Source organism: Dermacentor silvarum, chromosome 8, assembly GCF_013339745.2.
Source record: "Dermacentor silvarum isolate Dsil-2018 chromosome 8, BIME_Dsil_1.4, whole genome shotgun sequence".
Taxonomy (NCBI): domain Eukaryota; kingdom Metazoa; phylum Arthropoda; class Arachnida; order Ixodida; family Ixodidae; genus Dermacentor; species Dermacentor silvarum.
In genome coordinates this window covers 111,070,377-111,142,465 of record NC_051161.1, presented here as the reverse complement: position 1 = coordinate 111,142,465, position 72,089 = coordinate 111,070,377, and the positions used below count along the sequence as shown (strand labels likewise).

General features: G+C 46.8%; 1 protein-coding gene across 1 annotated transcript; it reads right to left on the bottom strand.

Moving 5' to 3' along the window:
- Nucleotides 1–34,049: 34,049 nt before the first annotated feature.
- On the bottom strand, nucleotides 34,050–71,635 carry LOC119462344 (uncharacterized). Its single transcript, XM_037723687.1, has 3 exons — nucleotides 70,576–71,635; nucleotides 35,422–35,487; nucleotides 34,050–34,201 (listed from the first exon to the last, which is right to left on the bottom strand). The coding sequence occupies exons 1-3, from the start codon at nucleotides 71,633–71,635 to the stop codon at nucleotides 34,050–34,052; spliced, it is 1,278 nt and encodes a 425-aa protein (XP_037579615.1).
- Nucleotides 71,636–72,089: the final 454 nt, after the last annotated feature.

Sequence of the window (72,089 nt, the reverse complement as noted above, 5' to 3'; positions counted from 1 at the left end):
TCTCCCATAAGGATGACACGCGTGTTGCATGAACACCTGAAGGACCTCTATGCACTCATGACCTGCAGATGGACTCTGGTAAATACATCCAGTGATAAATGATTAGCACTGCACAGAATCTTGCAAAATACTGCTTCAGGATCCTCAACCCTTGACAGGAACACAAAAGGAGTGCATTGTTTTCTTGGTATGGCCACATTCTCGCCTCGACTTGATCGACCTTCTCTAATCACTGAGAAGTTTGGTGGTGCGATTTTCTGGCTATAGATTGCAGATGACAGCCATGTTTCAGTGACGTTAACTATGGCAGGATGGCGATCAAGTAAAAGTTCTACAAATGTGATAAGCTTGTTGACTATACTCCTGGCGTTTATATTCATGAGTGGTAGTTCATTGACTGTGCGTTGCTGCGAGTTACTGCCCAGCTTATCCCTTCGTGTATTTTTTTTTTTGCAATGACACTGCAACGTTTTTATAACACCAGACGTATTGCCGATTGCTGATGCACAGCTAATCGGACACGAGGGACACTTTTTCATGTTTCTCACTATTTTTTTCGCGCTATCGCAAATCTGCTTTCTGATTTCTCGCACTTTTGGCAAAAAGTCTTCCCCGATAGGCCAGTCCGTATTTTTCAGTCTATAACAGCGCGTTAAAATATAAGTTCTTTATAAATACAACAGGTCTTGCCTAGTTTCTTCTAGCCTTGTCTAAGCGGTGGATGTTACCTATTCAAAACCAAGCGTGTCCTGGACGACTATCGGTTAACTGTATCTTTTAGTACCTCATTAGTTTCCCTTTCACCCTCGCGAATGCCGTAGAGAAATAAATTTGACCTCCTACTATGATTCTCCAGATCGTCAATTCGTTTTTCATGCGTTTCAATCATGCGATTCTTCCTAATGAACTGGTTTTCGCAAGCATCCAGTTTTTTTTTCATTATCGGCAACACGTCTAATTATGCTTCTATATCAACACGCTTTTCCTTAATGTACTTGTTAGCTGCAGCAATGCCATTGTTTTGCTTAGCGTTCTGCTTAAGGTTCGGTCCTAGGTTGCTTTATATATGCCCTACAGGCAGGAGCAGCTCCCCCCCCCCCCCCCCCACCCCCCACCCCTGCCCAAAAAACATACACTGCCGTCTCGATCACAAAGAAAGATGGCTGTGGGCATGCCAGCTGTACCAAAAACGAATTGCTCGTACAGATGCACCTACCATAACGTTTCCAGCGGCTGCACAATGTAGGCGATCGGGTTAATTTTTCCCTTCCCTTTTTTTCCTTTGTTAGTTTTCATGATGGCTTAGTGCAAGCCTGAGACTTCAAATGCGATAAAGGGACCCTTGTTTCATGGTGTTATTCAATCATTATTGTAATTGCAGTTATTATTACATGCAGCATTGCGCTATGGCTTTGAAAGACCTTGGATAAAATCCTATCATTGGAAGTGTTCATTTATTAATGAGCGAAAGCCTGCGCGAGATAGAACGCAGAATTCTAAACAAGATGCGCTATCTGGTGTATATGAGAGGAGGGACCGCAGAACGTGGTGACAAATTACGTGCTCACATCACAGCTGCTCGAGGCACGAATGCAGGTGCGGTGCCCAGGCTGTCCCGACCACGACGCGAAAAATCCGGTGACACAGCTGAAGCAATCACATAAAAATGCATTTAGTTGAAGTCTTTAACCAACGAAAGATTAACGCATAAACTCTTAGAACATTAGCCTTTCGTAAACGTGATCGTAGTCCAGGTAACGCGTCTTATGGCCCGGGATCAATTCACGTGTGATAAAGTAAAGAAGTGTTAAACATAAAGAGAAGTGGATACTTACGGTGACCTTTATTGCACTTGTTCACCGTTAGTAACAAGTTTGACTCTATCATGCATTACTTGCATAAGTATGAAGCCAAGCCAAGCCAAGCCAATGAACTTGCATGAGCGCAATTGAGCTCCGTGTTTCTTTTGAAATTTACTACGAGGCAGGCACTCAGGACCCAGAGGAACCTCCAAAACAGCCACCGGAAGTCTAGAGGCAGCTAACGAGACTATCTGTGCCTCCAAGGGGGCATGGAGAATCGACCAGGCGCTCTGGATATCACCACCAGCGATGCGGCAGGTAGCAGCCATGTTGGGCCTACAATCCCTGACCCAACATCGACGACTCAGTGGCCCCCGCTCACGCCGCGTTCCTGGGCTGACGCTGTCGAAATGACTCAACTGCAAAGGCAAGCAGAAAACCATTTTTCTATTCTCGCTGATGACTCCAATGACCCTGCCGATTGGGACATGGAACAGCAAACGCGGAGGCAAGGAAAACGACCGCGACCGCGGGACGCTGATAAGCACGTGCGCGATCGACACTGGAAGCGTGGCTTTGCAGAGGACGCTCTGCAATGCGGCAGAGATTCGGATCAAGAAATTGAGATTACCAGCCAAACGCGCACTGAAAAGGACCCTGCGCAGGCCAAGAAATCCACAGAAACAGCGAACCTTTATCCGAATGAAGTTTTGCAGGACACCACCACTATAATAGTTAGACCTAAGACCGCAGCGTCTATTTTGTCGATTCCAGACACAGTGCTAAACGCCTGGCTCAAAGAACGCCTCCGTAGTGAAACGCCGGCCACCATCCGCAAACCGCTTCGCGCAAACGTCATTGCCGTGGATATTCCTGCAGATGTAGAAACGCAACCATTTCTAAAGATAGAGAAACTCGGCCCTGTTCCAGTGCAAGCCTACGTCACTCCTCCGATAGACGCGATCAAAGGCGTCATATATGGCGTAAGCACAGAATTTACTGACGAAGACATTCGAGCTACAATTCGCCCCCTGCAAGGTGGGCCAAAACTTTTGAATGCCTACCGGCTTGGTAAAACAAAGCAGACTGTTCTCGTGGTGTTTGCCGGAAATAAGCTCCCGCGTCACGTACGCATGGAGTATATTGCGCATCAAGTCCAACCTTTTCGCCCGACACCTATCCTGTGTTCGCACTGTCAAAGGATTGGTCACAAGGCGAACATTTGCCCACATGAAGCACGATGTGGCAGATGCGGAGGAAGCCACACTGCAGGCGAAATCTGCACCGCTACGAAACCACGCTGTCTACATTGCCAAGGTGAACATGTTACGTGCGATCCCAGCTGCCCACACTACAAACGCGAAGTACTCATTTGTCGCAAACAAGCTGTGCAGCCGTCACTCACACGCCGCCAGGCAATTGCCAGAACTAAGACTGAGACACACGCTAACAAATCTACGTCATTCGAAGTCGCGGAACCGAGAAAAAAGATAATACAGATGTTCAGAAATTACCAAAGGAAGTTCTTGATGCGCAGGCACACTAAAGAGCGCCAAAAAGCCTCTACAAGGCAACCTTTGCCCAAAGGCACCTTGACACAGCTGAGAAGGAAAGATACCGAGGTCAAATGTCAGGGCACGACTAATACACCAGAGATAAAGAAAACTTTCGTCCAAGAGAACCGTATGAAAGAGCGACAAAACACGGGGCTGCACGATAATTTGCCCACTGCCAGCTTATCACAGCTAGTGAGAGATGTAAGCGAAGCTCAGCAACAACGCGAAGCTGGATTACGCGACTCATTCGATATTCAATGGCGGCGGTTCGAAGTACTGCTGGAGCGTATGCAGAGCGCTATCATGACTATGCAGCAAACGATGGGCCAACTGGCAGCTCGTATTCTTGAACTAGAGAGACAGACACAACCCCGCATGCCTACTGTAGCGATACTCGAAGAACAGGAGGTGAACCAGGGTTAGCGGCTTCTCGGTAGTCATAGTACAAGCTCAAAAATGAATCAGTCGTATGATATCATCCATCACCCAACGCATTTGTTGCAGTGGAACTGTCGGAACTTCACTCTCGCACATGCAGAACTCTCCTTACGTCTACAACGTAATCGAATTCCAGTGATCCTCCTTCAAGAAATGGACGCCCCACCAACACTGCAGTTGACTGGCTACAACAAATACCTCCAACCTTGTATACCACGCAAGCTGAAGGGCCGCCTTGTGGGCTCAGACCTCACCGCTAGAGGCTTAGCTGGCGTGTTCGTCGACAAACGCCTTCCGCAAATTCAGATCGACACTCAAGATTTGTGCACACCCCACCGCGAGATCGTTCTAGTTGCTATGGCATTAGAAAATTTCCGACTTACAGTTGCTTCAGTTTATATACGACCCGGTTGTCAGCCCGGAGACGACATGAGTTGGGTGTCGAGTCTGAAGCAGAGATGTCCTACTAGACATTTCATTATAGCTGGCGATTTCAACGTGCCACATACCCAGTGGGGCTACCGAATAGACACACCGCGCGGCCGAGCACTTATAGATGCTATGGAGAAATGCGACTTCAACATCGCCAATGTCCTTGGAGTCTACACGAGAGCAGCGCTACATGCAGGCCAGCAAGACAGCACGCCAGATTTGACGTGGATGCCGCAAGACTTGCGCTTACGTTGGCAACGACAAGAAAATATATAGACGGGTCTGACCATCATCCGATTCTACTTAGCATAGAGAATATCAGTCGAACCTGCGCAAAGACTAGAACGACTTACACGACAAACTGGGGCCGTTTCCGCAAGTTGTACGTGGATGGCACGGGTTCTTTCCTAGGCAGACTAAAAATAGCAAAGCAGAGGGCTACAAAGGCGACGCGCACGCGTTGGAAAGATCCTGCTCCAGACTTGCACATGCTGAACCTCATAGCTTCGAGGCTTAGGGCACAACAGCAAGCCAAACGTCACCCAAAAAACGTTGCAATTTCGCATCATTCATAATCATGCAAAGGCTGCAGCCCGAAGGTACGCGAAGGAGCTACGCCGTTCGCGATGGCATCGTACATGCAGTGGAGGAGCTCACCCTCAAGGTGGGGATCTGAAGGTGCACTATATGCTCAATCAATGTGGCAGAAATAAATGCACTCTGTTCTCTTTACCTAGCCGATAAATCTGTCGAATTATTTGACAGCGACAACTATTTTGTGCGTAATTTTCAGCACCTTAGAATTTGGTTCCTTATTTTAATCATCGACTTCGTTTGGTATTTTCCATACATTTCCTCGTTCTAGACTATAGGAATGTCAAACAAATGCGTTAAAAATATATTGTCTGTCAATTAATTTCTCAGAACAAAGAGAGGCGAGCTTGGGAGGGAACCGACAGGCGGAATGCATATAAGGGCAACACTGAGAGGAGTGCCAGAAAAAAAGATTAAAAAAACCTCATCGTGACATTTCAAGCCATGCACTATGAAATACATCATACACATGAAATGTTTTTGTAGAGCGCGGTGGCAATATTTACTATGCGGAGGGGCATATTTCGCCGCAGTCGACATTCAGCGGTTCCAAAGTGCCACCAGAGGCTTTCGTTTGCTTATCTGTGCCGTGTATCTTGCGGTATTCCATCTGCGCTGACAATATTGGAATAGCGCCAAACCGTTGCGAAAACACTTAGTCTTCCCAAGAATGGCTAGGCAGTAAGGAGAGTCCACCCTCGGGTCTGCTTATTATGTATGTTCGTTTTATTCCCCTTTTTTCTTACACTCAAGACGCCCAGGATTTATGCCAGGGGGAACAAAAAGCAGTCGCTTCGTCACAACGTTGCCTTGCGGCATAAGCGGGGTAGTTTTATATGCCTGATTTCGTTCACCAATATATGGAAGAAGCTGCGGGCTTGGTTGCGGCGTCTTTTTGTAGTATGTATGCGATATTTACTGGCTTGCGTAAGACGTTAGAACTTCTACTGCAGTACAAAAAAATTTAACACAATCCAATAAAAATAAACACCCCCAAAGGCAGTGAGTGGGGCTTTAGTATGTTTTGCTCTAAGGAGAGAACTAGTTTCCAAACTGTGCGCAAACTTTGAAGTTTCAAATCATGAGCGTGGATGGTTATACGTAAACAGGTCGGTGTAAAAACAAAGCCGCGTTTGCTGCATCCAATATTTATTTCGTTTTTTTTTTCTGTTTTCCTTCCTGGAGTACTGCAGACCTGGTCATATAGACTAATTTGCGGATTGATAACGGAAACTTAAAATCCACAACGTTGTGACTTCTAATAAACCTAATTTAATAGGCGACAAGCTTTATAAAATTATCCCGAGCAAAACAACTAGTTCCCGCGTAGGTGTCTTTAACAAGCGACTGGAAGCGGCCAGTTAGCTAACCATTTAATCGCAATACACAGTGTGCAATACTGGTTACCACTCAAGGAAAAGGGAAGCACATGAGTGCTGTCCCTGTCTTCTTCTCTTTATTCACAATACGATCGAGAACATATTGAACGAGGTATATTGAGCGTACATAGTACAAAAAATGAGAATATATATACATAGGAATACGCAATTGCAACGTGTTCAACACATATTTGCGCGTGTGATTTGCAACACTTTATACAAATAACATACACGACGTAAAAATGTTCGCTGACTCGTACGTATACCTAATTTGACCATAAAACAAGAAAGCGTAAAATAAAATTTAACATACACAAAAGCAAGAAAAAACACAATACACGAAAAGAAAGGCAACTAAGTTATTTAAAAAATACTTCATTATGATAAAGTCAGCGTGGTGAAATGCGTAAATGTGCTGGTTGTCAATTTTCACTCAGGTCCTCTATTTTTGTACGAAACTTAGACAGATAGATTAGTGCTTGTTTCATCGCGATTGCATTGGTTCCATTTTTGTATGGCAGATGGAAATAATGAGTGTTTAAACGCGTCGACCTTGTGAGAATATTCTACCCATGTAAGCAGACGTGTATGTCGGCTTTCACTGACTGTCGATAAGCGACATATTTAGACTGGTAAATTTTGTAGGTATTATGAAGAATTTGTAAAATAAATATTGGTCGGACCTGTCTCGCTCGAGCTTCTAATGTCACAAGGCAAGAGGCAACCAACCGGTTAGTAGGGGAATTCATATGTTGATTTTTGTTGTGAATAAACCTCACAGCAGTGCGTTGAACAGTTTCTCGTTTTTTTAATATCAGTCTTCGAATACGGAAACCATCGTCTTATTAGCATATTCTAAAACACATCTCATAAAGGTCGCGTAAGCTAGGAGTTTGGTGGAGGGGGTGATAGTCTTAGGCATCGTTTAAGGTAGGACAGTTGCGCAGTGCAGTGGTAGTGATGCCTGTGATGTGAGTGTCCGATTTCAGATGAGTTTTTAACGTAATACCTAAATATTTGTGTTCTGTTACTTTTTCTATGGCTTGGTCATTGCTAAGGCAAGTGTCGTTAAAGGGTTCTTTGCTTCTTGAGACGGTCATGGTCACGATTTTTTTAATGTTAATTAGTCAGCCCGCATTCTAAGAATCTTTGCGGATTACTTGTGAGAACGTTCGGAAGGGTTACCCTAAAGTATTGTTGTTTCGCTTGCATTTTCTTTTCTTTGAAGTCTGCAACCGCGATCACTAGTTTTGAAATTTTGGTTGGGTCAGTAGCGCTGTTTTTAATTATACGACGTAATCGTTTAACTCGTCGTTTCGCCTGGATGACTTCTCGAGGCATTCAGGAGTTCTCTGACAGGGGTAGTTTACGCTTAAGACGCATGATTATATTGATGCAATGAAGAACAATACTTTTAAAATAGAGCCATAGCATGTTAATAGTTGAATATGCTTCTCAAGCCATTTCAAAAAACGACTGTAGCTCATGTACAAGATAGGTAGATATGCTACCGTCGTCAGATCTTGCAAAGTTAGGCACTTATACACAGTTACTTAGGCACTCAAAGTTTTATTGCGATAGCAATTATATGGACACTCAAAAGCAGATTTCTGCCGTCGGCGTCGCCGTCGCCATGAGGTTCCGTATGACGTCAATGGAGATGAAATCGTCGCCGCGCGCCGAACGCTGCATGTGCGAGTCAAAGGGCGCGAGGGGCGCGCGTTTTCACGGGGAGTGAACGCACGGCGGAGAACAAACGCGCGTTCTGCGCCGTGCTCGCTTAAGGGCTGCAGAAGTAAGCGTCTCTTTCCTCCTTTACAATCACCATATATGTAGAGCAAACGCGCCTTCTTCCGACGCGCGAGAGGCCGTGGGGGAGGGGGAGGGAAGGGAGGCGACGTTTAGCTGCGGCACCAAGTGCCTATTTATATCAGAGGCTCCGGCAACAGTCACCAACGCCGCACGCATTTTGAGCGAACGCGGGCAAAACGCCGACGGCGTCGACAACAGTTCTGCGTGTTGGCGGTGCTGCTGCATGTCCAAGTTTATACAGCTGATAAAGCTAATATCATTACTCTGTATGGCTCTCTACAAATTTGCTATCGCAATTGATGCTCCGCCTTTCTGGTGAAACTGCGACAACTTTTTAATGTGCTATGTATTGGTAGCAGACATAGGGGTATTTGGTGATCTGATATAGCCTTATTTATAATAACATGTGTACTTATTTATCTTCATCTCGGGGACTGCATTTCGCCCACTAACTCTGTTATCGCTCAGCGCCAGACGCGCCTGCAGGATTGGAAATTACTGGAATGTTATAGATGGTTCTATCTGTTGTCACCGAAGCTTGTTTCACGGCAGCTGGATAAAAAAAAAAAAACACCGCATATCCACGGGGTCAATGATGATGAGTGGGCGAAGCTCCGGAGGGAATCATCGGTAAACCGTGAATCTTCCGTGTAATTCGCCCAGTCTCGCGGCATTAAATCGAACGATTGACTTCCACCAATGACACGCGCCATATGTGACGTCATTCCTATTTTATAACAGCGCCCTTCATTATCATTGTACCATCTCCCGCTTAAGGGGACGCTAGCACAAACGCATTAGAAACGTGCAGTACTCTCTAGTAAGGGGGAGAGGCCACATCGTTTTACGCAGCCGTTTACACATGCCGGAACGTGCACCGCGTTTGCCGACGCCATCAGCGTTTATGAATACGGGGGTAAGGCGGAGAGGCCACAGCGTCTTACACCAGCTTCTTACACGGGCCGTAACGCGCTAGCACAAACGCGTTAGAAACGCGCAGTCTTTCGTTAATGTTGGGTATTTATTGTCATCGTGGTGCGTGTGTCCATTTGCGCTTCGTGGCGTAGTGGTTAGCGCCGCGCGTTCGGAAGCGAGGGGTCCCTGGTTCGATTCCGCGCTACGGACACAACTTTCGGAATTTTTTTTTCATGAAAGTAGACGTGGCTACCTACTACGACGACGACGACTACTACTACTACTACTACTACATACTATAGAGGAGGGACAGACCCACACCCTAAGGAGCTTCGCCCTTAAAAGGTGCGGCCTGCCGCGTTGGGCGCGCTGCTATGGGAGCGAACGTGAAGGCCGTACTTGCATTGTCGGCCGCTTGGCTGGGCCGAACGGCGCTAGCTGACGTGGTTGGAATGCGTCAGCTTGCACGCGCGACGGCGTTCCAAGCGCGCTCCTGACGCATTTGCTATGCCGATGCCAGACAACAGCCCCCGGCGTGTGGCGCCGCGACGGATCACACCGTTTTCCATGCACGCGGCAGGCTGCACCTTTCTTTTTATTGCGATAGCAATTATATGGACACTCCAAAGCAGATTTCTGCCGTCGGCGTCGCCGTTGCCGTCGCCGTCGCCGTCGCCGTGAGGTTCCGTATGACGTCAATGGAGATGAAATCGTCGCCGCGCGCCGCCGAACGCTGTATGTGCGAGTGAAAGGGCGCGAGGGACGCGCGCTTTCACGGGGAGTGAACGCACGGCGGAGAACAAACGCGCGTTCTGTGCCGTGCTCCCTTAAGGGCTGCAAAAGTAGGCGTCTCTTTCCTCCTTTACAATCACCATATATGTAGAGCAAACGCGCCTTCTTTTGACGCACGAAAGGCCGTTGGGGGGGGGGGGAGCAGGGAAGGGAGGCGACGTTTAGCTGCGGCACCAAGTGCCTATTTATATCAGAGGCTCCGGCAAAAGTCACCAACGCCGCACGCATTTTGTGCGAACGCGGGAAAAACGCCGACGGCGTCGACAACAGTGCTGTGTGTTGCCGGTGCTGCTGCATGTCCAAGTTTGTACAGCGGATAAAACTACTATCCTTACTCCGTATAGCTCTCTACTAAGTTGCTATCGCAATTGATGCTTCGCCTTTCGGGTGAAACTGCGACAACTTTTTTTAACCAGCGGCCGTGCTTGTGTAATGCGACTGCATGTGAGACGCGAAGTGTGCAGTATTTTCTGGAAGACACGAGGGCAACAGAAATTACTCTGAAAACTTCAACGACTCGTGTTTAAAAGCCGACGCGCTTGACCGGCTGATCAGATTTCGACGATCACCGACTGTGCTCGCCGCTATGGTTGTGCTGCGAGTGTAACTTACTTTTGTAGCCAGAAGTTCGCCCAATACAAAGATCGTTTCATCATTCACAGTTTTTATGCTCTGTTCTTCTCCGTCACTACCACGTGACATCTGGCGGAGGTGCTTTGCATTCAAGTACCGGACGTCCCCGTCAAGCCCACACCCCGAGCAAAAAAATTATGGGGTTTTACTTGCCAAAACCACGATCTGATTAGGAGGCACGTCTTAGTGGGGCACTCTGGAAATTATTGGACCACCTAGGGTTCTTTAACGCGCACCAAAATCTAAGTACACGGGTGTTTTCGCATTTCGCCCCCATCGAAATGCGGCTGCCTTAGCCGCGATTCGATGCCACGACCTAGTGCTTAGCAGTCGAACACCATAGCCAATAAGGAACTACGGTGGGATACCCGAAGAAAGCACCAGAGTCTCCCCGGAACATCGAGCCAATTGCAGGCTACTAAACCTGCCCCTGGAGCATGGCAGACCAGAACGGCCAACAACAAGACAGTAGACCCGATGACAGTCCCAGCGTCGCCTGTCCTGCTGCAGCAACATCGAGAGCCACCGACCATCCGTGGATCATTGGCTGAAGACCCATACACCTGCCTTTTACCGACAAAATAATCACGACGATTCAACAATTGGAACTGCGAGGACAAGTTTCTCCGTGTTTATTTCTCGTTGAATGATTCTGCTCGGACATGGTTTGAGAATCGAGAGTCAACTTTCACGTCATGGCACCTGTTTCGCAGCAGCTTTCTGCCGGCCTTTACGAGCGTCGTACGGAGACAAAGAGCTGAAGTCACTCCGGAACGTCGACCGCAGCTAGTTAACGAAAAACTCGCCATCTTCACTGAAGAGATGACCCGCTTGTTGCGCCACGCCGACCCTAATATGTCAAAGAAGAAAGTTCGCCTACTCATGCGTGGCGTGATGCAAGAACGTTTCACCGGAATGATACGAAGCCCACCGAAAACTGCCGCAGAGTTTCTTCGCGAAGACAGTAGCATCGAGAAAACACTGGAAGTGCGGAACCGTCAATTCAACCGCCACATGATGTCAACATACTACGCCGAAATGTAATCACTGGGAGCGACAACCTGCGCGAGACCATCAGAGCGGTCGCGCGGGAGGAACTTCAGAAGTTGCTCCCTTCATCCCAGCCTCAAGTGGCTTCGATTTTCTACGTCGTATGCGAAGATACCCAACAGTCACTCGGAGTCCCTCATTCGCCGCAGCCATGGCTGGAATCGATGACGTACATACGTACGCTGCCGTAGTCCGCCGTCACGTTCCGCCTCCGCAACCGTGCCAGGGCCCGGTAACGCCGCAGTTCAGTCGTCCACCGCCGCCGCCACCAGCACGCCAACCCGTCGCCCCGCGTAGCATTCCAAGGAAGACTATGGTCTGGCGCGCCCCATACCACAGTCCGCTCTGGCCTGGCGAGCCGCTCTGGCGGAGAACCGAGCCACGTCTGCCGCCGATACCCATACCACGACATGGGCCTACGAGGGTTCGCCGTCGATGCGCCACGTCCACAGCTTAGCGACCGGCCACATGACACCGCCGATTACATCACCGCAACGCAGTGGAGGCCCCGACGGCCTTCGCGTTCGCCGTCGCCAGGACGCTACCTGTCGCTGTAGTGATGGCCACACATTGGCCCAGCCCGGGGCCGCATCAGGTTTCCACGATTGCTAACTGCGCTGGCCGCTATCATTGTGCTGTGAGTGAAACTAACCTTTAATTGTGCGAACTTGGACCCACCACTTGAAGTTATAGTCACAGCACAACGATAGCGGCAAGCACAGTCTGCGATCGTCGAAATCTCATCTGCCGGTCAAGCGTGTTAGCATTTTACATGAGTAATCGAAGTTTCGAGAGTCATCGCTGGTGCCCGCCTGTGTTCCAGAAAGGAATGCACAATTCACGTCGCGCATACAATCACATTATACAAGCTTCTGTGACAAATGACAATGGATAGAATCATCGATTATATTCCAGTAATTTTCAATCATCTAGGCACGTCTTACGCTGAGCGATAACTTTAGGTTCTTAGTGGGTAAAATGAAGTCCCCGAGAAAAGGATAAATAAGTGCACGTGTCAATATGAACGTGGCTGTACTTTGCAGAAAGATGAGCGCTAAGAAATAATGTCTTGCATATTTTTTGTGGAACCTTGTGTGCGCGTAGGCTGTAATACGACCTGTTGAAGGTTCAAGTTAAGCATCAGATGAACTAGTGCATTCGAGGCAAATTATGTGTGGGGCATCATGGCCCAGTTCTACTCTGGAACGTTTAAGTCTCCCATAAGGATGACTTGAGAGTTACACGCGTGTTGCATGAACGCCTGAAGGACCTCTATGCACTCATCACCTGCAGATGGACTGCGGTAAATACATCCAGTGATAAATGATTTGCGCAGCACAGAATCTTGCAAAATACTGCTTCAGGATCCTCAACGCTTGACAGGAACACAAAAGGAGTGGATTGTTTTCTTAGTACGGCCTAGAGCACTGCACGGGCCGATTTTTGCGGCCCGGGCCCGGGCCGGGCCCGTTTTTACATTGGGCGGCCCGCCCGACCCCGATCAAAACTTTTATGGCGAGACCCGAGCCCGGCCCGGGCCCGGAAATAATCTACGTTACCCGCTCGGCCCGGCCCGCCACCCCTTTACCTTAAGCCCGAGACCGAAAAATACATGTTTTTCAGAGTTGAGAAGCCCGAGAATAACTCGCAGAAAGCCCGAGCCCGGCCCGGGCCCGCGTCAAAAAACCCGAGCCCGGCCCGGGCCCGGGTGAAAAAGCACACGCCATGCCCGAGCCCGGCCCGAGCCCGTGAAAAAACTCCTCGACCCGGCCCGGCCCTGCCCATGGGCCGGGCCGGGCCCGGGCTTTCGGGTAAGCCCGAGCCCGTGCAGTGCTCTAGTACGGCCACATTCTCGCCTCGACTTGATCGACCTTGTCTAATCATTGAGAAGTTTGGTGGTGCGATTTTCTGGCTATAGATTGCAGATGACTGCCATGTTTCAGTGACGTTAACTATGGCAGGATGGCGATCAAGTAAATGTTCTACAAATGTGATAAGCTTGTTGACTATACGCCTGGCGGTTATATTCATGAGTGGTAGTTCATTGACTGTGCGTTGCTGCGAGTTGCTGCCCAGCTTATCCCTTCGTGTATTTTTTTTTCGCAATCACACTTCATCGTTTTTATAACACCGGACGTATTGCCGATTGCTGATGCACAGCTAATCGGATGCGAGCGACACTTTTTCATGTTTCTCCATATTTTTTTCGCGCTATCGCAAACCTGCTTTCTGATTTCTCGCACTTTTGGCAAAAAGTCTTCCCCGAGAGGCCAGTCCGTATTTTTAAGTCTATAACAGCGTGTTAAAATATGTCTTTTATAAATATAACAGGTCTTGCCTAGTTCCTTCTAGCCTTGTCTAGGCGGTGGATGCGTTCAATAGTTACCGCTTCAAAACCAAGCGTGTCCTGGACGACGTATCGGTTAACTGTATCTTCTAGTACCTCATTAGTTGCCCTTTCACCCTCGCGAATGCCGTAGAGAAATAAATTTGACCTCCTACTACGATTCTCCAGGTCGTCAATTCCTTTTTCATGCGTTTCAATCATGCGATTCTTACTAATGAACTGATTTTTGCAAGCATCAAGTTCTTTTTCACTATCGGTAACACGTCTAATTATGTTTCTAGATCAACGAAGCGCTTTTACTTAATGTACTTGATAGCTGCAGCAATGCCATTGTGTTGCTTAGCGTTCTGCTTAAGGTTCGGCCCTAGGCTGGTTTATATGTGCCCTACAGGCAGGAGCAGCCCCCCCCCCCCCCCCCCCCTGCCAAAGAAACATACACTGCCGTCTCGATCACAAAGAAAGATGGCTGTGGGCATGCCAGCTGTACCAAAAACGAATTGCTCGTACAGATGCACCTACCATAGACGTCAGACTCGAGTTTTGCTAGACGCGTAGCGCCACCTGTCGGTGCGAAGAGGTAATAATTGAGTAGTGCAAAGTCCGACTCCCTTGCTAAGTTGCCTAAGCAGCTAGCGAGTGCGAAACAACGATTTAACTTAATTTTGGTTCATATTGCGAATGTTTTGCGCATTTAACAGCCAGAATGAGAGCTATGAATTTCTCCGCTAGTCAGACGTGCCGCCGAACTGCCGTAAAGTTCTTGTTGGCTCACTCCTTCTATGGCGATGGCGAGCACGACGGCATGCCGCGACAGCTCCACGCGCTACGAAGAAACGCCGCAATCGACGTTACTGTTGCGTTGTAAATTGCCATGAACGTGAAGGACTGAATAACAACGTTCAGTTTTACCGATTTTCATCGCAGTCGTATGAAGGAGAAAGGAGAGAGCGCTGGATACGGGCCGTTCGCGTGTTGGGTAAGCGAATTACTCGCATTCTCCACAACACAGCCGCTCACATGAGAAAGTGTGATAATGTTGTTCTGCTGTAATTGTGTTGCGTAGCCCTGACGGGGGACTATGGCAACCAAGCGAAAACTGAGGAATCTGCAGCCGCCACTTCGTTGGCAACAGAATAAACAAAGTTGTGAACCATCCTCCGTATGTGCCATCGATGTTCCTACCTGTTTACACATGTCCGCCTCCACTTTACTCAGCAAGTGGAACGGAGAGATTTAGCAGGTCAGTTTAACCAAACATTTTGGTTCCTTTATGAATTCAAAATCATGTTCTAGGGCATTGTGGTATCGCGAGGTTATTTCTAGTTTCGGCTTTTTCGATACAACGAGCTAGCACGTTTCGCAATGCACTGAGCCCTCTTGACAGCGTTTTTCTTTTTTTTGTAATCTCAGCAATAAAGTTGCTGTGGGAACACTGGATGAGTAATTGCGAAGTAACGGACGTGTTAAGAAAAAAAATGTCGCGTTTATTTACATTAATTTGTGCGCGTGTGCTGTTTTAAGCGTCTGCTGGTTTGTTTTGCCTTCGGTTGTATCCCGCGAAAGCGGACACGCACGTATCTCCATTTGCAGTAAATACAAGCGGAAGACAACCGTGAAGAAAACATTCGAAGATGCGCGATAACACGCTCGAACGCCCAGGAAGCGAGAGCTGAAGCGAGAATGCAACTGAAATGTCGAAGGTCGCCAGGGCCATTCGCCCCTGATAAAGCGAGCTTTGTTCCACTGACCGTAAGCTACATAGCTAACTGACTTAATCATATATGTACTTCATCGCTTTCACATTATGTACGTACCCAAATTTAACACATTTAGGCGCTAGAGAACGGACGTCGGAGTGCTTGCCTCGAACTCGACGTCGTACGATGCTCGCTGTACTTGCGAGTTGCAGCGCGCCGAAATAACACCTGAAACTTCTTTTACATTGTACACGTACTTCGCTCTGCTCCCTTTCCGAAGCGTGGATGGGCGGAAGAAGCTTTCCAGGTCCTTGATATTTAAGAAACCGTACCTGCCTATGCAGCTTCGCTTGCGGACAGCTTTCTTTGCACTACTCAGTTTGCGCCAAGGCTGCGATGGGGGCGCTGGTGGCGGGTTTTTCCGCAGCGCCGCCTGGGCAGAGTCTGAAGTCTATAACGTTTCCTGCGGCTGCACAATGTAGGCGATCGGGTTAATTTTTCCCTTCCCTTTTTTCCCCCTTGTTGTTAGTTTTCATGATGGCTTCGTGCGAGCCTGAGACTTCAAATGCGATAAAGGGATCCTTGTTTCATAGTGTTATTCAATCATTATTGTAGTTGCAGTTATTATTAGATGCAGCATTGTGCTATGGCTTTGAAAGACCTGAGATAAAATCCTATCATTGGAAGTGTTCATTTATTAATGAGCGAAAGCCTGCGCGAGACAGAATGCAGAATTCTAAACAAGATGCGCTATCTGGTGTATATGAGAGGAGGGAACGCAGAACGTGGTGACAAATTACGTGCTCACATCACAGCTGCTCGAGGCACGGATGCAGGTGCGGTGCCCAGGCTGTCCCGACCACGACGCGAAAAATCCGGTGACACAGCTGAAGCAATCACATAAAAATACATTTAGTTGAACTCTTTATCCAACGAAAGATTAACGCATAAACTTTTGGAACATTAGCCTTTCGTAAACGTGATCGTAGTCCAGGTAACGCGTCTTATGGCCTGGGATCAATTCACGTGTGATAAAGTAAAGAAGTGTTAAACGTAAAGAGAAGTGGATACTTAGGGTGACCTTTATTGCACTTGTTCACCGTTAGTAACAATTTTGACTGTATCATGCATTACTTGCTTAAGTATAGCTGCATCTGTGTGATAAAACTCAAGCGTCAAACTGACTATTTAGATTTTCTTCTGTAGGTTAGATTTATTAGCAACTACTGTCTTATTATGTCGTCCTTCTTTACTTCAGTTTCAGTTCTGACACAAAGGACCGCTGACCGCCTTGTAGTCTTTTTAATAAAGATCAATTGTGTGTTGAACAACGTAATGCCATTTCCGTTAAGACTTTTTCGTTAAGACTAGAGTAGGCAGCGCAGTAGAAACGACATGCATCCTATTCCGTGCATTGTTCTTAAACCGCACCTCTTCTTGCTAATAAACAAACATTGCCTGCTTCTTTCTGGATACCCAAAAAATTTGAGGAGCTTCACAGACCATCTCCGCGACAGTTTTCGCGGTGTAATCTTTTCCGTGAAATGCGCACATTTCTTTTGCATCGACACAATGACATACTACAGGTAATGTCAGTTATTTCGTCGTCATGAACGTTTTTTTAGAGATTCAGGCTGAGCTATCCATTTGCCAGATTGTCTTGTTATATATTATCCACTTCGGACGAAATTTGCAAGGCGTCATGGTAATGAGTAATCAGACGGGAAATATTATATGTGGCCTTTAATTGCTCACCTGCTGCAGTTTGGATCTTTTTTGTATTAGCGTTCGCTTTTCTGAAGTTCAAAAAATTAAAATATTTGACTGGAATGATGCTACTAAAGAAAACAATTAAAGCATTTGCAAAATAATGCTTCCAGAATTCTGGGGTGAACTACGACATGCTGAGTGTGTGTATTCTGCCGAGCTGAGAGTTAATAAACTTACCTTGGTGTGCCGGAGCTTGTTAAGCGGGCCAAAGAGTAGGCCCGTCCACGAATGCTGAACACCCAGAGGAAATATTTTTAGATGTGGCTGTCATTATATATATATATATATATATATATATATATTAATTTTGTTGCCTTTATACCGAAATTTTCTTAGGAGTTAACGTGTATATGTGACCCATCAATTCGTGCCAATTTCGAAAGTGTTTGCAAAGTCATGTGACAAAAGTTCAAGGTTGCACCGCCCCACCGATGCAGTGGTTGCAAGATATGTAAAGCTCTTGGCTTTGTTGAAGTCCTCTGCAGCTAATGCAGTACGTAAGATTCTATTGACATTAGCAATTATGCAATTACTCTTATTGGAAGATACCTGACCATGCGCCACCGTAAGCAAATAATTATTATTCAATTTGAAAACTCATATACAAAGGACAGAGAGAGTGGCTCTTCCTAGAGTGGAAAACAGTTATTCTAAATTCTCAGCTTACTTCCGTACATGCGTGTTTCAAAGAAAGGTTAAATGAAGTTTAGAGTGGTGGTATCATTTTATAATGCCAGGAGGAACACAAACATTGAAGCTCTTTCGATTAGTAAACCTCGAATGAGCCTATAATTTCTAGCCTTACAGGAAAAAAATGTCGACTTCATACATGTATTATGTGTGATTTCTGCTTGTTTCTTTCTATTCTTTTCCTGTATCTAAGATTTGTAGATATATAATTGTGAGCTGTCGAACAATGACTAAACAAGGAACCAAACAAGACTATTTGTCTTTGTCGAAATGACCATTTTGAAATCTCCATCTTCCTGTGAGCCTCATTTAATGTGGGGCATGTGTTTTCTTGAAAATGTGCTTGCCATGTGTTTTCCCAATAAAAGAAGAAATGAGACAATGCCGGTGCTGTTCCCATCTTAAATCTTGTGTAGCATCGCTGCTTTGCTCTATAATGCTTATGCTGAGTCTGAGAATTTATTCCAGACATGGCATTTGCAAATAAAAGACATAGCATAATGAAAAAAAAAAACCTTCTGTGTAGCTGCTTGACGGTGCTGCCTACCCCCAGGTATACATCGGTACAGCAGTACGCACAAAATAATCAGTATAGAACACAAGTGAACTGTAATATTGCAAAGATTTGAATGATAAAATACACAATGCAGAGGTACTGCATGACATGTGTTCAATAAAAACTAAGATGAGTGCAAAGGAATGTACAAAAAGTATATATAATACAAAAGGCTCTTAACCGCATTGTGACGGATGTGGCGAATCGAGGTGTGACATAATCCAAGCCTGTTCAGTTAGGAGGCAAATGTAGATTTTAGAGTTTGAGGTCCTTACTGTGCCAGTATATGTGACTTGTGTATATATGAGAGTATATATATGACCATGCCAGTATATATGATTTCTTGTTGAGTAGTAGTGAGTGTTGGTTTCAAGGTGCGTATATCGAATAAGAGTGATCAATGACCACGTTCAGCAAGTGATTTGTGTAGCTGTGAAATGCGATATTTCTACAATTTGGATAGTTCATGATGCAATAAGCTGCAATCAAAGATAAAGAAGTTGTTAAAAGAGGTGCATCCCCAATTTCTTTCAGTGCATTATTTTATAAAACCAAAAGTTTTGTAATGTTTGTCCGTGTAGTGCTGCCTCAAACCAGATCCCATTACCGGACTTGGGACTCAAAGAGTGAGTGGTGCAGCATAAGCTCAGTTTTTGCAGGCAATAACTATTAAAATTTTAACAAAATGCCTACTACACATGCGAGTTTACCTTATAGATTCTCAGTATGGGCATTCCATAACAAGTATTTGTTAAAATATACTCCCAATACAGTGTTTTTGATCTGTATTTGGTTCGCTCCAATGGTAACATCCGCTTTGAGGGAATAATCTCGGTTTCTAGCTCTAAAAATGGGGCATTCCTTTTGTTTGAATTTATAAGAAGAGCATTTCTAACAGGCCACGAATGCAACTTCTCCAACACGTTATCCCCTTTAGTTATCCCCAGGCTACCCTGGGGAATGGCATGTTTAATAGTTTCATAGTTAGAACTGTGAACAAGTTCAAACTATTCCAACTATGCATTCTCATCGCGAACTTTGTACAAATGCATAAGCCTTAATAAAGCCAATAAATAAACGGATAAACGTATCACTTGCAGTGCGGCTCTTGATCCCGATATGCATATAGTCAAAGTAATATTGGCGAAAGATCTGTGAGAAGTTACAGGAAAACACAGAAGGACTGAAAGGGCCCCTTACTGACTAGGTTTAAAGTAATATTTGGGACCCGCCGTGGTTGCTCAGTGGCTATGGTGTTGGGATTCTGAGCACGAGGTCACGGGATCGAATCCCGGCCACGGCGGCCGCATTTCGATGGGGGCGAAATGCGAAAACACCCGTGTACTTAGATTTAGGTGCACGTTAAAGAATCCCAGGTGGTCGAAATTTCCGGAGTCCCCCACTACGGCGTTCCTCATAATCAGATCGAGGTTTTGACACGTAAAACCCCATAAATTTTTTAAAGTAATATTTGGAAAATAGAGCTAATAATTAGGAGAAACTCCACCAACAGGTGCACCCTATAGCTCATTTACGTGTTCGCAACCGCGACGTTAGTAAAGAAGGGTAGGGCAGATATAAAAAGTTCCAGGAAGACCTCCTGAAAATAAAATAAAGCATTGCTAATCATGAGGCTGAAGAACAACAGAGTATGTCACCTAATATAGAACAACATGCTGTTTTACTATTATTGGTACGCAACCTAAATATAACGATCCGCCAAGCAGAAAAGAGGCACACAAGAAGGCAATATGAAGGCAGAGAAGCAGGAAGAATGTGGATGTCAAAAAAAAAGATAAAACAGCCACAAACATAGCGAAGGCTGCAGATCGTATAAGAAAAAGATGTAAACATAAATAAACTGTCAATAGCCAAACGAAATGGTGAAGCAGACGTGGGGGAACGAAATAAATGCAACAGAAGAGCAAAGGAGGCCACGGAAATTGTGACGCGGCCGCATAATACCCCGTCCTAGTACGCTTTCTACTTCCGCTACATTACGCAACTTGCGCTTCAGGGGTTTCTCGGGGAACATCCCACGCCATCCCGTCGAACGCAGAGCAACAGCTACACCCCCACTACATGGCAATGGCAACGCTATACTAGGCCCTACAGCGTCAGATGTCGCCTGGGTGAGCTTTCTTCTCTACGTGTTCGATTTTTCTCCAGAGGACACGCGTCGTTGTTCCTCTCTGCATGCCTTCCCCCATTCGCACACGAATTGCTTCCGGTTGTCTTGAGCACCGATGGCGTAGAGAATGATGAAACAGAAGGAAACAGAATGTAATGCACAAAAGAGGAGGACTGCGTTGACGAAAGCGTGGTGCTTGGCCTGACCAGAGACACAAAAGAGACACTATGGAAAATAATAGATAGGACACTTTGTACCCTGCCCTATTTACGGGTGGGCCCCAACACTCCATTTCGAGTGCGTACTCAATAGAACGCGTTGATTCCTCTGAGGACAGTGGGATGACAAGGACATGCAGGATAGCGACTTGAGTTTTTGTTCCACAATGCCATCGCCTTGTTATAGTCCAGTGGCTGGAATTTATGTCAGTGGGAAAATACATTTCTGCACTCGTTCGGTACTCAAATCGTGAGCCACGATATAAGTTGCGCGCGAAAAGTCTAATAGATCGGTGACTGATGTAACTGTTGCCAATTATTATTACACTTCTAGCTTCAAGAAGACCTGCTAGTCCAATTTAATATTTTTCCAACTTAAGTTTGAGAATAGACTTGCACTAGGGAAATCTCTTTTCAGTCAGATTACCTGTCAATTACTATGCGTTATACGTCACCCCGCTCGAAGAATTGATTTTGCGAAGCATTTATTTGTAAGGACTGCTTATCATATGCCGAAACAACATGGTTATCTGTAGGTACTACAAATGCTGGTTCATTACTAAGGCCTAGTTTACCCTTAACGATTGGTTTCGCCCGTTATTAGGAACCATTATAGAGTCATGAACACTTTGGTGAACATGAGCACATAGTCCGTAATCTAATAGCTTATGAAACTTAATGTAGTTCTCAGTGATTGCTCCCACTGTCTACAGGGAACAGGATTGTTGTGAAGCCGCAAAAGAACCGTCGTTTTTTGCTTTAGGCATCTTGACCTTTGAAGCAGAACGGTTACGCTGACTGAGTCATCGAATAAAATTTCATCGCGAATAGTACACGCAAGAACGTTGCTGCTTTCTGCCAGCGCTATAACGAGTGATTAGCGTCATTCTGCGTTCCACTGCCGCCAGTAATTGACTGGTTGTGTTTATCATCACAAAGCAACACCGAAGAAATGAGGGAGGTTATAAATAATGCAGGCCGTCAGAGTAACTTCCACCAGCTCCTTAGCGTGAACCAAGATCATGGCATACATGAACGTTTTTGTATTTTACCATCAGCAACATCCAGCCACCGGGACCAGGAACCGAAACCTGCGACCATGCATTCAGCAGCATGCAGATCACCGGACCTACTGAGCCACCATCGCGGTCCACCACTGCCACCATGTTTACAATAATGCACTAATTTTACATCGATGCAATTTTCGCGCTTCAACACTGGATTTATTAATAGCGCCCTAGCAACTTTCTCAATACAATCCCCGAAGTTTGGGAAGATAATGGAAATAGGCTCAATGACGAGAATCCTTACGTCACGCTGGCCAAGAACAGTGTTGAACCGCTAACCGTACGCCTGTCATCGATGTTCACTCATAACGTTGACGCTGCAAGTTCGATGTCCTCGTAATGAGTCACAAAATAGAAAGAAAGTCTGCAGAAGCAACGCAGGCGTTGCAATCTATTTGAAGCGAGGCTTTATCGAAGCGGGTGAACAAATGCTATTTTTCATGGCATGCAACGCGGAAGCTAATGCAATGTTTATCTTCATGGCATATAAAAGTCACATGATAAGCGATATGAAAAATACCGAATCAGGTGGATGCACTCTTTGAGACATCTACGCGGCGGTGTCACGAGGTAGGTTGGTTATGTTTGCTACCTGGCGAAGGAAGAATGTTGATCAGATGTGTGTGCACACAGTATACGGTGCATATATGCAAGTACGGCAAAAAGAATCGGTTCCCCATGTGTGAAAGTGGCATATCATCATTACGGTTTATTGGTGAGTATTGGGAACCTACCTATATAGTTCCACATACCCATTATTAAAAAAATGGAGCAGAATATCTAAGGCGTAGAAAATCAATGGAGTTACAAAAGAAGTTTTCGCAAATCAAGCAAACCGTTGAATATCATGAGATTTTTTGCTTACGTATCCGCGTGCTTGAAACATTAGGAATGGGTGAGATTGTATGTAGAGCTTTTGTAACGTGACTTAGCGTTTTATTAGGCCGAAGGAAGGTGGGCTCACTGGCGCTATTTTGGCAGTCAATTACATGCATAAAAACCCGGTTTTCTGTTTGTGATCATGCGAGATATCGACTAGCAGACCGAAGGACGCAAAACTGTGGTGAGTAAAAAAAAACAAAAGAAAACAAAAACAACAAAAATAAACAAGAAAATAAACAAGGAACATGTTCTCTTCAAAAAACGAAGATACTGACAGTGAGTGGGGGTATGGAAAGAAATCGGACTTGCGCTCACATAGGAAAGCCACTTGTAAAACACACGCTCACATATTAAAGTGTGTTGACTTACTTTGCATACCTCCCCGGTGTTCTTGGTTAACGGTTTCCGGCCACTGATTCCTCGCCTGATGTGCACGTGAGCTGTGCTCCAGCGCTATCAGTGACCACTAATCTGGTCTGCATAATACATCAATACCTGGTGAGAAAAAGCCCATGCATATAATATCGTCCCATAGGTACGTCTATAACACACAGATCTCCTAATGGAAAAGCGCATGATCTTTGAACGGTTTCCTTGATTTTCTTATACCAGGTGTTTCAGCGAACACCTCAAAAGTTTTTAAAGGTTGCCGGTGGCAGATAGCACAATTATAGTTCATGAGCTGGTCTACTCGAAGAGGCGGACTTTACTGCATAATCAACTGAATAACAAAAGATCATTAAGTTTCTAACTAATTACCTTATGGCACATATTGCAAATTAAAAAATTACAGCCGTGGAGTTGCAATGTGAATCCACTTGAACAAATTATCAGGATGACACCAGTTTCGACACATTATTTCCCGACCTTTTCGGAGAAATGCATTGGCATTCCAGTTGATTTTGTGCTTCAATACATAAAACGACGTTTTGTTAAGAAGTTCGTTATGTCCGATGTATTTTCTCCCACAGGACCGCTCAAGCTCGTACACCACCGCTTCTACGCAACCCACAAAAGCGTTACTATGATTATTAGAGCACCCGACACTGTGGATAATAAGAGAAAGACACTGATTTTTCTAAATCCCACCGACCTATTAACGGAATAGCGGCATTTTGCTTACCTGCTTATTGGATTTTTATAATTCTTTTAGACAAAGGCGACCTCATTCTTCGCCTATTGGGTAAGCACAAATGTGTACGCGTGTTCCCGTTTTTCACCTATCACACAGGACGGGTATGGACAATTGCGACATAAGGGGTTTAGAAACCTTAAATGTATTTAAAGATCATTGTACCTCTTAGTGCATACAACTATCATCACTCTTCTCTCTTCCACAGGCATCGTTACATCGCTTTCGGTTTTGGGAGATCTCCGCGTCGACATCTCACACTGTGCGTCCGGCTGATTTAGTGTTCGCATTTCGGCATAGCTTGTGAGCCGTGTACTGCATAAATAGTTACTTGCATGGTAATTAATTTGGGACCTGTGTGATGCACAGATATTGCATGAGGTGAAATTTGTGGCCTCTGTGGTGCATGAGATTCGCTTAAAAACCGACGTGTGCAGTCGATCTCCATAAAGTTTTACGATGGCTTCCTGTACAAAGAAACTTGCCTTCTCATTAAAGAGAATCTTTTTTGCCTCTTGTCCCAACTTTCCGGTCGCTGCTGCTGCTGCTGTGATGGTCTTACCGCGCGTGCCACTGGGTTTTTTGCAACACCACCAGATGGTGCTCGCCGCCGCGCATTTCTAAAGCCCCTGAAAGAAAACAACTAGACTAGCACCAGTCGTGTCAGTGCGCAGGTACTTCCCCTCTCCTGCGTTTTGTGGTTTGTAAATCAAGTTAGCTGAGGTGCGAAGCCCGTGCGAGGTGCGAAGATGGGCTTTTGCAATTATCCCGCTAGGACACACCAGGGCGGTGAGGTACGGAGCCGTGTACTGGGAGAGGTTCCAGAGAAGGGAAAATGCGAATAGGTAACGTTGAGTGCGACAATGCAACGTATGTAGAAGCAAGTTGTGTACATTGTTTCGTGTCCGAAAGTGTAAACATATATGGCATTCACTGAGTCAATATACAGAAGTGCTCGGAGTCTGTTTAGATGTACGACATAAAGCCTCTAATGAAGAATGCTTTTCATTTCAGGGCCTTTAAACTAATATGTAAGGGCTTTATAGAAGATTTAAGTAAGCAAAACTCTTCTACCGGCAGAAACCATCCCCGCAAGCAAGCAGGGCCGGATGCGAGTGTGTTTGCATGCAGACGCATTCAGCGTTGACGCGTTTTATGACGCTCCTGAAGGCAGCGCCACTGCTCTGGCAATAGATATCCGGGTAAGCTCGACGGCGCTGATAAATCGGAGATGTTTGCATGTGGCGCACTATGTATTTAGAAGATCGAACAAGCGCCATTTTGAATGTCCACTCGCTTTCGCGTTGTTTACAACACGGTACGCGCGACGCTTCCCAGCCGCCGCAGCAGCGTTTCACAATTTGTGCATATGGCACGTGCTGTGCTTGCTTTCCAATGTGACCAAAATGCAGGTGCTTGGCTGTGGAGGACGCATGCTGGGCTGTGCCAGTGTAAACATTACAATCGTTCGTAGCCCGAAGAGAGCGCTTGCAGCTGGCGTATCAACAGCGGGCTGTCCGCATATGCAGAAGGATTACGTAAACAAGCGCCAGCAAAATGACTCCAAAGCGTGCAATCAGCGTCGAGCACACACAGGCTGAAAAAATACCATTTTTTCCGCGAGAAAAGGCTTGGTAAGCTAGTCGGAGACGTCAAGTAAGGGCAGGAAGTAGAAGGCTAGGAACGAAATGCTAATGCAATCGTAAACTCGGCGGTAATGCAGTTCCCCTCAACGTGAAAGCTAGGGATGTGCGGAGTAGTGATTCGCCGGTGTTTCCCGTGTGTTTTCCTTGTGTTACCGATGTCGAATTATGCGTTGTCAAAGCAAAGGCGGTCACAAACTTTACAGCTATGCCCAAAATTATGGTCAAGGAAGTCGCGCTTGAAGCGAGACTCGGCGCCTCCGACTTCGGGTAAGCGGCGTTCTTCTCTTCACACTTGCGCTTCGGCTTCTTTCAGTAGCGGGTCGTCGTCACAGCGTTGTCATTTAGCGCCTGCTTCCCGTTGTCGGAGGTGGGGTTTGCTTTTCTTTCACTGACTCTTCGCTTGAGCTTGGCGGGCCTGCGCGTGCGGATTCACCTGTGGACGCTGACGAGCAGCTTGTGTTTGGGCCTTCACGAGGCTGGGGTTGGCATGTCGACGCTGGCGTTCCCCTTGAGCTTTCCGGGCCAGGGCTTGGAGGATGGCCTTATGACGTTGGCGAGCAGTTTGTCTTTGGGCCTTCACGATGTTGGGATTAGCTTGCCTACGCTGGCGAGTAACTTCAGCTTCTCGGGCGCGCACCGCTTGATCAGCCCTACGTCGGCGCTGTCTTTCACGGGCCAGCGCCCTCTGTCACTTCAAGCGTGATTGCTGCTCAGCGTCACTAACATCGTCGCTAACATCACCGCTCGCCAACACGCTCGCAACTCGCATCCAACATCACCGATCGTCAGTCAAAGGAAACTGCATACAAAGCTTCGCTTAGATGGATTTTAGCTATTAGTAAACGATTCCAGTAATACCATCCTAATGAGACCTACATGGAGGTTAGTGGGTATATGTATATTCATCGTATAATCACATCATCGTATAATCGTAATTGTATCATCGTATACGTTGTTTATAGCTATTTCCTGTTCCATGTAACACCATTCAAGAGAGAACGTAAATCACGTTCTCGTAAGCTATACTACTTTGAGCAGCAATGTGCTTACTAAACAGCGATGAATCGTCTTGTCCTTTAGTTAAGAGAAGTTAATTGAAAGCTTTACCACAGATACCTTTTCTAAGAGCCTCAATAACCTTCGCGATTAAAGTGAAAATATATCAATGTGCTGCCACATCGCCCGTAATTTTATCTCTTGCATTACATTACATTATTTATTCTTTTAGTGATAACACCCAATTGCAGAGAGGGAAGTAGATATGTATACGTTCGATCAGGCGGGGGACCTCAGTCCAGTTCCCCCTTAGCGCTCTACTTTGAGCGTGGTCCGACGTGGTGTGGTTGCATTATTGAAAACTTTGTACGTAAAGATTGGACAAGATAAAAAAGGCGACTAGGACAGGCGCAGACTCGCATCTGGATTTGCTGACACACAAATAGATATGATATTAGCCGCGCCTACATACATCATATGGTCAATACGACGTATGAATGGTGCCAGCAAAGGAAGAACCAACAAACACCATCATACTTAATCATTCGTCCAACAAGTGCTTCGCAGGCGCGCAAATTCTTTGTTTCGGAGTGACAAATGATGGCTGGCGGACGAATTTGTCTCCCAAGTCTAGTAATATTTCCCGAAAAAAATTGAAACCTGGAATTCACTACTAGGTACAAACCGTTCTCTCCCATGAAACGAATTTTTTTCTGTGATCCCTCAACATTGAGCTTAACTTTCTTTCTTTGTTGCCTGTTGTATTTCTTTGTTGTATTTTATAGTATTATCCACTGCTGCTAGAGTGCCAGCCGGGGCTGCAGTATGTGAAAATATATAAAATAAATAAATAAATATCAAACGCCTCCATGATTGCGCCCGATTGGTGTGTCCGCGCCCGTCCATGTCAACTTTCTTACACCTGTACCATCTTTATCTGCAGTTTGCAAGAATCAATGTACTCAGAGCCGAAGTAAGCACGCACAAACACACACACCTATTTTGGTGTGTGCGTGTGTGTGTGCTTACTTCGGCTCGCACACACACTACCAATTTTTACGTGGGCACAGGGACAAGCCATTACCCGTGCTTTCTTACTGCAAAAGGTTTACTTCCTCGTGGATGCATCTAATATTCGTGCGTAACTAAGCGAAATAATGGTAAGTCAAGAGGAGCTAAGCATCGCTGCTGATAGGTGGATGGGATAGTTATTTGCGAGTATGGAGCAACAGATCAATGTCAACATCGTAACCGTTTCCTGCTCATTATATATCGTATGCGGCGAGCGAAATCAGTGCTCCATCAAAACCCCATTTCCAGTTCAGATTACTATCAGAGAGCACGTCTGAATAGAAACATCTGAGAAGGGCGCACGAAAAGCAACTGACAGCGCCATTCCCATTTCTGACGTCGGAAGCCCCCTCTTTCCCTTACCCTTCCTCTCACGGTGGCATCTGAGGTTTCATGTTCCTTTCTCTTCTCTGAGGCGAAAAATATATGCTGTGATAGGGAGGGTGATTCCCGGCAGATCGCATTCTCATGAGAGCCTGATAGAAAAAAAAAGTGAAATACACCGAAAGGCTTTTATCCCCCCAGTATGAGACTTGAAGTTGTGCGCATTTATTTCTTCGGGAACTGTGCTATTGCTTTTCTTCTCCTGCACTCTTCCACGCTAGCGTGGCTTGGGAAAAGCCACACTCCGCATAGTTGCTGCCCATCGAGAGCACAGTGTTCTCGCACCCATTTACCACTCCGCATTCTTATTTCTCGCTTTAGTGATTTCTTTGTTGTTGAGTCGGGCCAGCCTCGTGAAATACTACACTCGGCCTTCGGCACCAAAATTTGATTTCACTACTTCCAGCTACTCTATTTAGGGTTCGCAAGGTCGTTCTCTTTCTTTGGTTAATGTGCCACTCGCATCAACCTGCCTGTTGGGGTTGCAGAGAACATAGCAAAGACCGCGGGTTGTGGCCTTTTGCTGGGGTAATATATTCATGATGATCATGATGATGATGTGGACCTATGGTGCGTTCCCGCTAAGGCCGCATAGGCCAAGTTATTTTTGTTGTCGTTGTTGTCATCACTGTCGTGGTTGGTGTGTTTTAAATGTGGCGCTTGAAACTGATAGGGTTGGCAAAGTTTCGCTCTGGAAAGGATATGAAATGCTTATCTTCACGCTATTTTTATGTCAAGTATTTAAAGACTGAATTATAGGTGACATCTTAAGCTGTGGTATAGACACCTATGGTATACAGGCTGCTCCACACATTGAAGTGGGTTTGTCAGTGTATATTGGTCAGGTCTATTTATCTTTCGCGCCAGAGTTGTACAGGGGATGTGGTGAATACCTGTACTGCAGAAGTGTTCTCACTGTGAGGAAGAAGATCGGCACTCTGAACAGCCCCGTTGCCATCGTGTTGCTCGTACCCAGTTGGCTCTCTGGCTACGCCCTACCTGCTGGTGCTGTGTTTATCGCTGCTGCTCTACGACCCGAATAAACCCCCTTTAGATCACGAACATGTTTTTTTATTTTGTAGAATCACCACATGTAGTATTAAACACATAAGTTGTCAAACCTACTATCGACCAAAAAAGTTGGGGACTATGGGATCTCAGAAAATCCTAAATATCCGAGCAGCCTCTAAAAGTAGCCAGTAAAACCGTACATCACAATGTTGTTCGCATATACCAGTAAAGGCAGGAAATGGGAATACCAGGCTGCGCTTTGAGGCTGCGGTGATATTCAGCTTTTTGTCAGATCCCTCGGTCCGTAAACGTTTTCGGTCGATAGTACATTGCTATAACAGTTACCGATTTGCAATAAGGATGGAAACCTGGATGAGTTGGAATTGATGCATTCTTTGGATATCATTTTTTTCTTGTGATCATCACAGTTATCTAGTTATCGCTGGGCGCACGACTCTCTTATTGTATGTAGAATTTCTTTAACGCTGCTTCCAATTCTGTAAGAAAAGGGTATTCTCTTAAGTTATTGCGACGCGAATGCTGTTGTGCATTGCGCAATGTACGCAAACACCAGCATTTATTTAAAAATGTATGGTGGTAGACATGTGAATTGCGGTCGGAACTGAACCATCTGTTCTTCTTCCACTACTATTGTCTGTACATGCTAATATTCTGTGATTTGGTTGTTGCTTGTCGTTGTGGGCATAAGTTCCGCCAATAAAAAGTGTGATTGTTACATTTTTGTTCAGTGTTTTTTTTATTCGTCATTAGAGCGTTACAATATGAAAAAAAGCCAAATGAATGCCTGCACCAGTATGTCAAGCAGGATCTGTAACAATGACTTTCCGGAATTGATATCCATTAACCCAACGGGCGTAGTCCTCTCGAACTTTACGGCTTAACCCATTAGCGACCAGTGTACTTTTGAAACAGCGTCATTTTTATTTTGTAATAATTAAACAAGCAATATACTATATTTCTTAGTATGCCTTTTCGCTTTAAATGGTCTTGCCAAGACGACCACGTTGTATTTTTTCTCAACTGCACGATGTCGTTGATTCATTCATCGTGAAATGGAGAAGTGTTCGACATAGCAAGTACTGCTGCGTGCTTAGCTGATTTGTTTTTTATCACGCTTAGTAAGTTCTTGACGAAGCTGATGGTGTGTGTAATTTTCAGAAACAAGTGCCGTAAATGATGAACGGATGACGTTACACATAAAGTGTGTCTTTATAGCGTCATACGTAAATGAATACAGGTGAATTTATAAAAACATCTGGGCCTATGTGCATGCTAGTAGTGTGTGCTTGTTCTTAAATCACATATGATGGTGTTTTAGCACTTCTATTGGCGAAATGTGTTTTCGCTAGCTAAAAACAATTCACAGAAGATTGAAGGTCTAAAGAGAGACTAACCGTCAAACAAATATTGCTATTTTTTGTGCAGGTTCCATTCTTGCTGCCCACAAGAATACCAATTCTTCAAACTCAAGATCCTCATATTAAACAAATAGCCAACAATATTACAGCAGATAAAATAAATTAATTTAGTTATTTTATGAAGATTTCAATAGATAGAGATGCATTATGCCCGATTTTACTACGGAATACAAAACTGAGAAAAAACACCAGAATACGACAAAGGCGATATGCATAATATATTCCAGTACTAGACGAGATGAACTTTCGAAAGAAAATACAGCATTCCGCATTTGTCAACGAGCGCCGGGCCCATCTAATGATAGGTCAGAAACTTGTAACAAAAACGTCACCGAAGAAACAATGCAACATGATTATATGCAAGAAATCTACTATCATCGCAAGAGAGTTTACCATTATGTTGAATATTTCAGCCACCACTGGAACAAGTGCTGAGTTCTCTACTCTTGTAGCCGTTGTAAATCGTTACGTGTTGATGTACACCAATTATTACATTAGCACAGCTTGTTACCTACCGAAATCATAGGTTCACATTCTTGAATAGTAAAAAAAAACACCTCTGGAACAAAGAATAATAGAGACTAAAATGCTCATTTGGCTATAACAACGATAAGGGGTCCTGTATTAAGTTTAATTTGACCATTCATAGTAAGTCCTTTTGTTTTAAAATGTTCCAAACTATAGCACACATTTGCGGACCTGCATTTAGTCTTCCTCCCATGAAGGCCCAACGTACTTTATAAAGTACACCATCGGACTATTTGAAATGATATAACGCAATTCATAAAATGCACAATGCATTTACAGTGTGAAAATACTATCGGATACCAAAAATCAATAAAATCTGGCTGTTAGAGTTACCTTAGGCCTTATTGGGGGTGGGAGAGGAGGGCTTCAAAAGGAAGTGAAACATAAAATTTACATCCAACCATCAGGTAGCCCTAAACTGCAAAGGGAAACCAACGCCTTTCTAGGGCGGTCGCTCTAGCACCTGAGCTAACCAGGAGGCTAGTAGTAGAGCACTCCACGGGCCAATTTTTTCAGCCCGAGCCCGGCCCGGGCCCGTTTTTACGTTGGGCGGCCCACCCGAGCCCGACCAAAACCTTTATGGCAAGACCTGGGCCCGGCCCGGGCCCGGAAATAATCTACGTTACCCGCCGGGCCCGGCCCGCCACCCCTTTACCTTAGGCCTGAGCCCGGCCCGAGCCCGGCTCGAAACTGGCCCGAACCCGGCCCGATACCGAAAAATAGATGTTTTTCAGAGTTGAGACGCCCGAGAATAACTCGCTGCACGTTACATGCACACTACCAGAAAACCGGAGCCCGGCCCAGGCCCGCGTCAAAAAACCTGAGCCCGGCCCGGGCCCGGGTCAAAAAGCACACGCCGTGCGCGAGCCCGGCCCGAGCCCGTGAAAAAACTGCTCTACCCGGCCAGGCCCGGCCCACGGGCCGGGCCGGGCCCGGGCTTTCGGTTAAGCCCGAGCCCGTGCAGTGCTCTAGCTAGCAGATGGCCGCGATGAGACGAATTAAACAATTCGAACCAAGCGCCAGCACCACTTTCAACAGGCATGAGCAAATAGAACACAAATCAGCACGTGTCCCGTGTTCTCTTCCTGTTCTCCTGGTCCCTCCTGTTAGTGGTGCTGTTGCGCTATCCAGGTGCCACACGATAGCGCTTTCTCAAGAACTGAGGCACGAACACACGACAGCGAGAAGGAAAAGCTTTGATGTATGAAGGAGAGAGATAGAGAAGGGGGAGGGGCAGGAGGGGAAGGCAGGGACATCAACTACGAAGGAATGCTACGCAGTGACTCCGTGCTTGGCGCAACGATACATCACCGCATTACGCGTTTCGCACTGACTCACAGAGAAGTGTTGAATGTTAGATTCGCGCCTCAGCGCCAGGAACTTTCCAATCGCGAGAAATCGAATTGCTTGTACACTTCTTACGCCTCGAAACACCATTCATTTTCGGGCTTATTTTTCAGACATAGGCACGCATAGTTCTTTTTATGCCTATAAGAGATGCCTTACACAGGATTTCCTCTATACAGGGCACGCATGCAACGAACGTATTGAAACTTCTGCTAGATTTGCGTCCCCATCATCGACTTCCTTGGGACGAAACCCTAAAGACTGGATCCAAAGACGAACTATAAGAAATAGAGCAAGGCGAAGACTACTCTACAACGGCTCAATAGGTGCAATTTCGAAAATGTTACAATGCTTTCAAGAAGCGTTCCGCCTTATCGTAGTCAAACTTTGTGCTTCCTATTCTTTCCCCCATACCTTCTCGAGTGATTTATGCTTGCGATCATCCGATCAAAGCACAGCAACGGGCGAGCGCACTTACGAATACTTTTGTTTTTCTCTACTTTTTGCGTTTAGATCCAACCGTCTGCAGCGTCCCATGACAGCTGCCTTCCCCTAAGGCCCCGGAATATCATCGTATATCACATATTTATTTCTTACTGTCTGCTTTCTGGCTAAAAGTGCCAAAACTCAATAAGCGTTATTTCACGCCTTATTCGAGAGGTAGATACATGTTTGTTATTGCCATAGAAACTGCCATACATTTTTTCTGCGTTGAAAAAGAAAACAACGAAACGTGCACTCCGATACGATCTATAGTGTTTTTTACAACTTACTTCACGGATTGAATAAAATAAAAATGCACTAGCAGCCCACCCCCCCCCCCCTCCCCGCCTGTGTACATCAAGCCCTGTTTTCCGTGAATAAAATTCAACTTAAGTCCTGCGTTCGTGTTGTCTTTCTCTTCTCGCCCGTGTTTAATTGTGCGCTGGGACGATATTTTATAGTGCTAATCACAACCAACTAGCTCAGCTGTCCACGCTTAGCGTTTGCGCACCTAATTCCTTCAGCACAGCAGCCCGTCGGCTCCTCATTAACCATGGACAACCCAGAGAGCCACGTTGGCAGCCAGACGGTTCAAGACCCACACAGACTCTTAGGCAGATAAATAGAATGTCCTCTAAATATGTGTAAATATCGCAATAATGCTAATCGTAATAAAATTCCCAGTTTGAATGGCGCCGGTGCTGTACGTCCTTTTTCTCATGTCCCTGCACATTTGGTCACCTCAGATTTGAAATTAGCTTCCATCCTCTGCGGATAGCGATGGGGGGTGACCCTTCTATTCGCGACGCTGCAGCAGCTGTCTCACGCAATTGCCAATAGCTCGCATCAATACAGAACGTCCCATTTCCGCGTTGCTGCGTACACCACGTCGGCCGCCTGTTTTTTTTTTTTGTTTGTTCAAGTCGAAGCCCAGTTGTGTGTCCGACGCATCAGCAGCAAGGAAGCGATGTTCCTGTGCATGATATCGGCTATACCTCTCGATATCCACAGAGACATCACAGACACACCTCTATTCAAGGTACATTTATCCTGAGAGAGCTATATGCATGCACCGCTGGATCAAAATGCTCTGTACGTTTTTATAGAGAAGCAGAGAATGTACGCGGTGGAAGGAAATAGCGTGAAAGGTTGAAAACATATGCACGCGACCTTTGTGCGAACGGTTTATTCTCTGTTTGTTTTACATCCAAGAAACTGTGAGAGCGTGAAAGCTGCTCGTCTCGAAGTATGTTAACCCATCTTCGCACCACCGTCCAGGCAGCTGGAGTCCGAGACCTGGTGCTTGGACCTTGTGCCGCAGAGCAGATCGTAGAGGAAGTGGCAATGCTGGGGCACGCCGTGCCGGAGGGAGGCTTCTCGCACCGAAATAAAGCATTTGGTGCCTGCGAAGTGGGGCGGGATATTTTAGGTTAAGCCTCCATCTGTTTTAGCTTCAATCCCTATTTAAGAACACAGCCAGTACTGCGATTTACAACGGCAAAACAAACTACTACGGTCACATATCGATTTTTGTCCTACATCTTACGTCCATAGTGCTTGACAAATCCATTGCAGGACTATTAAAATGGATGTACCACACAAACGCACAGGATATATGCGCAGATGTTACCTTCTAATTGTTTTTATGGGAACCTCCAACATTTTTTTATTTACAATACATGCTTTGTATGTAGACGAGGCCAGAACAACCATAAAAAACTTCGCACGTAACAATTACCATCTAAAAACTGCGTTTTCATGTGACAAACATACACTATAGTTACTTACGCGCATATGAACGGATGTCCATATGCGTGTTGCCTGAAGAATATTCGTCATACGTTTCTAAAATAGTAATTTGGCTGCGTCAAAAGGCAAGGTATAGTAAGCGAGAATGTGGCTCATTCAAAACCTTATTCAAAATTTTGTTCCTCACAGACAGCGAGAGAGAGAAATAAAACAAAAACGAAAAGACATGGTGCGCACGTAAACATGATGAAGAGACGCACAGCTCGCAGATATACTTTCCGCCTTGTCTATCTGGGACGCCTGATTAAGGCAAAGAAACAGTGCATTGCTAAGATTGTTTTCTTGATCTAATCTTCATAAATTATTGTGATCTCACAAATAAAATTCAGATAATTGTATGACAGCAGTGTTTTGTTGCGTGTTCATGCACTATTTCTAGTATTTTCGCACTATGCCAACATGTTTAAAAAAAGTGTCCTAATCGACACGAGGTATACATAAGGGAAATATCTAAGCTACAGGTGACATGACTTAGCATGCACAAGGCTTTTTATCAATTTTTTTCAATGAACGTTTGCCTTGTTAGTTTTACTTTGTTTAGGTAAGAAGAGGCTTAGTGCTAGTACCATAGTGCTAAAAAGTAGTGAACTAGCGCGGACCATCCTTTGGCTACCTCACCAGTTCACATCTCATTTGACTTGTACCACAGTCACTTGTGATTTCTGTTTGTATAGCACACATCCGTGAATTGCCGTACACGGCAATGCACAGAGCAAAGTGTAATGTTTACTTTCTTTTTCAGCGGCAATCATTCATGTGAAACCGGTTAGAAATATTCCGTGTCTAATTGTATTGAGCTAGAGAGTGTACTTACTATGCGGGCTTTTGAAGATCCTGCAGTGGTCACAGTCCACGAACAGCAGGTCGTACGTTGCCATGCCTGAAGATGGCGAAATCAGGCAGAAAACAGGCATAAATCCGAAAGCCGTCTCTCGTTTCTTTCGCCTATTATTAGTCATCATTTGCAAGCACTTTCCAAGCTAAGATGCTTGCAACGGAAGTTCAGGAGAAAACGGCTGCATATATTGGAAATAAAGCTCTCTATCGAGTGCAGATATGGGTTCTTCGGAAAGCATGGCAAATGGATATCTTCATGACATGCATTGCAAATATTTGTGCGCAGGTAACTGCGTGTAGATGCAAAGGCTGCCTTTGCAAAAAAAATATCTATTCAAATGTGACAAAGTGTCATACTTCCTGGATCCGCAACATTTTGCGGAGAGCTAAAGAACTGCAGAAGACACCGCCTTGAGAGTCAATGAACATGAGCGGAATGTAAAATTTAACGTGTTCCGAAAATATAACCTTTCTGGGCCTAATTTGAATTGTTTCAAATAATTACTGAACTCTCGCTCATCCGTATCTTTAGGCATCTATGAATTCGTAGTTGGTTTCTTCATTGTTCTCGGCAAAGTAAACATCGCACTTTGTTTATACTTTGCGAAAATAAGTGGCGCTTTACGAGCAATGCGAGGGCGAAGTTCAATGTGTGTGGGTGGGCGTTCGCAATAAATTACGTAACCAACTGCTCCAGAGTGTGTGGAATGTGTATTCCGAGCGGCGCCAAATTCAGGCACGCTGTTCTCACACGACTACAAATTCCACAAATATCAAACTACGAAACTTGGTGCTGATTATAACGCAAAATTTCTGTGTGAATTTTAATATCTGTGGATCAGCTACAGCGTTTGCGAAAATTTCTTAAACAAGTGTTTGAACATTCTGAATGAGCGGAGAGAACTGTGCGTTACACAAACGTGATATTCAGTTGAAATGGGCACCATGGTAAGAACAATTCGGGATTAAATTTGAACAGTTCTGGCTCATTTAGAGGCGTTACAAATATTTATGGAACAGTTTACTTTTTTTGCTTTTTATGCATTTTGTGGGCTTCTCCAGGTATCCTGAGTATTTTTAAAATAAACAAATTATTCTAATTTACGTTTGGCGAAAACAAGGACGAGGAAATGGGTGACGCGTAGGCAACGGTTTGAAGCGTGTGAGTTAATTGCGTATTTTTTCCAAAAACAAATACGTATGCAAACGTACCGGAACATTGTTAGGCGCCGTATGAGCAGCATATTGTTTAGGCTGTTGTCCTGGCAGAACAAAAGCAGCCACCGATAACAAATTTAGGGAAAATGGGTGGAACGCAGTGGCAAATCTCTGTGGGAAGGTCAAATTGCTTGACAGAAACTCATTGTAAAAATTTTCCTAATGAAGTGTTAGGAAATTTCATGCTATCAGCTATGCTACCGAATGCCCGAACATAAAATTAGATTACACCAGTGTAATATTTTAAGAAAGACTGGTCACGATAAGTTCAATGGTGGCAAAATTTTCACGTTCCTTGCTAAATGAAGAGCGTTGCAAAAATTACCGAACCCTCATTTTCTCTTGCTATTGCATGCGCTAACTACCTCCCTACTTGGTTTCTCTAGGTGTTCTTTATGAACTAAAGTAGGCACGTTTGTTTATATTTGGTGAAAATAAATGGCACGTGATGGGTAATGCGTCAGCATAGTCGAAGTTCTGCGGATGAATTGTAGTCTTTGCAGTACAGTATATATGCAATGGTTCCGGGGTGCTTTTTAAGGTTGTATTAGGAACAACTCAGAAATTAGCCCACTGCGCTGGGAGAATTGGGAACGCAACTGAGAGCAAACAGCCTAATTGGCTGGGGAGGGCCAATGACCAATGACCAATGAATGAGGGCCACCATGACCAATGCTCTGGCGCAGTAAATTTTGTTCGGATAAATTACGGCCTGCGTAAAACTTTCTTAAGTGTTCGAAAGCATTATAGGGACCAAAGTGTCCAACAGGCAACATTTTTAATTATGTGGTTCAAGTACAGGAAATTAAATTGTGATTGCAATTGCACAAAAAAAAACATCCTCACGGGAAATTAGGTTGTAATTCTACAAAATCGCACAAATCTTCTGCTTTTCCTTTTTTTTGCACTTTGCTGGCGGGGCGCGTAATACGAAAACGACAGCATATTCGCAGGCCTGGCACGCTTCAACACCTGTGGTCCCAGAACTAATTTGAAGGACCTAGCTACGCTTATTGCCTGCCTGGGCAAGACAACCACCTGGGATTGTCAAGCTGAAGGCGTTGGTCTTGGCTTCAGCTGATGACTGAGCATTGTTGTCGCAATTTTTTAAATGTGCCCCTAAAGTCAGACAGAACGATCGCAAAATGTCTTCTAAATTTTAAAGTATTGTCCCTGAAACTGCCGCAAACTATTCAAAGTTTTCTCAATTTCGGAACGGGGCAGTCTCCGGTCTTTCCGAAACAGAAATGCAGTTTTTACGGCATATAAATGCATCTTTAATGCGTACACGTCACTCGGACGCGGCGAGTATTCGCGGTTTTGTGACGTCGCTTGGCTGACAGGCGAAGCGGGCGCAGCCCCAATATTTTCGAACTGCCGCAGAGGGCTTGTGGTGAAAAAGGCGTTGAAACGGAAGTAATTTATTTTTCTTTTGTTCACTCTAATCATGCATAATCAGTGTGAAGCACGTCATATCACGTGACGAGTTTTGGCAGTTTTCCTGACGTCGCGTGACACACAAGCAAAGTGGGGGTGGCAAGGAATCATTTTGACCAATCGAGGAAGGCTGATTGTGAAAATGCAACAGGAAAAGTTTAGGATAGCTTTACGTTATAGCGCCCCTTGTCTGAATACATGTTCGAACACGTGCCACGCACTGACTTCGCGGTGGAGCCACTAGATGACGCACCACGTCCAGAGGGAAGGGTGAGAGAGAGGAACCTGGCTGCAGTACCTGCCTCATAATTTATGTGCTTCGGCGGTGACAATGTGGGGTCTGGCTAAATTGTCTAAATGCTAGTCACACTAGCGTCAACAGTCATTAAGAGATTGGACGCTATTTCAAACTGTTTCTATTCCAATTCTGCTATCAGTCCTCCACGATTGGTCTAAAATTTATTGAACTACACTCGTTCCGCCTGTATGTCACACGACGTTACGAAAATCGCGAAAACTCCTGGATGACTTGCGCTCACTGATTACGCACAAGACCTGACAAAGAAATAAACATTTCCTTTCAATTCCACGCCTATGTAGACATTAGCTTCCCGCCATTGTTCAAGATATTTTAGATGTGCGCCCATTTGGCTTGTGCGTCATGCGACGTCACACAACCACAAAATCTCACCACGCCAAAGTGCCGTAAATGCATTAAAGATGCAATAATGCGTCGTACGAAACTGAATTGTTTGTCGGAATAACCGAAGACTGCCCCGTTCTGAAAACAATAGAGTATGTCTACATACCGATCGCTCTGGTGTAGTCTACGCAGAGATGCCCGAGAAAAGGATTTAGCTTAATAAAAAAAATTGTGATGCAATGTAACGTTGTCGAACCCTTTCTGCATGTATAAGACATCGCTATGCGAACTCTTGCTCAGTTGAAGATACGTTTTAGTGCCATTGAAAGCATTCCATTGCTCGCCATCACAATTTTCGACCAGCCACCACAATCTAAGGAAGAGGAAGTGGGCCAATCGTAGATGCCAGTACCACCCTCCTCATCCGGGTATCTACTTTCGTTGCACCAGCTCGGCCCCACCGAATTCCCTCTCCTCTGCAACGTACTGTTCGCCTCTTGTCTGCCCATTACAAAAGAAAAGCTGGCAAGGTAGGCATTGTTATTCGATTCGAAATCAAAGAAAAGTGACCTTCCCTAAAGAGGAGAGGGTTTGGTGGGGTGGTTCAAACAATGCTGCGCGACAGCGGCCGACCCTTGCGTCAGCGGTTACATAAATTTGACGTCACGATATTAGAATTTAAAAAGAGATAGGAATATTTTTTTACGTTATAAGGCCCGTGCACAATGCCCTTGTAAACGACCACGCTACGCATGTTACTTACCACCGTCAGGTTGAACAACGATGCTGTTATAATGTCGCCCGTCATAAGATTTGTATGTTAGTGTAGCATTCCTGCAAAGATGCAAAGAAAAGGTGTCAAGTTTCGCAAAATCACGATATTACCTAGTTAGGTGGTGCTCTATAATGTAGGCATGAAAACCAATTCTTTAAACTAGATTTAGAAAACTCCTAATAGTATATTCTAATTTTAAGTGCAAGGAATTGACTAGCGACATGGGGTTGGCGATAATCCTAGAGTTTAATGGCACAAGGGCCACACATGAACGAAGAACGTTTTTCTTCAATTACCCTTTCGCTATTTTCAAATTTATGACAACACAGACTAATCCAGCACATTTTTTCCAAATAAGAACTGGCATTTTATCGGCTAAAGTACGCTTGACCCGCTATTCAGTATGGCAATTATCACGAGTCTTCTTCTGAAAACTGCTCTCATTAATTCACTGTTCTTGGTTGAAAGATAACACCTCTGACGAAATCTCTCTCCCACAGGGATTATTCAAAGCAGTAATGGAAAAATAATTGTAGAAGTTTGCCTTTTCTACACCGGCCTTCGATTTCTTGTGAATTTGCAGAAATGCATTCATTAGCTACAGAGAGTACTTCCCTAACGCCTTTAACTTTACGCGAAAGGTAGTCATACGACTTATAATCTGCAAGCAAAATTTCATTGACCACCGAAGAGTGTATGGATCACCTAATCCACGTCATCATTACCTTCGATTTTGTGGTACCTCCAGTCTATGCAGGGGTTACAGCCCTCTAAGCCCTATACGTGTATTATACTCAATCATTGCCTTGGTTACTCAGTAGAGTCATGCTTGCCTAAACACCTCCTTCGCATTGGAGTGCATTCTAGCGTAAGGCCTTTGCTGTTTTGATTGATTAAAGACATGTCGTGTAACACATGTCCCGGGTCATTATATTGCAGCAACTGTCCTATCAACAGTTTACGGGGAACCGTAATGAAACCCCTGTTTACGATTACCCAGTACTGCAAGAAACCTCAATACCACTTCGCAATGTTCATCACTGCGCAGGGACTGGCACCAGATAATTACGCAAAACCTGAATTACGAACAGCAAAACTATTGTGCTTCAAGTACGCCGATTAATTTGAAAGACATCATTAGGCGAATAGAAGCGCTGAATAAAAATCTCCTGTCCGTCGAATCATATATCCTATATGTCCAACTTATTTGAATTTTGTAGTGCGGCGCATTTGCCTTTGTATTGAAAAATTCGGTATTCCATTTTTTTGGCATGTTCACGTTTCATACGCACATCATCACTGTACTTGTACAGTACTCGACGTGGAGATGCAGAACCAGTGCCACAGCTTGAGCGGTACAGCCTCACACGCGACAATTGAATGTAGGGTATTCGGTCACCAACTGTACCTGGATGAAAAACTGCTTCTTTTTTTCGGTTCGTATGCACTCGCGGGATGTGTGGCAACAAATGTTAACCAGGCCTCGCCTAAACCTTTCCTAAAGCTTGTTTTTAATTACACTTCGTCCCTCACGGCTATAATGTTGAATCAATGACTGAGAAACGTAATTGTCGGGGTTGGCACTTCAACAGAGCAGTGTATATTTATATAATACTTTGGAAAATATTATGGGGGTAGCGAAAACTACGAAGGCCGTGAAAGGTTTGATCCCACGAGGTCTACCACAATGTAGGCGAGCAGATACACACTGTTCTTGGCCATGTGCGTAGCGGAACCGGAACAGGGCCTTCCCACCGATCAGGTGGCTCAGCTGAGTGTCTGAGAGGCAGCTGTCATCCGCTGCGAAAGCTCCTTTTTTCTCGTTTCGGTAGAGAACATACCAGGTGGCACCGCGGGTCGCGCACTGCAATCAGTCGGTGCGTGCACTTATTACACACTGCAACCTTTTACGAGCGTCTCTAAGCTGCAGAGCTTGTAGCTATTCCCATGTTTCTGTGTCAGCTTGCACAGCATTAACACTGGAAAAGAAGTGACAGATCTCTAGCCTAAAACGTCAGTCTCGGTCAAGGCAAACGAAGATAGGGCAGCGCAAATTGTTCCTCCAGTTCGTCCTCCTAGAGGCTACGGCTAAACCGAGTTCCTTTTTTAGCGCTTCTGAAAATTCTCCACCTACGTTCACCTGCACTTCAAGAGCTGAACCGACAAGGTACTGCAAACTGCGCTGGCACCAACACCAGCGGTAATGCTGAGGTCTCTGAAAGCCTTCAATGGCCAGCGCGTGTTGTACGACAGAGTGAACAAGAACTGGGGTGCTGATTTGGAGACTGTTAAATTTCGCCATGTTGTCGAATTCCGCCAAACTGGTGTACTTAGGCATTCAGAGAGCGAGAGAGAAAGGAAGGTCGGTAGGGTAACAATGCAACACCTGGTTTGCTACCTAAGATATTACTGGGGGAGGGGAAAGCGTGCAGAAAAGGAAAAGAACCGTCATAAAAAAGAAAAACACCTAATACCATCAGGATGACAAAACAATCTTGAGGAACCCTACTTTAGTTGATACCGCGGTAATAGGTTGAGCCTGGTTGACTATTAGAAGAAAACGTTAGCTAACGTCAGCGGTATTTTTAACTTTCCGTTGCACACCACGGCGATTTTCGACCAGCCACCACAAGCTAAGGAAGATGAAGTGGGCCAATCGCAAACGCCGGTACCACCATCCTCATAAGGTAATCTACTTTCACTGCGCAAGCTCGGCCTCACCGAAACCTTCTCCCCTTCAACGTGCTTCTTGCCTCTTGTCAGCCAAGATAACAATCAACTGCCAAGAAATGCAATGTTACTCGCTTTGAATGTAAACAAAAGTAAATGCCTGCCTCGTGGCCTGCCCCAGCTCTCAAGAACTTTACATTATGTTTTGTCTCTCTTTCTCCTACAAACGACGAAATCGCTTGATTGGGCGGTTCAAATAATGGTGCGGATCACCACCCAATGGTTGCGTCGGCGGTTACGTAAATTTGACGTCAGGAGACTGGAAAATTTTATGGTATATAGAGCCCCCTTTTTTGAGCACTTAAAAGGGTCTCTAAAGAGAAACATATTTTCAGCTCTGTTAGTAGATAGCCCTTCCACAATACCAAAAAAAAGCCACTCGTACTGCAAGAAGACACTTAGTACGCTAGAAAAGACGCAATGAGGATAGACGGGTGTTGACGGCACCGTGAAACTCCCGCACCAGATCGCCGAGACGTCATAGATTTTTATGCCATCTGTTTCGACCCAGTTAAATTCTTATCGCTAAAAATGGACTACACTGTGTTCTAAAAGCGCCGAAGACTGAAATTAATTAGTTTCCAGCACGTTGGCTGAACTGAAGTGACCAAAACGAAAAAAAAAAACAATGCTTTGCAATCAGTGGCGTCACACAGACGTACCGGCATCTGGCATTTCGGAGCCATATTTGAAAGTCAAACTTTGTCCCTCATTTTTTCTTCTAATAGTCAACCAGGCTCAACCTGTTACCGCGGTATCAACTAAAGTAGGGTTCCTCAAGATTGTTTTGTCATCCTGGTGGTATTCGGTGTTTCTTTTAGTGTCCCTTTAATAGCGGTCGCAGACGAACGGCTACAAAGTTTACTGGAATCACGTCAATGCAGGTGAATTATTTTCTCGGGCGCATAATTTGCAACAAAAAAAAACGACAACGATCATTTCACTAACTAAAATATTTAGTTTTTTTTTACTTTTTAGGTACAAACTTTACGGCACACGTATTTATTAGAATGGAATCATCTAACAGCCTAGTTACGTGTTTTTACACTTCAAAATGACCATCGAGATCAAAATACCAGGCGTCATATTATTCACGGAAGAAAAATGCTTGGACCGTGGCCATGACTGTCTTCTACGCTGCTAGCCACAAGGGCACTGTTACACTTTTTGGCATCAACTGAACTGTCCAACCGCCTCTGATTGCGCCGTGAACGCTGTTATGCATGGGCGCGGACATCACTTGTCCTTGCGTCCCACCTGCTTTGCGTATTTAACATCAGAGTGTTATTTAACATGAGAGCGTCATTTACCATGAGAGGAGATCCGCTAACGGATCTTCCGCGGACATGAGTTACGTCCGAAAGGGCTCGTTAACTTTATATTGTAACACATTTTTTATTATGATCAAATAAAGGCATTTGCTCGGACATCTCTGAGTAGCCAGTACGAGAGCGATCGGTGGGTAGACATCCTGTATTGCTTTCAGAGCGGGGCAGTCTCCGGAAATTCCGAAAAGAAATTCAGCTTTGTTCGGCGTATTAATGCATCTTTAATGCGTACACATCACTTTTACGCAGTAAGTTTTCGCGGTTTTGTGACGTCGCATGACACACAGGCGAAGTGGGCACAGCCTGAAATCAACTTGACCAATCGCTGAAGGCTAATGGCGAGAAAGGCGTGGAATCGGAAGGAAATTATTTTCTTTTGTTCGGTCTGATGATACATAATCAGTGTGGAGACAACATATCAAATGGGGGGGGGGGGGGGTTTCGTGGTTTTCGCATCGTCGCTTAACAGAGAGGCAAAGGGGGTGTGGCCCGAAATACGTTCGATCAATCGTGGAGGACTGATTGCAGAAGTGGAATAGAAGCAGTTTGAAATCGTGTTGCGTTATAGCGCCTCGTGTTTTGCTTGCCTTGTTTGTCCATTCCGTCCCCTCCGTTCATTCAGTTACGCTGATGACGGGTGTTGTCGTCATCGATGACAGATAAATATTTTGCCGCCGTCAACTCACATGGTCATCCCCAGTTTCACCGCTTTTCCGCAGGGCGATGAAAAACAAAGCTTATCCTGAACCACTACCTCTGGGATGGCAACCAATGTTCCTGGAGTATCACGCAGTTAAGCGATCGTCTGTCGTCTCGTCTTTGCTGGCTTTGTGCATATCTCCGCTGCAACTCACTATGGCATACCAACAACGCCAAACAGCAACGCATTCGCCAGTTGGGGGCGTTGACCACCGCGCTTTGGGCTGCAACAACGCTGCGCCGTTAGTGCAACAGTTTGCGCTCCACACACAAAGTGAGAGTAGCAGAGCGTGTGCATTTACTTTGGAGGCCGAGCTATTAGTACTGTAGTTGACGAGGATGTGTGGACATCCCATATAAATTGTTCTTGAGAAGGTGGTGGTGGGCAATTCTGCGTTGTCATGTTCGTGAAAAAAAGGCGTCATGAATCAGGCGTACTTTGTAGCTCACAGGGCTCAGCACAACCAAGTATCCTGCCCTACGAATGTCGTAAATGTCGTAGGTGTCGCAGCGTCCTTCTGTTCGTGACACCAGATTTAACACAGCAACTTCCTCATCCACGCTAGGCATAAACATTGATATAAACAAACAATTGAGGTAATGGTGGAAGAAAACGCAACATTTAAAGGTTATCTCGAATACCGCGATATGACACTCTGGTCAGGTAGGTGCTTTAATATTGCTGGAAACAGAAAATATGGCTCTATTACACAAATTGTGGAAACTCATTGCGCTGACCATAGTAACACAATATTAATAAAAAACTTGATGCTGCAAGATATCTGAAGGCGATTCCACATTTTACTATTTAACATACTTGTTGAATAGTAAAATTTGGAATCGCCCTTGAGAAAAAAATTGCATGAGGCTTCCGAAAGAATTCTTACTGCTGCTTTTTTTTAGTGCTCTAAGTAAAAGAACAACGCTGTGCAGTCTATAAAGCGTAATAGGATGGTCCTACACCCCCTTAACAGTCTTAGATACGTCAATCATGAAGAAGTGAATGTAGCAGCTATTTTGTCCATAGGTTTTGCGGGGTCGATGGATGCTGGATTTTCTAAGCTTCGCTGGTATCGAAATCTGGGAGGCGTCGCGGAGCGCGTAAAAATAAACATGCCTCTCACTGGTCTAGTCGGTGGCCGGAAATGACACGTGGTCCGTCAGCGAGAGTCCAAGTTATCGCACGGCGCGCTTTAGAATGTCCAAAATTTCGGTTGTCCTTAATTAGGTAAATTGTGGGGCGAGTGGCGGTACCCAAAAGGTCCCTTGGTCCGTACATGTCATGCATTAAAATCTATCAAAGTTTTGCCTGCTTGAATCTTCGCCACCGCGTTTTATGAATGGCGTTCCGGATAGGACACACTTGTCCCGAAAATAGATTTAAATCTTGTATCTTTGTGGAAAAGCCCCTTAGAGCTTGCGTCTGCAGTTTCGTTTACTCAGAGTTGTGAAATTTTCCGTTCTTTTTGATTACTCAAACATAAAACCAACAAATTTAGACACTGTCGTTACATTCAAGCAATTTACGTTTACCGAGATTCTACTGCACTTTTTTTTCAGTGTGGCTTGATGTCTCTATTTCTCTAGAATTTAACCACCCAACTCTACTGTTCGCAGTGATCTCACCTTCGCGATGTCTTGGTAGGGGGCAAGATCAGTCCTTTGCTGTATATGAAGCGCATAACATGCCACATAGCATGTGCAAAACGCGGACAAGACAACCACAAGAAGGCATACCGACGCCATGACAATGAACACGAACGTATAAGCGGAAGAAAATTTTCAAAAACGGCTGTGGCGTCAAAGTTGGTCGCTCGAACGGTAACTTGTTTGCAGCCTGCCCGGCTTTATATACCGCATCCAACGTCGCGGTTTACACGTGTCGCCGGTTCGTTGAACTCGCCCTGTAGCCGTGGCTCAGCCAGTTCGGCTCACACTTGTGGCACATCGCCAGCAAACTTTGGTGCACGTGGCCACGCCATAAGCCGCCATCTGCAATTTCGTGGCATCGAATCGGCGCGTGGTTGGAACATTGCTGATTGCTTTTTATTTGTGATACTTGTGCGCACAGACGCGGAAGTCCACAACCGGCGCCCCACGCAAACGATGGCGTGCGGGGTGAGTGACCTCAGGAGACAAAAGGTGTAAAGAAGCACATACAAAGTGGTGTCGGCACTCAAACGTTTTATTCATCTTCCTATTCTTCTCCTCGACGTCCTCTATCTCCACTGTCTTCTTACCTTGATGTATGGACACCTGGCATATATGTGATAAGAAATAAATCATACGGTCAGCTTATTAGTATTTCTTTAGCAATGCTGCAGTTTAAAATAATCAAAACAAATAGGAGCAAACACATCAGACTTACATTAGTGAATGAGAAAACCCAGAGAAGATTAAGGGCTAGATTTTTAGTGTCACGAGCATCGAATTACAATCTTGATTCTTGCGCAGCACTTCCGGTTCACCTCCTGAGACGACTAGGGAGGAAAGTTAAAATGAATCAGAAAAAATACTAAAAGATAGTACAAATCAAAATTCAAAGGTTTCATTATAGATATAATATCAGATATAATATATGTTTAGTTACAAATTGAGTTGCTGAAGTGTCTGGAATAATTAGAATTGATTAGAAATCACCGATTACCGAGGTGCGAGTGACCCTAAGAGACACCTAAGTTAATGATTAGGGTCGCCTACAGTTTCTATAAGTCGCTTGAACCTCACATATAAAGAAACGAATACTAAACGTGAATTGTGTATGTTGCATGCAAGTGCGTAATTTTTGAGTGATAGCAACATTTAGCATTGCGCTCGGACGCCATGGATGGTGTTCCCACTATTTGCGGGTGCCATATGTTGGCGCGATGCAACGCGCGATGAAACTCCTGGTGAAACTCCTGGGGGGGGGGGGGGGGGGGGGGATATTTTGTAAGAGTTTACCTAGTGGACTGTCCATTTCGGCGATAGCCGATTGGCTCCCGCTGCACGAGCAAGAAGGGGACTGGCTGGCTCCTTCTCGCTCATGCTGCTGGAGCCAATCGCGACAGCCCAAATGGACAGTCCACTAGGTGGACTCTTACAGAATACCCATCCTGGTGAGGTGTCTCACATTGCTGGCTGACTAACGCCCACGGGGAACCGTTAGTCCTCGCCCAGTAAAGTATAATATTAGACAATGTTAGCACGACGTTTATCCACCGTTTGACTCAAGCCGGCGCGTACACACAGCAGCTCAGTGGGAATGCTAGTGTGCTGATAGTTGCACGGACACAATGCTCATGCCGCGGCGGAAGGCAGAATGCTATCCTGGCTCAGCCACCAAGCAGCTTGAGCGCAGAAATTGTCTTTTTTTTTCACTTACCTCACTTCGTTGTTGCGTTTTGTTTTACTTCTGCAGCCAAAGATATGCACCGTCAATAACGGTACACCATGGCGGTTGTGGCACCGACGGCGAGAATGTGCTTCAAGTGCTCGTATAATCGCTGTCGCACATATAAATAAAAGGAAAACGAAAACTGCACAAAAAACTTGCCACCGCTGGGAGCTGAGCCCAGAACCTCCACATGACGCCTGCTATGTTCTATGATTTATCTCTTAATTCTTCTTTTTCTTTATTTGTTCAATACTGTGAACCACATTGGGTCCAAGTAGGAGAGAGCAAACATAGATATGTACGGCTGCTGTTACAAAATGGCGAGGAAGGTTCTAAATACAAGTACACCTTAAATAAAAAATAAATAAAACAAGAAAATACACCAGGATCCTCCAAAGGATTGTAAGCAATAAAGTGAGGACATACACCAGAAACAAAAATAAAAGCACGGGAACTATTCTACTGAAACAAGCAGCTTTGAAATATGAGGCAAGAAATCCCAGTCATTCATGTATGGTTCTAGGAAAAAAAGAGCATCTGTGACAGTTTGTGAGTTCAAAAACACGTTTAACACTCTTGTTATGCTTAGGACGAGATGCTTTCGTCGTATCCTCCTTTATATGTTTGGGTTATATACGAAACCTGGCCAAATAGAGTGAATGGAATACGGTTATTCTTGCTGACTTACGTCTATCCTTCAATGAGTCTAATATAACTCAGGAGAGCATCTAAGAAGGTGATTCGCCTGAAGCGGTTATAGACAAACCGGGCGTCTAAGCACTGAACGTTTTCCTGCTCATTTTCATCAGCTGCTGTATGGGGGTCCCAGATGATGCTGACGTATTCAAGAGAGATTCAGACTGTTGATTTATGTGCCTTTAATTTTAGCGGGTAACTGCTAACATTAACGTAAAAAAGAAAGTGCACAATGACTGCGTGCTACTGGTGCTGACTTAGGGGGCGGCAACTTGGAGGTTAGCAAAGAAGCTCGAGAACAAGTTAAAGCGATGAAACGCGATGAAACGATAGCGATGAAACGCGATAGCGATGAAACGCAAAATAGCGATGAAACGAAAAATTTACTCATCACGTTAAGCGCCAGGAAGAGAGCAGAGTGGATCAGAGAGTGAACTGGGATAGCCGATATTCTATAGTGGACATTAGGAGAAAACAAATGGAGCTGTGCGGGCGATGTAATGCGCAGGGCAAATAACCCGTGGACCCTTAGAGTTACAAAATGGATGCCATGGGAAAGGATGCGCAGTCAAGGACGCCAGAAAGTTAGGTGGGTTGGTGAAATTAGGAAATTTGAAGGTGCAAGTTGGAATCAGCTGGCGGATGACAGGGGTAATTGGAGTTCGCTGGGACAGGCCGTCGTCCGGCAGTGCACATGAAAACGGGCTAATGATGGTGATGGATGTTAAGTAACAGCTGCATCTGCCTAATTTGTTTTAAGAACCCTAATTTGCGTTTAGCGTTAGAAAAAAACGTTAGCTGTACGTTTTGAACATTTTAAATGGAGTGTTCTCGTGACACCTAAATACTTATGCTGGTCAATATGTGTCAGGGGCTTGCCGCAGATATCGTATGCAAACTCAAACCTATTACATTTGTTAGTGATCCAATGGTAATCCGTTTTGGCGAAGGCTATGAACATGCCTGAGGATTCACACCAGTTTGCTACAAGCTCAAGATTTCTCTTTACCGTAATTTGATCCCATGGCATCCTGAACTGGACGCCGCCCACCACGGACGATTCCACCATCGGCTCATTTCTAGGTATAAAGTTTATTCCTCCTCCTCCTTGTATAATCAATCGTATGAAAGATAACACAGTCGCCCGGGAATAGTTTTACACTATTATAGGATCAAATGGAAACATCATATCAATAATATAGAAATAATCAACACCGGACCCAACACTAACACCTGGGGTACTCTAGAATAAACATACTGGTTGTTGAATGCACATCTTATGTTTCATTTGAAAAACTACTAAAAATAGTTCTTTTGTAAACCCTCTCCTGCTTGGGCAGCATTGCTGCCTGCAGTATTGTGTAAATAAATAAAAAATAAAAATATAAAGGACGAGAACAGGCGCCATTATTATCGACATATCCCTTTCCTTTACTTAGTTATGATGGAACCCATTTGTTCATGTGCGATGAAACACCCATCACCTCGATCTTACATATTAGCTTGGCATGAGTTACCTTGTTGAAGGCTTTACACAGCATCAATAAAGCCGATATCGACTTTATGGACAAACTAGTCAATTATTGCCACATGGTGAGTGTAAGTTGAAAAGCTGCGGCGAAAACGATGTTGTTTATTGCTGGTGATCTGGCTCTTGTCAATATATTGATTTAAATATTTAGCTAAGATGCGTTCTAACCGTTTGCATGGGATACATGATGATGATGCATGGGGTTTAATGGCGCAAGGGAAAATAATGACCAAAAAGCGCCAGGCCCGTGGTAATGAGTTTGAATGGAAGCGATGAATTACGAGTGGTGGATATGACGTGGCTGAAAGGGAGCCTAAAAATAGTTGCTGTAAAGTGCATAAAAGCTACTTGTATTAAGATTATGTAAATGACTAATGGCGTGTGCTATGAGCATTAAATATGCATTGCAAATAAATGTTACTACAGGCAAAACATGTCCAATGCGAAAATTGGCATGAAGCACTATTGCCTAAACAGAGCCCTTGAAACCTAAAGGCCTGGAGGCATGTGCTATACTAAACACTACCACAGCAGCATCCTCTGGCGGGAGGAGGTGCTACGAATATCTAGGGCTAATTACATGTAGTACTACGTCATTCAAGAAACCTAGGACTGCTTTGCTATTAAAAAGCGGTTCTTTGCCAAGAAACATACTGAGATGGAGAGGGACATGATAGCGGTATGCTAGGGGAAAATGTTTCTCTCTCTTTCGGCTTCCCTACCCGCCAGGAGGACATGGAGGGCGGTGAGCCTCTCACCACATCTACCACAGGTTGGTGGTTCATCGCCAGTCACCAGAAAACTGCGGGTGCCATATGTGTGTCTTATTCTGAGACGGCAGAATAGGACCTCCGTTCGTCGTGTTTTCGTTGCAGGGGGCCAGAATCCTAACTCTGGCTTAATCAAATGAAGCTTATTATTTCTTTCGGCATCCCACAAGCGTTGCCAGAGGCTTCGCAGTATTTTTCGCAAGAAAGGTTTCAAGTCTGTTTCAGGAACATCAACTGTATGATTAGTACCGTGTGATGTAGTTGATGTGCACGTACCCTCATTGCATCTATGGCGAGGAAGCCAGCATATTGTCAGATGTCTAGGAGATAAATAAATATTGCATACGTATGAGTAGAGCTCAATGAAAACTGAATATTTCTGTTTTCTTAAAGACATTAGTGCCTTTACGACACTTAAGAAGCCCTTGAATATTATTACCATCTGTAGTTTTAATCTTTTAATCTGTTTAACACCAGACAGTACTGCATAAGCTTCTGCAGTAAAGATACTTGTATGAGGGTTTAAAACGTCTGATTCAGAGAAAGAAGGACCAACAGCCGCATAAGATAAGCCAGCATGTGACTTTGACACGTTGGTGTAGAATTCAGAGCAAGAGTACCTCGATTGGAGTTCAAGGAAATGCATTGCTATTTCGAGTTCAGGAGCGTGCTTTGTGACCTCTATAAAGGATACATCGCATTCTATCACCTGCCACTGCCAGGGCGGTAACAGCATACCTGGAGGCATTAGACAGTGTTCGAGAAGTGCGACATCCATTTCTTCGCTAAGTTCTCTCACACGCAGTGAGAAAGGACGTCTCATAGAGGGTCGGTTATGAAAAAGTGTAGTACATGACAAATCGTTAACAGTTTTATAACACGGATGTTTATGATTAAAGTGGACTTTGAGGAAATACGTGAAGCTGATGTATGATCTCGGCAGATGGAGTGACCATTCATTCGATCCTACGTATAAGCTTTCAATAGGGCTTGTTCTGAAAGCACCGGTGGCCAGGCGGATACCTAGATGGTGAACGGGATCTAGCATCTTTAGTGCGCTTGGGGCGGCAGAGTGATATACTACAGCCCCATAATCCAGTCGCGAACGAATGAGGCTCTTGTAAAGATTCATTAAACCTTTCCTGTCGCTGCCCCATGATGTGTGAGATAAGATCTTCATGAGGTTCATTGTTTTTAGGCATTTTGCTTTGAGATATTTTATGTGGGGGATGAAAGTTAGCCTAAAGTCAAGTATGATGCCTAGAAACTTGTGTTCTTTGTTCACAGGTATTTGCTGTCCATGCAGTTCTACACAGGGATCTGGAATCAGGACTCTCTTTCTTGTGAAAAGAACACAAGAACTTTTGTGGGGATTAACTTTAAACCAGTTTTCCTATACCCATTTGGATATCTCGTTCAAGCCCTGCTGTAGCTGTCTCTCGCACACTGCGATGTTACAGGACTTGAAGCCTATTTGTAGGTCGTCTACGTAGACAGAATAAAAAATAGCCGGTGGTAATGAGGCACGGAGTGTGTTCATCTTCACGATAAACCGTATGCAGCTGAGCAAGCCTCCCTGGGTACACCAGTTTCCTGTATAAATGGACGTGACAATGCATTGCTGATTTTGACTAGGAAGGTACGATTAGACAGATAGTTTTCTATTAGGTTCAGCATATTGCCACGGATGCCCATTCCCGACAAGTCTCTCAACATTCCGTAACGCCACGTTGTGTCGTACGCCTTCTCTTTATCGAGGAATATCGATGAGAAAAACTGTTTATGTACGAATGCGTCCCGGATTTTTCCTTCAATGCGCACAAGATGATCAGCTGTGGATCACCCTTCTCTAAAGCCACACTGATAGGGGTCAAGCATTTTGTTCAGTTCAAGGAAATGTATGAGTCGTCGATTAACTATTTTTTCAAACAGTTTACAAAGGCAACTTATAAACTTACAATTGAGCTATGGGACGGTAACTTGCCGCCGAGGAGGGATCTTTACCTTGCTTCAATACAGGGATCCCCATCGCTTCTCTAGTAGCCCAAGGTATCCGGCATCCCAAATAGTGTTGAAAAGTGCGAGTAGTGTCAGTTGTGTATCAGGGTGTACGTTCTTAATCATGTCATACATGACTCTGTCAGGTCCCGGTGCAGAGCTCTTACATGCGATCAAGGCAGCTCTCAACTCGCCAATACAGAAAGGGCGGTTATACGATTCGTTCTGTTGACTTTGCATACAGATGACCTACATTCCTCTATCTGTTTATATTTAAGAAAGGATTGCGAATAATAGATTGAGCTTTAAACACGCTCAAAGTACTCCCCAAGACAGTCAGCCTGGTCCTGCAAAGTATTCCCTTGGTCATTCACCAGAGGCAACAGATTGATTCGTTGCTCCTTTAGCTTTCTTAAGCCGTTCCACACATTTGCCTCCTGTATGTATGAATTGATACCCGAGAGAAACCTCATCCAGCTTCCTCTCTTTGCCTGAGGTCGTGTCCGACTTCCCCGCGATTTAATGTGTTTAAATTGAATGAGATTTTCTGCATTTGTCGATCTACGCAATATGCCCCATGCCTTATTCTGTCTCTTTCGCGCCTCTCTGCAGTCTTCGATCCACCAGGGAACACGTCTTTTAAGTGAACGACCATTCGTTTGTGAGATACACTTTTCAGCAGCATCAATAATCAAAGCAGTAAAATATGCAACAGCATCGTCGATAATAAAATTGTTTCTAAAATCTTGTGGCAAATAAGTTGATTCATGAAAATGCTCCCAGTCAGCCGATGCGAATTTCCATAGAGGAATATTGGGAAGGTTATCATGCTGCGTTATTAAGTTTGAAGTTACGGGGAAGTGGTCACTTCCAAAAGGATTCTTAATGACATTCCATTAGGAATGTCTCACACATTCCATTCCTGACCATGACATTAGGTCAGGCAGAAGTGAAGCAGACCCAATTGCTAGATATATCGATGAGTACGAATCGTGTTGGGTGTTTGTGATGTGTGGTGCGCGACGGTCATATTTGTGGTGTGCGACAAGGTGCGGTGCATTCAAACAAGAAGCAGACGACAAGGAGAGCGCGCGCCAAGGCGAATTCCATGCTGATGGAAAACGACCACGCCGAAGAGCGTCCGGCGCATGGACACGCGGCGCAAGAAACAAAACAAAGAAAAAGTCATGCAATCGCAAAAGACCACGGAGCTTCAAGCAGCCAATGAACAAATAAAAAATCGGCCAGAGCGGCAGAAAAGCGAGCCGCGCTGGCAGTAGGGGCATAGAGAAAGAAAAAAAACTTTTTTTCTTTCTCTATGGTAGGGGGGAAGAGTTCCAGAAGCGGCACCAGGAGAAGGTCGGCCACCGGATCGGGGGTTGAAGACGGCCGTCGGGTTCCGGACCCAAACCACCAGGACTTCACCCGACCGGGACCGCCTGCTAACCCATTCCTGGGCGTCGCCACTCCATCCGTTCGGGAACTGCTACCCGAGGCCGGTGAGCGTCTGCGCCCGTGGGCAGAACATAAGCTGTCGGGCTACGAGCCCGAGTGCCACGACCAGCTGCCCGGCCAGAACGCCGCCGCCGTCTGCCCGTGCTGCCGAGCCGCCTGTCTTCTCCCTCCGAGGCAGAGCTGCCACGCTCTGGCAGCCTGTACGACGGTCCGATACAGCGACCTTTTGGAGAGACCAACACCGCTTGTCTCGTCGTCTCGTCTCCGCTGCTCCGCGTCGAGACTATAGTAAGCACACACGCATGCTTCCTGCCCGAACTTGCTGCTCGAACGTTTTGCGCCGTGATAGTCGTTTTGAGTGTTTGTTTTTATGGGTTAATTTTTGTTTCTGTTTTAATAAAAGATTGTGTGTTTTTCAATAAACGGCTTTGTCTTTAATGGGGTTGTTCCCCAATTGAAGAACCGTCTGCAGTCACGCTGCATCACAAATTGGCGTCCGCAGCGACAGGACAAAGCCGTTTGTTTGGATTCGTTTGCTAATATGAACAGCTTAAAATGTTGGCTAGCCGCGAGAGCTGTTGACTTTAGCGGAACGCATGGGGCTAGAGGGAGCAGAGCTAAAAGCGTGGTTAGACGAGCGGCAGGCGCGAGCGCGAGAAGAACGCGCTGCGCAACGAAAGGAATGGGCTGAAGAACGAGAAGCGAAAAAAGATCAGCTTGAGCGCGAGGCACGTGTTTTGCAGTTGCGTCTCAAGATCGCGGAGGCGGAAAGGGCACGCGCACGGGTAGAGATTTGCGAGTTGGAGTCGCAAGCAAACTCTATTGAGCAGGCGTTGGACGCGGGCTCCAGACTCAGCAGTTCGAAAAATCTGTCTAGCGATTGCACCGAACGCCGTCGCGATCTTCCGTTTGAAAAAGGCACTAAACAAGAGGGCAGCAGAGAAATGAACGAGAAACTAACCAGCCTATGTCCTGAAATTAACCTCAAGGGGGCTGAGAATAGCTCGGAGAGCAGGGAGCAGGCAACTACCAATGAAATTGAGGCACCCATGCGCATCTGTGCTAATAAATGCACATTCAATAAAGAGGCACAAATGCCTTCAGAAATCGCCGAGAGCTAGTGGGGCTGTACTATTCCGCGTGCAACCAAGTTAGCAAGGCCCATTAAGCTTCAACAATGTCACTCCCTCACCAGAGCAGGAATTGGCCTCCCTGTTGCAGTATTCGGCCACTACCTCCCTCATGGCTACTACAATTAACTCATGGCCCTCAGTCCCCAGTGGCTGCGGAGCACCTGACCATGGCGGTGGTCAGACCTGCGACACGACAGAGGGTGCTAATAATATCTGGGTCCGGATAGGCCGCCCCTGGAAACTGAACCTGGCAACGTTCAACACATGCACCCTATCGAGTGAGGCTAGCTTAGTAGGCCTATTGAGGAATTACAAGGCATTGGCTTGGATATAATTGGCCTTGGTGTGATTAGAACTGGTGAGGCTTATACGCTTATACAGTGCTGACAACGGCCACGTGCTCAGCTACAGAGGTCTTCCAGATAAGAGAGAACTGGGGGTATGATTTCTAGTCCATAATGACATGGACAAAATTGATGAAGAAATAGAACAGCTTTATGAAGAAGTTGAATTAGCAATGAGAAAGGTGCTAACTCAGTCGTCACTATATTCAACTACTTCTCTATCTTCAGTTGTATACTCGCTATGTACAAAGTCTTCGTCTTGCTCTTCTCCTAAGCTTTAATCAACTTCAGAATCTTCCGAATCACCTCTAAACGTATCACACATCTCTTCCTCGGGTGCTTCTTCTTCGATTGGCCCACCGATGTGAGAGCGCGCATGTTACTAGGGAGCGCTGACGTCATTATTAACGTCATACCACGTGCGCTCCGCACGGCTGTGCATTGGCTCCGCTCCCGCTCAACTCCATCCTGCCACCTGTGCCGCTGTTCCTACTCTCCGCTCACCTCCCTCCTTGACGATCACCACACTCTCTTCCCTCTCGAGAGCTTTCCCTCTCGCTATGCACTTGCCCCTCTCCCGACTTGTCTGTGCTGCGAACTTCGCTGCGCACGGACCGAGGTCGACTTTAACAGCTCTGCTGTAAAAGTTTTGTAGAAACAGGAGGTTTTCAAATGTTTCATGCTGTGTTTTTAACAGCGAAGCTGTTTAAGCCAGCCGTAAAAAGCGCGCGTTTCACGAAATTATCATCATCGGCACTGGCTCGAGCATCGTCGTCTTCTTCCGCAGCTGGCTCGTTGGCGCCCCTCGGTTAGCGCTCGTACTCGTTCTCGGCGTGCGCTCGTACCACTGCTCCCACGCGCGTTTCAGGAAAGTATCATCATCAGCACTGGCTCGAGTATCGTGGTCTTCTTCCGCAGCTGGCTCGTTGGCGCCCCTCGGTTAGCGCTCGTACTCGTTCTCGGCGTGCGCTCGTACCACTGCTCCCACGCGCGTTTCAGGAAAGTATCATCATCAGCACTGGCTCGAGTATCGTGGTCTTCTTCCGCAGCTGGCTCGTTGGCGCCCCTCGGTTAGCGCTCGTACTCGTTCTCGGCGTGCGCTCGTACCACTGCTCCCACGCGCGTTTCAGGAAAGTATCATCATCAGCACTGGCTCGAGTATCGTGGTCTTCTTCCGCAGCTGGCTCGTTGGCGCCCCTCGGTTAGCGCTCGTACTCGTTCTCGGCGTGCGCTCGTACCACTGCTCCCACGCGCGTTTCAGGAAAGTATCATCATCAGCACTGGCTCGAGCATCGTCGTCTTCTTCCGCAGCTGGCTCGTTGGCGCCCCTCGGTTAGCGCTCGTACTCGTTCTCGGCGTGCGCTCGTACCACTGCTCCCACGCGCGTTTCAGGAAAGTATCATCATCAGCACTGGCTCGAGTATCGTGGTCTTCTTCCGCAGCTGGCTCGTTGGCGCCCCTCGGTTAGCGCTCGTACTCGTTCTCGGCGTGCGCTCGTACCACTGCTCCCACCCGCGTTTCAGGAAAGTATCATCATCAGCACTGGCTCGAGCATCGTCGTCTTCTTCCGCAGCTGGATCGTTGGCGCCCCTCGGTTAGCGCTCGTACCACTGCTCCCACGCGCGTTTCAGGAAAGTATCATCATCAGCACTGGCTCGAGTATCGTGGTCTTCTTCCGCAGCTGGCTCGTTGTCGCCCCTCGGTTAGCGCTCGTACTCGTTCTCGGCGTGCGCTCGTACCACTGCTCCCACGTGCGTTTCAGGAAAGTATCATCATCAGCACTGGCTCGAGTATCGTGGTCCTGTTCCGCAGCTGGCTCGTTGGCGCCCCTCGGTTAGCGCTCGTACTCGTTCTCGGCGTGCGCTCGTACCACTGCTCCCACGCGCGTTTCAGGAAAGTATCATCATCAGCACTGGCTCGAGCATCGTCGTCTTCTTCCGCAGCTGGCTCGTTGGCGCCCCTCGGTTAGCGCTCGTACTCGTTCTCGGCGTGCGCTCGTACCACTGCTCCCACGCGCGTTTCAGGAAAGTATCATCATCAGCACTGGCTCGAGTATCGTGGTCTTCTTCCGCAGCTGGCTCGTTGGCGCCCCTCGGTTAGCGCTCGTACTCGTTCTCGGCGTGCGCTCGTACCACTGCTCCCACGCGCGTTTCAGGAAAGTATCATCATCAGCACTGGCTCGAGTGTCGTCGTCTGCTTCCGCAGCTGGCTCGTTGGTGCCCCTCGGTTAGCGCTCGTACTCGTTCTCGGCGTGCGCTCGTACCACTGCTCCCACGCGCGTTTCAGGAAAGTATCATCATCAGCACTGGCTCGAGTGTCGTCGTCTGCTTCCGCAGCTGGCTCGTTGGTGCCCTCGGTTAGCGCTCGTACTCGTTCTCGGCATGCGCTCGTACCACTGCTCCCACGCGCGTTTCAGGAAAGTATCATCATCAGCACTGGCTCGAGTGTCGTCGTCTGCTTCCGCAGCTGGCTCGTTGGTGCCCCTCGGTTAGCGCTCGTACTCGTTCTCGGCATGCGCTCGTACCACTGCTCCCACGCGCGTTTCAGGAAAGTATCATCATCAGCACTGGCTCGAGCATCGTCGTCTTCTTCCGCAGCTGGCTCGTTGGCGCCCCTCGGTTAGCGCTCGTACTCGTTCTCGGCGTGCGCTCGTACCACTGCTCCCACGCGCGTTTCAGGAAAGTATCATCATCAGCACTGGCTCGAGTGTCGTCGTCTGCTTCCGCAGCTGGCTCGTTGGTGCCCCTCGGTTAGCGCTCGTACTCGTTCTCGGCATGCGCTCGTACCACTGCTCCCACGCGCGTTTCAGGAAAGTATCATCATCAGCACTGGCTCGAGCGTCGTCGTCTTCTTCCGCAGCTGGCTCGTTGGCGCCCCTCGGTTAGCGCTCGTACTCGTTCTCGGCGTGCGCTCGTACCACTGCTCCCACGCGCGTTTCAGGAAAGTATCATCATCAGCACTGGCTCGAGTGTCCTCGTCTGCTTCCGCAGCTGGCTCGTTGGTGCCCCTCGGTTAGCGCTCGTACTCGTTCTCGGCATGCACTCGTACCACTGCTCCCACGCGCGTTTCAGGAAAGTATCATCATCAGCACTGGCTCGAGCATCGTCGTCGTCTTCCGCAGCTGGCTCGTTGGCGCCCCTCGGTTAGCGCTCGTACTCGTTCTCGGCGTGCGCTCGTACCACTGCTCCCACGCGCGTTTCAGGAAAGTATCATCATCAGCACTGGCTCGAGTATCGTGGTCTTCTTCCGCAGCTGGCTCGTTGGCGCCCCTCGGTTAGCGCTCGTACTCGTTCTCGGCATGCGCTCGTACCACTGCTCCCACGCGCGTTTCAGGAAAGTATCATCATCAGCACTGGCTCGAGTGTCGTCGTCTTCTTCCGCAGCTGGCTCGTTGGCGCCCCTCGGTTAGCGCTCGTACTCGTTCTCGGCATGCGCTCGTACCACTGCTCCCACGCGCGTTTCAGGAAAGTATCATCATCAGCACTGGCTCGAGCATCGTCGTCTTCTTCCGCAGCTGGCTCGTTGGCGCCCCTCGGTTAGCGCTCGTACTCGTTCTCGGCGTGCGCTCGTACCACTGCTCCCACGCGCGTTTCAGGAAAGTATCATCATCAGCACTGGCTCGAGCATCGTCGTCGTTCTTCCGCAGCTGGCTCGTTGGCGCCCCTCGGTTAGCGCTCGTACTCGTTCTCGGCGTGCGCTCGTACCACTGCTCCCACGCGCGGTTTCAGGAAAGTATCATCATCAGCACTGGCTCGAGCATCGTCGTCTTCTTCCGCAGCTGGCTCGTTGGCGCCCCTCGGTTAGCGCTCGTACTCGTTCTCGGCGTGCGCTTGTACCACTGCTCCCACGCGCGTTTCAGGAAAGTATCATCATCAGCACTGGCTCGAGCATCGTCGTCGTCTTCCGCAGCTGGCTCGTTGGCGCCCCTCGGTTAGCGCTCGTACTCGTTCTCGGCGTGCGCTCGTACCACTGCTCCCACGCGCGTTTCAGGAAAGTATCATCATCAGCACTGGCTCGAGTATCGTGGTCTTCTTCCGCAGCTGGCTCGTTGGCGCCCCTCGGTTAGCGCTCGTACTCGTTCTCGGCATGCGCTCGTACCACTGCTCCCACGCGCGTTTCAGGAAAGTATCATCATCTGGCACTGGCTCGAGAATCGTCGTCTTCTTCCGCAGCTGGCTCGTTGGCGCCCCTCGGTTAGCGCTCGTACTCGTTCTCGGCGTGCGCTCGTACCACTGCTCCCACGCGCGTTTCAGGAAAGTATCATCATCAGCACTGGCTCGAGTATCGTGGTCTTCTTCCGCAGCTGGCTCGTTGGCGCCCCTCGGTTAGCGCTCGTACTCGTTCTCGGCGTGCGCTCGTACCACTGCTCCCACGCGCGTTTCAGGAAAGTATCATCATCAGCACTGGCTCGAGCATCGTCGTCTTCTTCCGCAGCTGGCTCGTTGGCGCCCCTCGGTTAGCGCTCGTACTCGTTCTCGGCGTGCGCTCGTACCACTGCTCCCACGCGCGTTTCAGGAAAGTATCATCATCAGCACTGGCTCGAGTATCGTGGTCTTCTTCCGCAGCTGGCTCGTTGGCGCCCCTCGGTTAGCGCTCGTACTCGTTCTCGGCGTGCGCTCGTACCACTGCTCCCACGCGCGTTTCAGGAAAGTATCATCATCAGCACTGGCTCGAGTATCGTCGTCTTCTTCCGCAGCTGGCTCGTTGGCGCCCCTCGGTTAGCGCTCGTACTCGTTCTCGGCGTGCGCTCGTACCACTGCTCCCACGCGCGTTTCAGGAAAGTATCATCATCAGCACTGGCTCGAGCATCGTCGTCTTCTTCCGCAGCTGGCTCGTTGGCGCCCCTCGGTTAGCGCTCGTACTCGTTCTCGGCGTGCGCTCGTACCACTGCTCCCACGCGCGTTTCAGGAAAGTATCATCACCAGCACTGGCTCGAGTATCGTGGTCTTCTTCCGCAGCTGGCTCGTTGGCGCCCCTCGGTTAGCGCTCGTACTCGTTCTCGGCATGCGCTCGTACCACTGCTCCCACGCGCGTTTCAGGAAAGTATCATCATCAGCACTGGCTCGAGTGTCGTCGTCTGCTTCCGCAGCTGGCTCGTTGGTGCCCCTCGGTTAGCGCTCGTACTCGTTCTCGGCATGCGCTCGTACCACTGCTCCCACGCGCGTTTCAGGAAAGTATCATCATCAGCACTGGCTCGAGTGTCGTCGTCTGCTTCCGCAGCTGGCTCGTTGGTGCCCCTCGGTTAGCGCTCGTACTCGTTCTCGGCATGCGCTCGTACCACTGCTCCCACGCGCGTTTCAGGAAAGTATCATCATCAGCACTGGCTCGAGTGTCGTCGTCTGCTTCCGCAGCTGGCTCGTTGGCGCCCCTCGGTTAGCGCTCGTACTCGTTCTCGGCGTGCGCTCGTACCACTGCTCCCACGCGCGTTTCAGGAAAGTATCATCATCAGCACTGGCTCGAGTGTCGTCGTCTGCTTCCGCAGCTGGCTCGTTGGTGCCCCTCGGTTAGCGCTCGTACTCGTTCTCGGCATGCGCTCGTACCACTGCTCCCACGCGCGTTTCAGGAAAGTATCATCATCAGCACTGGCTCGAGCGTCGTCGTCTTCTTCCGCAGCTGGCTCGTTGGCGCCCCTCGGTTAGCGCTCGTACTCGTTCTCGGCGTGCGCTCGTACCACTGCTCCCACGCGCGTTTCAGGAAAGTATCATCATCAGCACTGGCTCGAGTGTCCTCGTATGCTTCCGCAGCTGGCTCGTTGGTGCCCCTCGGTTAGCGCTCGTACTCGTTCTCGGCATGCGCTCGTACCACTGCTCCCACGCGCGTTTCAGGAAAGTATCATCATCAGCACTGGCTCGAGCACCGTCGTCTTCTTCCGCAGCTGGCTCGTTGGCGCCCCTCGGTTAGCGCTCGTACTCGTTCTCGGCGTGCGCTCGTACCACTGCTCCCACGCGCGTTTCAGGAAAGTATCATCATCAGCACTGGCTCGAGTGTCGTCGTTTTCTTCCGCAGCTGGCTCGTTGGTGCCCCTCGGTTAGCGCTCGTACTCGTTCTCGGCATGCGCTCGTACCACTGCTCCCACGCGCGTTTCAGGAAAGTATCATCATCAGCACTGGCTCGAGCGTCGTCGTCTTCTTCCGCAGCTGGCTCGTTGGCGCCCCTCGGTTAGCGCTCGTACTCGTTCTCGGCAGTGCGCTCGTACCACTGCTCCCACGCGCGTTTCAGGAAAGTATCATCATCAGCACTGGCTCGAGTGTCCGTCGTATGCTTCCGCAGCTGGCTCGTTGGTGCCCCTCGGTTAGCGCTCGTACTCGTTCTCGGCATGCGCTCGTACCACTGCTCCCACGCGCGTTTCAGGAAAGTATCATCATCAGCACTGGCTCGAGCACCGTCGTCTTCTTCCGCAGCTGGCTCGTTGGTGCCCCTCGGTTAGCGCTCGTACTCGTTCTCGGCATGCGCTCGTACCACTGCTCCCACGCGCGTTTCAGGAAAGTATCATCATCAGCACTGGCTCGAGTGTCGTCGTCTGCTTCCGCAGCTGGCTCGTTGGCGCCCCTCGGTTAGCGCTCGTACTCGTTCTCGGCGTGCGCTCGTACCACTGCTCCCACGCGCGTTTCAGGAAAGTATCATCATCAGCACTGGCTCGAGTGTCGTCGTCTGCTTCCGCAGCTGGCTCGTTGGTGCCCCTCGGTTAGCGCTCGTACTCGTTCTCGGCATGCGCTCGTACCACTGCTCCCACGCGCGTTTCAGGAAAGTATCATCATCAGCACTGGCTCGAGCGTCGTCGTCTTCTTCCGCAGCTGGCTCGTTGGCGCCCCTCGGTTAGCGCTCGTACTCGTTCTCGGCGTGCGCTCGTACCACTGCTCCCACGCGCGTTTCAGGAAAGTATCATCATCAGCACTGGCTCGAGTGTCCTCGTATGCTTCCGCAGCTGGCTCGTTGGTGCCCCTCGGTTAGCGCTCGTACTCGTTCTCGGCATGCGCTCGTACCACTGCTCCCACGCGCGTTTCAGGAAAGTATCATCATCAGCACTGGCTCGAGCACCGTCGTCTTCTTCCGCAGCTGGCTCGTTGGCGCCCCTCGGTTAGCGCTCGTACTCGTTCTCGGCGTGCGCTCGTACCACTGCTCCCACGCGCGTTTCAGGAAAGTATCATCATCAGCACTGGCTCGAGTGTCCTCGTATGCTTCCGCAGCTGGCTCGTTGGTGCCCCTCGGTTAGCGCTCGTACTCGTTCTCGGCATGCGCTCGTACCACTGCTCCCACGCGCGTTTCAGGAAAGTATCATCATCAGCACTGGCTCGAGCGTCGTCGTCTTCTTCCGCAGCTGGCTCGTTGGCGCCCCTCGGTTAGCGCTCGTACTCGTTCTCGGCGTGCGCTCGTACCACTGCTCCCACGCGCGTTTCAGGAAAGTATCATCATCAGCACTGGCTCGAGTGTCCTCGTATGCTTCCGCAGCTGGCTCGTTGGTGCCCCTCGGTTAGCGCTCGTACTCGTTCTCGGCATGCGCTCGTACCACTGCTCCCACGCGCGTTTCAGGAAAGTATCATCATCAGCACTGGCTCGAGCACCGTCGTCTTCTTCCGCAGCTGGCTCGTTGGCGCCCCTCGGTTAGCGCTCGTACTCGTTCTCGGCGTGCGCTCGTACCACTGCTCCCACGCGCGTTTCAGGAAAGTATCATCATCAGCACTGGCTCGAGTGTCGTCGTCTGCTTCCGCAGCTGGCTCGTTGGTGCCCCTCGGTTAGCGCTCGTACTCGTTCTCGGCATGCGCTCGTACCACTGCTCCCACGCGCGTTTCAGGAAAGTATCATCATCAGCACTGGCTCGAGCATCGTCGTCTTCTTCCGCAGCTGGCTCGTTGGCGCCCCTCGGTTAGCGCTCGTACTCGTTCTCGGCGTGCCCTCGTACCACTGCTCCCACGCGCGTTTCAGGAAAGTATCATCATCAGCACTGGCTCGAGTGTCGTCGTCTGCTTCCGCAGCTGGCTCGTTGGTGCTCCTTGGTTAGCGCTCGTACTCGTGCTCGGCACGCGCTCATGCCACTGCTCCCGCGTTCGTCGTCGTCTCCCACAGCTGGCTGCGTGACCGCTAATCATTCCAGCATGCAATTTCACTCCTCTTCTGTCATCGTAATGGGGAGGCAAAGCTTACACTAGGCCGCGCAAAACTCGAGACACGACGAAGCTGGCCGATCGATTGCGTCTCCTGGTAGTAGCTAGGTTGAACTTGGCTATGTCGAGGTTGAATTTAGTTGTATCTAGGTTGAACTTGGTAGCAGCTAGGTTCGGCCTTGGCTATGCCTTAGTTGAGCTTGGTTATGCCAGGTATATGCTAGGTTATGACGCAATCGATCGGCCAATTTCGCTGTGTCTCAAGCTTCGCATGGCCTAGTGAAAGCTTTGCCGTTTTTTTTTTTCGTAAATGGGAATGCGGCCGCCAGGGCCGCGAATCGAACTGGGTTATTGTATACTCAGCACGAGAGTGCCATTGCAACGGATTTACCGCTGTAGGTGAAATAGCATGGGAAACTATTTAGAGGAGCTGTCTTTTGTCTATAATATAGGTGCTGTCTGAGTTTATCACTGAAAGTATTGAATGCTGTTTTAGATGTTGAAAATGCACCAATTTGTTTTTCCTCCAACGAATGCCTGCGGAAAGGCGATCCTTTCCTGTTTCCTCAACTCCGGCAGATGCTATATTACGATGAGGCGAAAGAAGCCAGCAAGCCGCAGAGCCTGATCACAGTTATTCCCTTTGAGGAGCGAGAAATTGAGCTAGAATGAGCTCCGGTTTTGGATACCCTCGCATTTTTTACGATGAGATGAGGCCCCTCAAAAGGGTGGCATAATGCACGTTTTCGAATCCAAGGCGAACCGCAATTCCTTATTCAAAATGCGCCCGTCTGCCAGAGCTTTATTGGATCCCAGATGGGCTGAGAGGCGAGGCACCCAGCCACAAGTGCTGACTGGCGTCATTCCCGCTTCAGCGGCGAGAAATTGAGTCACTTCAAAACCTTGCGACTGGAAGAAATGCGAAGCGTGCTCGATGTTTCAACTTCGTCGGTAAATTCGCACAACACACTTCGGAGCAGGTGCGACAAACCTGCAACTCCGAACGAAAGTGGCAGACCGCAAGACATTTGCTAAGCATGCCAAGGCCGATAATTTTGGAACGTTGCCAAATGGGTGGCATTTATTGCCTGCCGGAATTCCGCGCCACACAGCAGTGCTTTGACATATGACACAAATTACGTATTTTTGGCATTAGAAGCTTTCAAGCTAATTTCGTACTCAAATGTAGACGAATAGGCTTGTGCTTGTCCAGTGAAATCGAAAATCTATTTTAAACGCTAAAGGAAGCACCCCATGAATGCCTGCACTCATGCTTATAGTCTGATCCGTGTAAGTTATTGACAGACTAACTTGACCCATTTATAGCTAAGGCGTCAATATTGGTTGACACACACCGAAAATTGCCATTTTTTCCAGGTTTGTTCATTGATATGGATCGGATTTGTAATACATTATAATAATTAGCAATAAGAAATAAAAGGTAAACGTGTGACAACCAAACATAAAAAGATGACATCAACCCACCTTAATGGCTTAGTGGCTATGGAGTTCACCTGCTAATATCACGGTGGGTGCTTGAGTTTTTAGCATAGCAGTGAGAGTTTTGATACATGCGAAATCCAGAGGCTCTTGTGTACGTTAGAAATAAAGAACGGCGGGCCGGTAAGTTAATCCCGGGCTTGCTAATTTACGGCGCCTATTACGGCTTAGTGCTTCTTCGGGGCTTTAGAATTCGCGAGTCAATCAATGAATTGATAAATGAATAAATCAATCAAATGAAGGCATTTAATTTTGGTGGAATCCTAACGTGAGGCATGTGTGGTATGATCACACGTTGCTGATTGCCTGAAAGTCAGAGCACCCAGCGCAAAGGATACATTACACGTAAGACATCATCCTTGATTGGACACTACAACGACTTCTTCTTGGACCCATCTCCGCCACCATTAAGTCACCATCTTGGAAGTCGAATTTGCATAAGCACCATAGAGCGCGGGACCGGACCCTGGTCGTCAAAATAACTAAAAGCGGCGCTCGTTGTGTCTCGTTCCTCCTACGTTGTGTGTGCTAGCGCTTCCAATCACCCATGCACTACGTGTTTGCCCATGCATGTTACCCATGCATTTTGATGTTTGCTTGTGCGATTACCGCGTCCCTACCAGCAGCGCGTCGGCGCCGTGTCTGTAGTTACGGAGCAATGTAAGCTTTCTGTTTTCACGAATGACTGTCTTCTCTACTGATCCAGAAGCGAACATTCTTCAAATCTAGCGTTGTAAGCGAGGAATTTTTTCCGGAATCTGTGCGAGAGAAGAGGGATGGGGGTGAGAGGTTCCCAGAATGAATCAATCTGTGCGCATGACATTTAGGTATCTGTAGAGACTTTTTATATTGTAATATGAACTTTTTCATAGGTGTAGCACTTTTGTTCACCATTATGAGATAATAATATGCTGAAATTGACCATGGCTGAATTACTCATACTACAGGATGCTGACCTTACCTGTGTAGAACGGTAAACATCAAACATTTTTACACCCATAAGGATGTGAATAGGGGTGTTTATGTAGTTACACCCACCAGTGCACACTTTTAGCTCCTATATTGCTAAAAACACAATCCTAAATCTGTATGCCACACATAAGGTGTGAATGTGCACAAAGAAGGGTGCTAAATCGACAACAGAAGGGTGTTGAACACAAGGATGCATGCATAAATCTGGGCACAGGAACGTGTATACGCCCACGCATTGAACAATATCTGTATGTATTAAACTTTTTTCCAAGATACTGATGTTAGTGATATGACCGCCACTCCAAAATGTACACTCTAAGAAAAAAGGACGAAATGGGGTATCGAGGTTAGTCCTTTTGGGGAGTAACTGACTTGCCACAACCATTCGTCCTTTTGGGGAGTAATTGCGAGGGGATGAACTGTTACTCCCCATGCGGTTACTCCATCAAGGGGACTAACAGTTGCTCTTTTCCGATGCCCCTCAAGGGAGTAACGGTCATTTTTTCCGATGTTCCGCAAGGATGCAATTGACGAAATGAGCTATTTACACGCTGATATGAAAAAAAAGGCTATTGAGGTGACAAAAAAAAGCGCTTACGCATCAGGATTCGAACTGACGTCCTCTGGCGCACAAGTCGGGTACCCTAACCACTATACCACGGCAGCCCTTTTTTTCATGGTATTTAATACATTAACACGTCATCCAATAAAACATTCACTAATTGTGCATAGTCATAGAAAGGTGGGTACAATGAGTCACACACAGAAAAACAGAAGAAGCACTGTTCCGCTTTAAAAGGGTGGTAAGGCTAAGCACCTCACCAAAATGGGGTACCAGTCCGGTTGAACATCAAGTCCATCATAAACATTCTTTAGGTGCACAGTCATCTGGATGAAATTTACTCTTGTGGGTACAACCGGTTCGGCGTTGCGGTCCATCATTCGCGTCTTCCACAGACTGTGCATTCCCATGAGAAAGAACGTGTCGAAAGGTGCACTGTCATCATGGGTCGGCAGCAGATATCGCACTGTATGGGGGTTGATTTCAAGGTCTTTCTTTAGAGTCCGTTGGAGGATATCCCAAAATAGAATGGCATCTTTGCAGCCAATAAAACAGTGTTCAATTGTCTGTGGCACATCACAAAGACGACAATTAACAGAAGTCACAAATATACCCTTTTTCTGTAGCCATGTTTTTACCGTTAAAGTTTCACTATGAAGTTTGTAAAAGAATGTTTTGCAGCATGGGGATATATACATTTTACGAACTCGCTTTAGTACATCGTGGCCTGGCCATTCAATGTATAGTGATCGGTAAAATGGAGGCGGAAAAAGCATGGCAGGTAAATCTTTGTATAACTTTTTACGCGACACGGAGTACAAGTATTCAGTAGAAAACCGAACTGTCAGGAAACGAACCGCCAAATAAACCTCCTGCATGAACCCCAACAAGCATAAAGGCGAAGAAAAATTTGAAGAAACAACTAAATCGGGTAAAGCATCAACAAGTGTGACTTGCATGAATGACCGAATTATAGGATGTGAAGGATCGCGAAAAAAGAAGAAACGGGACACTATTTGCCGCACGTAAAGATGCACTAAGCCGAGCCCACCCTCACTAACTGGTCAAAAAATTGTCTCTCCTCATGGGCTCGAAAGTGGAAGACCATATGAAAGTTGCAAAAATTCGGTGAAAGCGTTGGATGTACAGCCTGGCACAGTGAATAACTTGCAATACGTAGTAAATTTTAGTTGCTAAAAACTTATTGCAGGCTTCAGCCCTTCCGAAAATAGAAAGTCGGTATGGAACGAATGTCTGAGCGTAACTTTGCAAGGCTGAAACCCATTCTTTCCAATAGTGCGCGCTTAATTTATATGCGTCTAGCGGCACGCCAAGATACGTTGGCGGAACATCAGTCCACTTAATGCCTGCAAACTGTTCTGGCTTATAACACCAGGAGCCGAACCATAAGCCTAAGCTTTTCGGGGAGTTCATTTGTGCTCCTGATACGCTGCCAAATTTCTCTATTGTAGCTACAACCTTTTCAACACTAGGCTTATCTGTGCAGAAAAACGCTAGATCATCTGCGTAAGCTAGCACTTTAACCTCAATACCCAGTATGTTGAAGCCATGGATGGAACTTGACTGAATTATGCTTAAGCATAGTGGTTCCAGGTAAAGGGCGAAGAGTAGTGGGGACATCGGGCATCCTTGTTTTACCAAAGAGCAGATAGCAACGGGTTTGGAGAGATGTACATTAATAACTAAACGAGTAGAACAATGGGTGTAGCAAAGCCTAACTCCTTTAAGCACAATGGAGCCAACATTGGCGTGTTCCAGAAGAGAAAATAAATAGGAATGACTGACTCGATCAAAAGCTTTAGCAAGGTCTACTTGGAGCATTGCAAGCTGCTCAGTGGAACCGTAACAGTACTCAAGAAGTGTACGGGCGATATGTATATTGGTCTGAATTGATCGACCTCTAATTCCGCACGTCTGATGGGAACCAATGAGAATCGACATCGCAAATTGTAATCTATTAGATAAAACTTTTGCAAAGATTTTATAATCAACGTTTGACAACGTGACTGGTCTGTAGCTTTCAACAGAAAACAGTTTTTCCTTATCTGAGCTTTTTGGGATTAAAACTGTGTGGTTTTTGCAAAAAGATTGTGGAAGGGCGTCCATCTCTAAACTTGTAATAAATATATCCAATAATATGGAACTCATAATCCCTTTGAACGCTTTGTAAAATTCGCTTGAAAGTCCATCAGGACCGGGGGTTTTCGATAACGGCAGCTGATCAATAGCTTGCTCAATTTCTTGAATGGTAACAGTACCACTGATGAATGCACACTCCTCATTCTGTAAAGGTTTTACTAGAGACACAAAACTCTCTAAGACTTTTGCATCATGATCTTCGGGAGGTGCACTGAACAAAGCATTGTAGTAACTTTCAAATTGTGATATTATGTCATTCGTATTTGTTACAAGACTACCTTTGGATTAGATTTCCGAAATTACCTTTGAAGTACCGTGACGTCGCTCATCAAATAAAGCTTGACGTGTTGGCTGTTCAGAGTGCAAAGCACCGCTGTTTCGAGATCGAACTCGCGCACCTCGGTAACGCAGTGCGTCATGCTTTTGTAACTCACATTTAATAATTTCCATATCTTCTATGTAAGTGCCGGGCATTTCGCATTTCATCTCGTAAATGCTATTTAGGCTCTTGAGAAGCATTTTTTCTTCTTTCTTTCTATAAAATGATTTCACCGACCCAATTTCCATAGCCCCTGTGCGAACCTCTTGCTTAAAGAGTTCCCAAGCAGCAAATAATGGCAAGTCTGTAGAAAAACAAGTTGTTAGGGCCATACGCACACGATTGATAAATTGCTGATCATTTAGAAGCTCAGAGTTAAGTTTCCAGAGTGCCCAGTGTGGTCGGAAATTGGTTACAGATTACTCACCAATTTTTGCGATAACCATAAAATGATCAGAGAACGAAACTGGGGTAGTACTACAAGACAGTCCTCGGGAGAGGAGTGATGAAGAGACATAAATTCGATCAAGGCGGGCATAAGAGTGACCTTGAATTCGTGTATAAGAGCAAGAACCCTGTCCCGACGCTCCTATGTCTATGAGCCCTGCATTCTCTATCACGTTAGACAAAACTTCACCACTCCTGTCTCGCTGAATGTTAATCCCACTTCGATCACTGGGATCACATACACAATTAAAATCTCCCATTAACACAATGCAGCGTTCACAGTCCAGTAGATTAGACACAGTATCAAATAAAAGAATTCGTTTGGCAGCGTCATTAATTGCGTAGAGGTTGCCGGGTGTGCCATTCGCCATGGCATACCCTCCAACACAAAATCGCAGTATATGTATCGGCCTTCAGCGTCCACGTGGTAACTAATTGGTAAAAACAAAGTAGGCTCTTTTTCAGAAACAGGAAGCAGCCAGCGCATAACCCAAGGGCGTGTGAAACGCAGACATTATATTCAGACAGAAAAGGTCGCAAGGCCCTTTCTGTTTCGTCATCACTCTCAATCTTCGGCTCCTGCACGGCGACGAAGTCGAGGTGATGCCTAGATAAAAGCCGGCGAAGCTCTGCCTGTTTCTGCAAAGACCTAAGGCCCCGTACATTCAAAGTTGCGAAGAGAAGTTGCTGTGTCAGCGCCATGGTGACTAACCACTATACGGACCTAATTATCTATGTGGTCGGTCCTTGAGGGCAACGGTGAGACTCCCTCCGAACCCCCAACAGGCCTCGTGGACCGTGATCGTCGGCACTTTCCTGAGTGTTTCGATGTCTTGCGGCGACGTGCTTTTCTTGTGGTACTGGTCGTGTCGCTGTCCGTGCTTGTTTTTGATGTGTTTGTCGCGCGGCGCTTCGGAATTGATGCATCCGCGTTACTTCGTCTGTCCTCTACCAGCACAGGGCACGTGTCGAGAAGCTTGGGTGAAGCAGATGGTTCATTTTCGGCTGCCTCTTTAGCTTGCTGGGCAGGAACTGGCCGTGTGATTACGGGCGCCTCATTGCACTGTTGCTTGGACTGATCATCGGTCGCTTTGCTACCTTCCTTGTCCTTGGGCGGTTGTGCGCTGACATTGTCTTTTACATCTAGACGAGACTTGCCGGCACAACTGGTCTCCGCGGCAGAAGGAACATCTCCGGTCGCGTCGAGAACCTCTGTGGCGTCCATTATGTGTTCTTGCACGCATTCATCAGGAGGTCGTGTCCTATGTCGTAACTTGTCGGCGTATGTTACCACACATTCTTCAGCTGTGTGGCCAAAGCGCCGGCAGTCTTCACAACGTGGAGTTCTGCAGTTGCGACGAATGTGGCCAACCTTGTTACAGCGGAGACAAAGCGGGGGTCTGCCTGAAATCAGTACAAGGCTCTGCACTCCACAGACAGGTAGGAGATGTGGAACGTCACCCACACCTACTCCGTCAGCAAGAGACAGCACCACGTCACGATTTAAAGTACGCATTTCTTCCATCTCCGATACTCTCCAGCTTTCTGCTGATATAGATGTCACTTTCCCGTATGCCTGGAGTGAATCTCGAATGTAGGCGTCTTCCAAACGCTCAGGTAGCCATAAAAGCTTCATTTTTACTTCCGTGGGCTCAGGGTCCATGACGATGCAGCGTCTTCCTTTCACTGATGAATCCCCGCACGTGACTAGATTTGATTTTGTCATTGGTGACTTGCACGTCACCATCCACACGTGCGACATCTGAAATTGGCCAATGGAACTTATTTCCTTTAGGTCAATAACATTCCGAAGGGCGTCTCTGAAGTCTTGGGCTCTGTACGGTCGACCAGCTAAGTCAGCATGCAGGAAAACAGAGTCCACAACCAGCTTACCGGTAGGAAGACGAGGTAGCACAATACGGTAGTCATTGCTGCTGGCTGACGCCAGAGCAGCACCTCGGCCAGAGGCCGATAAATCCTTTGGAGCGGAGAACATGAAAAACGCGACCGTTCGGAACGCCGTCTTCTTTTTTCTCCCACGGCAGCTCGCTTCACAAGACGCGATACTGAGACGAGGTTACGGATCGAAACGCAGGTGTGGCAATGCAAGAGATTCGGCATTTTGTCTATGCTATGCGGGGAGAGTCTAGCGCTGTGTGTACTTGCAACCATGCGACTGCAAAAAGAAAGTTGCCCGATTACGCGATTAGACATTACGCGGTGTACGGACATACGTGTAGCGAGCGTATACTGGGCACGCAAGACGACAGAGAAGGCGAACTTATCTGTCACTTAGCGTGCCCAGTTTGAGCTACATATCGCTTCACTTAAGTTCGTAATCTCCTTGGAACGGTTGGAACTTAGGTACTATTGACCAAGAACATGTGGCAGACCATCAATGACTTGCGCGTTTAATGTGTATCGTTCACTTATGGCTTGCACATGACTTC

Bases quoted from the DNA above. Each gene is read 5' to 3' on its own strand.
- LOC119462344 (XM_037723687.1), bottom strand. From the start codon at position 71,635: ATGTTCTCCGCTCCAAAGGATTTATCGGCCTCTGGCCGAGGTGCTGCT. The intron at 35,488-70,575 runs GTAACGCGGATG...CGCCATCTTCAG, and splicing joins GCTGGTAGAGGACAGACGAA to GCATGGCAACGTACGACCTG. The intron at 34,202-35,421 runs GTAAGTACACTC...CCCACTTCGCAG, and splicing joins GATCTTCAAAAGCCCGCATA to GCACCAAATGCTTTATTTCG.